The 72089-nt window shown below is 33.1% G+C and overlaps 1 protein-coding gene across 2 annotated transcripts; it reads right to left on the bottom strand.

Annotated features, from left to right (window-relative positions):
• Window positions 1-2977: 2977 nt before the first annotated feature.
• On the bottom strand, window positions 2978-30412 carry SLC6A15 (solute carrier family 6 member 15; the record flags this gene model as incomplete). Of its 2 annotated transcripts, none has more annotated exons than XM_081311207.1 (11): window positions 2978-3436; window positions 4553-4715; window positions 9118-9277; window positions 11625-11817; window positions 13513-13705; window positions 13807-14048; window positions 17377-17487; window positions 24353-24534; window positions 25593-25719; window positions 26062-26219; window positions 30124-30412. In XM_081311207.1, 11 exons carry the CDS (start codon window positions 30410-30412, stop codon window positions 3056-3058), a joined length of 2199 nt encoding a protein of 732 aa, XP_081167333.1. In that variant the 3' UTR covers window positions 2978-3055. The 2 variants fall into 2 exon arrangements, with proteins under 2 accessions (XP_081167333.1, XP_081167334.1); XM_081311208.1 differs by having other exon boundaries at window positions 11625-11813; window positions 13509-13705.
• Window positions 30413-72089: the final 41677 nt, after the last annotated feature.

Consider the following 72089-nt stretch of genomic DNA (forward strand, 5'->3'; position numbering starts at 1 on the left):
GCCAAGTGAGAACAGTAGAAGGGAAGGGGTTTAGATTCTCTTCCATTTCAAAAATATTATTCTTAAATTCTTCACACTATTTTTCTGTAAACGGAAAGTTGGAGATCTATTTGCTAGTGCAAGGCAGGTACCCAGACTCTTGACCATACCACAAAGAAATGAAGTCCACACCTTGTAGAAATCTCTCTGTTCCCACATTTCCTGCAGCAGTGTTCACTATAACCAACATATGGGAGCAACCAACTGTCCATAAAGGGATAAATGGATAAAGAAACTGGAATATATACACACAATGGAATATTGTTCAGCTAAGTGGAATAAAGCAGACACAGAAAGACAAATACCACAAGATCTCACTTATAGGTGAATCAGAGAGTAGGACAATGGGCTGCAATGGTGGGGAGGGGGGGTAGATGGGGAGAAGGAATGAAACCACTGATTATCAGTGATGAGCTCTGCTTTCTTTTAAATGTTCAAGTTTGAACATTAGAGAGGCAATGTTTATACACTACCAAACGTATAAAGCAGGTTTTATTTAAAAATAATAATAGTGGGCTGGGGATGTGGCTCAAGCGGTAGCGCTCTCGCCTAGCATGTGCAGGGTGCTGGGTTCGATCCTCAGCACTACATAAAAATAAAATAAAGATGTTGTGTCCACCGAAAACTAAAAAATAAATATTAAAAAATTCTCTCTCTCTTTAAAAAATAATAATAATAACAGACTTTTGAGGGAGAAGAGAATTATAGCTGTTGTACTGATGAAAATGCCTAATACTAGTGTATTAGGCAGATAGGCAAGGGATGAATCCATAAAATGGAAGAATTGAAATGGTAATTCCTTCAGAGCCCTTCCTGCACCCTTATCAAGATAACTTGCTCCTGTTCCAACCTGTTGCTAAGGTAACCTGTCCCAGGGATAGTCCCTCCAGACCAGGAGTGGTTAATTATAGCCCCTTCCTGCCCAGATCACTCCTCCCCAACCCCTTCAGCCCACTTGTTTCCCACCTTTTGGCCATCCTACCAAGCAGGAGAACAAAGGAAGCCTAGGACATATAAAAAGGCAAAACACCCTCGCTTCTTGGGATATCAAGATACCCTCTCCCTCCTGGGAAAAGTCTGTTACCTCTTTTTTAAATAAACCCTGTTTTATATGGGTACCTCGCTGTACTTCTCTAATGTTATACTTCAACATGTTTTTTTTAGGAAGCAGAATTTGTCACGGGTAACCAGTGGTATCACTGATATCCTAAGAAGTGAGAGTATCCTGTCCCTTTTATACATTTTAGACTTTCTTTGTTCCCCAGCCCTCTTCCCCCTTATCTCTCTCCTTCCTGCTTACCTGACTAGGCCCAGGAGATGCTGGTCAAATGGCCAAAAATGAGAAGCAGGTGGGCAAGGGGAAGGGCCTAATAGTGATCCAGCCAGGTAGTAGTCCAGGAGGCATAACAATTCCCTATCTGCAACCTTTTGGGAGGGGTCCTATAGGCTGGTAATCTTGGTAGTTAAAGGGCTCTGGAGACATTAACATTCCAGTCTCCCAGGGGTGGTCTCCAACTTCCCATTCTCAAACTGGCCTCTATTTTCTCAATCAGACCTGATTCCCTATCTACATGGACTGCCTGTCTTTAATTCTTGCTTCAGTAGGACAAAAGAAATAAGCTTGCAGCTATGTAGGATGAATCAGTGCAGGCATGTAAAGGACCATAATTAATAATTTTGTATTATTTTCTGAAAATTTGCTACATGTTAGGTTTATCTGCTTTAACTGTTATCAAAAAATGATAGCTTCATTTTTCAAAACTCACAACATTTTAACTTCAGAGACAGTTATTTAAGCAGGAAGCACTGACTCTGTGGTACACATGGCTTCCTGGGAGGCTATAAGTATTTTTCAAAACTCATGAGGTTATATTAAAACATCATCTTTCTATTTTTCCTGTGTCCCTAAGTGGCTGTAGCTCTATTAACTGATTTATTACTTCTGCTTCGAATGCAATGTCTAATTGTTATGAAATGCAAGATAATCCAGTTCAGGTGATTCAAGGAAAATCAATGTGAAAAACAAACACCATTTTTAAACGTTGTTTATTTGTAGATTAAAGTGTAATGCCATACAATTTTAACAATCACTTAAAAAAGGATTTTTATTTGCATAAAACAGAAGCAAAACAGAAATATACGAAATAAAATGCCATCTTGCTTCAAGTTTTCAAACCAGTACTTAGAGTACCAATATACATCTATATACATCACAAGTATATTATATAAATATACTATGAGTAATCTTGAAACCACAATAAATATCAAGTAGGTTTTTAGGCACACGGCATAAGAAAAATGCAGAGTCTGCATGATTCTTGAGAGTGCTGAGTGACTCATTCTTGGATCAATTTCACACATATATTTTACACAAAATATACAGCCATCACCCACCTGACCCTCAGTCCCTCTAAATCTGACCTTTCATCCCAGCATTAGTGCCTTCTCACTCTTTGATACTATTGCTCTATACAGCTATTACATAAGAAAATATTTTGCAGTTTTCTTCAACTAAATGCCTAAGAAGGTATCAATGCTACCAAAATAAGTACAGCCTATCTACACAATATATTCATAGAAATGTGCAGAGAGGCATCAACTGATGTAAATGCTCATTGTGATATTGGGAGTTACGCTGAAGGCAAACCTACAAATTTGAAGGTATACCATTTTCAATTTGCCAATACTATTAAATCCAGAAATTATTTGAAACTGAGGTAACACCTGTTTTTTTAGAGATAGAAATACTTGATATATACCAAAAGTATTTTAAAAAATCCTGACAAACATGGACCTCAGTCATTGTAAGCTTTGTCTGTAATCCTTTCTGCACAAATGTAAACCAAGGAATCCAAAGGAATGCTCTAGCTGAACTGACGCATACTGTTAGGATTAAAGATCACTGCCCTGGAACACCTGAGAGCGCTCTCTGATAAGTGAAGCCTAATGCTTCTCTTAGTAGAGCCAATTTGTTCATTGATAAATGAACCAAGTACAGCCTGCTGATTCCATCCAGCTACAAGTCAGATTCTGGCATATCTGGCATATCTGGCATATCTGCCATCAAATAACCTATTCCATAACGTCCATTGGGAGCTGTATCCAGAGTTGGTGATCCACTCTGTTTTCGATAAATATTTTTACCAAAATTGGGAGATGACATTTCACTTGATATCTTTCCATGAATGAGGCTTGCATCATCTCCCTCTAAGTTTACAGGCTCTTTCAGGACCCTTCCTCTCTTATAGGTCACAGATGCTAAGTTACCAGAACTATCATCTATGAGGTTGCAGCGTCGAACAATGAAGACTACTGGGACGGGAAGTATTGCCAGGACCATTAGAGAGATACAGACAATCATACCCCAAGTTGGATAATTCAGAAATTCTTCAGATGCCTGTGAAAGTCAAAAGAAAAAAATTTCTTAATATTCTAATATGTACATACATCAAAAAAATAAATTTGTCTCAAGTTTGTAAGCAAAGAAATCTAGGCTAGGTTTGTGACTTGCTTGTGTGCTAGAAAAGTGTGGGAGTGACATTTGAAAACTTCCAAGACTAGACCCTAAAAGGCTTGCAATTTTTGCTTCTATTTCTTAGAGTGCTATCCTGAGCTCATGATGCTTTGAGAAAGGCAAGAAAGAAAGACCACTAAGAGAGCTGGCTCTTCAACCTGAACACAACTGTGTGAGTTAGCCAAGGAAAGATAAAAAAAAAAAAAATTTCCAGCTCACCCACGGAAGTGTAAGCACCAATAAATTACCATAGTTTTCAGTCATTAAGTTTTAGATTAGTTAGTAATAGATAACCTGTTGCATGTACCAAGTTATCTTTCAAAAATCTGAAAATTTAAAATTTCAAGCACATCTGGTGCCAAAGGTTTTAGTAACAATAGCAGGCTTGATCGTATCTCAGTTCTGACGTGGTTATTATTATATAATTATTGACCATACATAGTATAAGGACAGAGTTATCTTGGAAAAATAAGCACTCTGATTTTATAACAGTTAATACATATCTCATAATTATATCAATATGTAGTTAATCACCTTGAAAACAAATACAGAGATAGTCAATACTGATAGAAATCAATTACAACAATACTTTAAAATTTAGTTATTTAGATTATGTTTACCAAGCTAATGTGTATTTTCATTGTTGTATAATATCTGAGATACAATTTAATAAAACTATATAGAAAAAAATATTTCCAGATTAACATGTTTTCTGGAGTTAAAGCCTATCATTATTAGTTCATCAATGTTAAGATGAAAGCATTTGCTTCAACAAGGACAAGTCAGTGATTCCCATGTGCTAAAAAATAAATTCACAATGTCTTAAAAACAACCGCAGATGTTCAGGGCACCTAACATAAATCTTGAGATCCCTGAACAAAAAAAAGTAACATCATTAAACATCAAAAAATACAATGAAGAAAACAAAAGATGAAAATCTCTAAGGTGGCTTTTTATATACCTTTTCTTAAAACAAAACTTCTTTATTTTGTGTTTTACCTTATCTTCAATCCATGCATTATAGCCAGGAGGACTTAACCCCATGTTCACAATGCTAGCTATTAGTAATGACAATAACATTAGAGGAGAAATATATTTCCACATATAGTAGTAATATCTGCTGGGAGCAAAGCCCAGCATATCTTTTAGATCTTCTATAAACCTGAATAAAAAGAAAGTATTTAATTATTCCTCAAGTTAACATAGTTATACCAGAAAATGTGCACTATATCAATGTTTGACAGAGATTTAACTGTGAATGCCTTGTGACATGTACAATAAGTCAAAAATTCATATTAGAAGATGACTTATAAATTAAGAATATTTATAAAGTAAAATGAAACCAGTTAAGTACTTCAATTCTCATTCAGTGAAAACCCTCTTAAGCAAGTTATTGAAAAGACTCCTCCTATAGATAACTTTCTATTTTATGAGCACAACATGTGCTCAATACATGAAAAAATCCTTATATTATTTTCACGTAGTAATAACTCCTTGCTATTATCAGATATCCCTCATTAGCGTTCACATTTTCCTTATTAAAAATAAATAAAATAAAATCCTTTTCACAGTCTGCTTGAATTGAAAGAAGTTCCACATTGTATCTAGCTGATGTGTCTCTCAATTCCATGTTTAATTCTAAGTTTCTTCTCTCTTTTTGTTTCTTGCCATTTTCTGTTAAGTCAACTGTGTTCTTTGCCCCAAAGTCTACCAGTCTCCCCACAGTGTGGTTCACAAGTACATCTGACTCCCCATTTCTTCTAAAATATAGTTAGACCTAGAGACATGATTAGACATGGTGTTTTGTTGTTGTTGTTGCTTGTTTGTTTGTTTGGAATTTTTTAAGTCAAGTTACTGAGGTACAGGTTACCTAAAATAAAATTTACCCACAGTGTTTGATGGCAAGGCTGTCATGGCACAGAGCACAGAGCCACTATATAATACTCTGTTTCTCTTTATACAGCTAATAGTGAATTTTCTATAGACATTATGAATGTCTAAAACTAGTTCTTGGTAAATTCTTTACAGGGATCATAATAACAATGAATGTTTATAATTATCTGTGGTCACTATACTAGAATATCAGTTTGGCTAATTAAAAATAGATTGTTCTTTCCTTTAATATCATAGATTATTCAAACAACATCATATTGTTCCAGAAAGTCAGATTTTTCCCTGAGATATGATTTTGCTGTTTTATTTTTTGTTTTGTTTTGTTTTGGCATGAATGATCCTTTTTCTTTCTTTCTCTAAAATAATCTAGATTGGGGCCTGGTGCTGGCCATTATGCCTATTTTTCTGTGTGCTGAAAAACACTCAAAAACATTCAAATTGTCACTTACTTCAGATAATTTTCTTGAATTATAATTTTATATTTGGTCTGGCAAATGATTTTTATGTGTATGTGTATATATTTTGAGTTAGCTTTCCTTTTAACTATAATTCTATTTGTTTTTTAAATTTTTCCTTCTTTTTTATGTTTCTCTCTCTTTCTCTCTCTCTCTCTCTCTCTCTCTCTCTCTCTCTCTCTCTCTCTCTCTCTCTCTCTTTTTAGTTTGTTTGTTTTTTGGTTTTTGGTTTTTGGTTTTTGGAAGTACTGGGGATTGAACCTAGAAAAGCTCTACCAGTGAACTACATTCTCATCCCTTTATTTTTTTTATTTTAAGAAAGGATGTCTCTAAATAGCTCAGGCTGGTCTTAAACTTGGACTCCTCCTTCCTTAGCCTCCCAAGTAGCTGGGATTACAGTCATGTGCCACCACCTGACACTTCATTATTTCTTCTTTATTTAAAAATATATTCCTCTTGGATTGGAATTATAACTTGCCTGGCATGTGTGAAGCACTGGGTTTGAACCTCAGCACCATATAAAAATAAAATAAATAAAATTAAAACATTGTATCTATCTACAACTAAAAATATTAAAACATATATTCCTCTTTGCTATCACTTAATCTCACAGATTAACATTGTGCTTACAGTTTTATATTCCTTTTAATTTGTTATACATTTCTAAAGTGTTTTTATTTTATTCACAATTATTTCCTAAGTTCCAGCTCTCTGTTTCAAATCTTTCTTTTTGCTATCATTTTTTAAATTTTAAATAATTCTGATATTATGCTATCCTTTTATAGTATCTAGCAACTTTGAAAAATTACTTCAGTTTACTTTGAAATAGCACTGGTTTTTAATTAATTTTCCTTTGTGCCTTTTGTTATCTGCAGGGATAATCATTATACTCCTTTCCTTTTTTTTTCCTTAAAATAATTGTTCTTAACACTCAACCACCTTTGAATGAAATAAATTTTCTTGAATTTTTTGCAAAGAGAGATGAGTATATTTCCTCCTTTTCTGCAAAGTCATCAAAGATTGTTTTACAATGCCTTAAATCTACTACCTCTGCTCTCCACCTCATGTTTATCTTCACTTTCTTTTTTACATCACTCTATTAAATGAGGATTTTGATTCCATCACATTCTCTGCAGTGCAGCATTTGGTCTTGAAAGGAAACTTTAGTTTGTTAGTTTCAAGAGGTTTTGCTCCAGCATTGATGACTTTATTGCATTATATCCCTTTGCAATTCTTAAAATTAGAGCAAGGAGCCTATGACATTTCTCCCAGCTTAGGCATGTCTTCAGTTTAGCAGGGAACACTCAGCAGAGAAGAGCTGCCAATGACTGGGGAAGTATCAGAAACCCAGATGCATGACTCTGTGTCTTTCCCACTGATGTAATACCTCCCAAGTCCTGTGGATGAATTTTTTAAATAAAAAAAAAACTCTTGCCATAATTTTTGGCTCCAGATCATTCTCCTATTCATTTTCATTTTCTTCATATTTTTTCCTGATCATTAAATTGCAATGCTACAACATTTTCTTTTTCTGCATTTGAATTATTGGCTGTCTCAGACATTGAGGTTTTGATTGCCTACTTTCTCTCAATCCTGTCTGTAGAAATATAGGTAATAGTGGCAGAGGAAATTGAGCAGAACTGAGTTCTTAGAATTGTTGAAGGTGAACAGGAAAAATATAAAATTGCTCCAGAGTCATAAGGGAAGGGAAAGTAAGAATTTTATACTGCTCTTAAGACAAAATATGACCTTTGAAGATGGAGAGATCCTGACCATATAATAAGAGTACCTTCAGGTTTGTTACAAACTGCCAAAATGCCTTCTACATAACTGCATTATTTTGCATTCCCACCAGCAATGAGCAAGAGTTTCTGCTATTCCATATCCTCATCAGCATTTTGTGTTGTCAGTGGTATCTCAATATTGCTTTGATTTGCATTTCTCTGATGATATATAATATGGAACATCTTTTGATATGCTTATTTGCCATCCATACAGTATTTTTATAAAGTGTAAAGGTCAATGAACGTCACACAGCTCTATCATTGCTATTGCAATGATATAAGTATGTAATCATTAGATGTAGGCTTCCTGCCCTTCCTGGCCTGGAGCTTTTGACAATTGAAAAACTCATTTGATATCAGTTTAAGCTTTGTCACAACTCATTTGATATCAGTTTTATGTTCCTAATGTCAGTTAAGAAGATTCTGGTGTTCACTTAATATACATTCCTTCCTACTTTACACAGGCTTTGATAACCTGAAGATTTTCCCCTTCAGTTCATATATGTTAATTAGAGGCAATGAGTTTAAAATAATTTGGACACAGGCATAAAATAATATGTGTCTGGGGCCAGGGTTGTGGCTCAGTGGTAGAGCACTTGCCTAGATGTGTGAGGCACTGGTTTTGATCCCCTGCACCACATAAAAATAAATAAAATAATGGTATTGCATCCATCTGCAACTAAAAAAAAATTTAAAAAGAGAATGTGTCTTCTGAGATTAATCTGGTGCTTCATTTCACATCAATTATATATATATATATATATATATATATATATATATATATATATATATATATATATATTATATATATGTTTTACATAGTCCAGAGGTTTAGATATAAAGTGAATTCAAGTAATGTCTCCGTATGAATATGATGTTTGGGTACAACAAATTTTACATATATAACACAGGATATATCATTTACCAAAATCATCCTCCTAAATACAGCATTAGGACACAAACAGTCCTCCAATAATATAGTTTTGCACAATAATTGGGAGATAGGCTCTAGATTAAACAGAAATGGCTTTGCAACCCAGATTGGCCACTGTCCAGGAGTATGATGACCAAGTCACTAGGTCTGTAAACCTGATTTTCTTCATCTATGAAATGTGGATAACAAAGTAACTCAAAAGAACTTTTTCTTGGAACAATGACAACATTCCCTAGCTCTTGGGATTTAATCTGATAATCAGAATTAAATCAAAGCTCCAGACTTCTACATTATATTATATCTACACAATTCTAAATACTCACCTAAGAGAGGAATAAATATTACTAAAATTGTTGAATGAACAAAAGCCTGTAAAAGATTTGATTTTGTAAAGAATTTTCCCTCTATTCATTTCTCTACCCTTCTAAATGAATTATGTATTGATAATTGGTGTTTTCAAACTAGAGATGAAAAATGAAACCATAAAAAAATACTTACTTATCAATGCCATAAACAAAGCTTACAGCAATATTCTCCAGTATGACTACAATTAGCAGAGGCAATGTGGCAGAATAATCATCAAACATTGTAACAAAGTAATTTCCAGAGCGTTGCACAAATATTAGGCCAATACTAAATGCCAGAAGACAACAGATAACTGGAGGAAATGAATAAGTGGGAAAAAGAAATGAGCCCCCAATCAAAGACAAATCTTTTAACCTTCATTATTATTAGGTTTAAAGAATAATTTTCAACCTCCACAATTTGTTATAGGTAATACCTTTCCTGATACTATGGGATATGACAGATTAGGAGTTAGGCTACTTGGGATTAACCTGAGCAGTAATATTAATTCACTATAAAAAATTACTCATCTCCCCATGTCTGAGGAAACTCATTACCAAACACAAACAATATATAAGGCAAAATTGAGAGAAAATTTAAAAAGAATAAATTTCCCTATTCTAATTCTATTACTAATATCAAAGTGACCTTTAAGGTAGCATGCCCTTATAGGTCTTCTTATATTTACTAAAGTTCTACAGTTTTAAACTCATAAGGAGTCTAATGTGGCTTATCATAAGATTTAAAAACCCAGGTATTTTATACTGGATTGAAATATAGTTCCCTTTAAAATATAACTGGAAAAATCTAACCAGAACTTGCCTCACCACCAACTTACATTTATATCTTTATCTTGTCTGAACAGGTTAATTTGGAAACTAATGATGACAGGGTTGAGCAATCTGATTACCCAAATAATAACTAAGAAAAAACATCTAAATGGAGCTTTCACAGTAATATATAACAAACAGATACATAAACTTCTAAACAGTTACACTTAATGTAAAAACTTTGAGAGGCTTTTGGGAACCATACAATATTCCCAAATTCTTGTTAGACTCTTTATTCTCTTTCTCCTTTTCTTTCTTTCTTTCTTTCTTTTGTTGTTGTTGTTGTTGGTGGTGGTGGTGGTGGTCTTGGTGTTGGTGGAGATGTAAAGGAAAAGTTAATCACTGATTCCCTTATCTGAGTTATCTGAGTCATACTATACTAAAGAAGAAAAAACTTACCTAACAAAGATAATAAGGTAACAGTTCAGAGTAAATATAGCTTGAAGTATAAATATGACCCCAACAGATAGGAAATGGGAAAAAGAGTGCATTTCCCTTTGCTCTTTCCAAATGAGTCTTCCAGTGGGAATCCCCTGAATTCCCACTGTCCCTTGTGTTTCCCCCCTACATGTTACTTTTTCCTACATTTTACATGCTCCCAACTATAAGAAGGAATGGTTTGAGAGAAGATGGCAAAGACAAAGCTGTAAAGAAACTTTTTTAACCGATATCAGGCATGAAATTGATATTCAGAAGTACAAATGGCTTTCTGAGAGAAAATAAAGAAGTTTAAAGAAAAAAAGAAGTTTATCATTTTTGTTCAGTTAAGTGCAGGACTTATAAATGTTTAACAAACTGCTGAAATTAAATTGCTTTGCTCACACATACACATACACATGTGCACATATTCTTAAAGAAGCAAGTGATAAAGGTATATATCAGAGTTATTTACACATACATTATTACTAAATTGTTCAAAGCAAAAAAAGGTGGCCTTGGGAAATTTGTGCACCACTATCCAGCATTCAAAAATCACCTGTGTATCTTTTTACAATTTTATTCTACATCACTTGCCAGTACTGTTCCTTAATGGTCCCTTTATCTTAATTTATATGTTAACTAAAGCTAACCTCCAATGGCTAAGAAGGTGCATTCCCTTTCCAATTCAACTGCCATCTTTTTCTCTAAAGTTCTAGCTTCTTCTGAACTATTATAACATCTTCATTAATCTATCAGTATATTAAAATGATAAAAGATTTATTTAATCTCAATGATAGCACTATTGTGTTTGGAGAAAAGGATATTTTGTATATTTGTATCTGTCCTGTGATTTCTTTTATATTCTTTATGTTCCTCAAATACAAGGATAACACAGTACAGAACTGGTACTTTAATAATCATATTAATATTAAACATAATCATATTTATAACCATATTGATAAATTGTTTTATTTTCTACCTAGAGACATTAATTGCTAGTAAATTACAATTGTTACATGTGAGTACTGGATTTGGGCTTATCATTTTCGAATGATAAGCATTTTTGATTGAGGATTATTCAACCTGAATTATTCTAGTTATAATTATTTGACTTATATACAAAATAATCCATGGACCTTCCATGACTTTGTTCTAGTCTCAGTAATTCGTGTTAATGGCATTACTATTAATAAATAAAAATATAAATATTTATCAATGAAGAATTAAATATAACCTATACTAACCATATTCTTTATATAGTATGTAAGTATATATTAAAATTTTAAAATGTCAGTGGATATTAATAAAATCCAAAGCCTAACACTTTTCCTGTTCACATCTCTAAATCTCTCACCAAGAATAAAATGACCTCTATCAGTTTAATGAAAAGTCAAATGCATAAAAACTCACCAGTAAGAATTTCCTTCCTCACTTTGAAAGTATCCACAATGGGTGTGATGATCCCTTCAATGGTCCCAAACATGCTGCCAAGCCCTAAATTTATCAGCATGAGGAAAAACATCACTGACCAGAAGGGAGATGCAGGGAAATGTGTCATGGCTTCTGTGAAGGCGATAAAAGCTAAACCAGTACCCTGGACTGCCTGAAAAATACAGAAAAAAAATGCAATGTTAATACAGAGCAATATCACCTTGGAAAGGGAAGGGAAATATCTAAATAATAGCCAGGGGCTACTAGGAATAAGCTGACATAATTTAACTTGTTAGATCATGCTCTCCTTCTCAGATTTAATTAGATCAAGTAACCCAATAATGAAACTCTAATTTAGCAGAATTGCTAAACAGTGTATGCAATTACACTGTGATATAGTCTAGAGATTTCACAAGGATCCTGGAATGATATATTATATTAAATAATATATAGTAAATTGGGTTCTGTTAACCCATTATGTCCCATTGTCCCAGATATGGAATACCTATAAAAACTAAAAAATATATATCCTATGTAATTATAAAATACAGAATTAGTATAGTATATAATATGTAATATTATATAATAAGGATATAGTTATAATATTAACATATTGATATAATATATATAAGCTCTATATTATTACTTTCAAAAATTTCAACACACCTATATCAATTTCAATTTCATTAAAATACTTACAGAATTGAAAACTTGGTGTTTACTAGGTTAAAAATGTATGAATATGAGTAGTGATTTATTATCAGAGAAACATAAATACAAGTACATATGTACCTATATCTGGACAACAGCTTAGTATTGATCAATTAGTAGCTTTACCAACTGGTATGAAGAAAAAAAATAGACTATGAATACTAAACTGTTTTAAGTTAAAAAAGTGTGAATGTAAAATAAAAGAATATGAACAGAATAACTGGAAAATAAAAAGCCAATTTTCAATCTTAAAAGATAAATCCACTACATTTACCCTTTTCTACTTCTGATAGTCTCATCTCATTACCAAATATAAAAAAAAGTTGGTCCAGCAGAATGAAATGAAATTACTAGCAAATGTTAACATGAGTTTATTTCTGATAAACATCACAAATATTGAATTCTAAAATAACAACTTACTTTTAAGAAACTAAACCTATAGCCAAACTTTGAGTTGATTGTGTTATTTTATGAATACAACAGATAGATCAAGATTTTTTTAGAAACTTGCAAAAGCAAATTGGGATTTATGTTTCCTTATGAAATCCAATGTTATTATGTCAAAGGGGGCTTCATCTATAATCTCAAACATTATTCTTTATATCAGTCTCAAGTAGAGATAGTTATCTAAAGCCAGATGATAATGGCCAATTTTACCACCATGTCTTTATTTTTGACAATACAAGGAAACACTGAAAGCCAATACAAGGGTATTTATTACTGTTTACTAATCTCTTGCTTATTAAAATATGTAATAATGGCTGAGAGGAAAGACTATCCTGACTTGTTGAATATGGAGGTCATGGAAGGTATTCAGACAATGATTCAATGTATAGCAAATGAGTCATAATTCAAACTTGCTGTTAAAAACAAGAAAGCTATCAAACTACTCATCATCCTAGGATAAAAAAAGTCATTTTATTTATATTCACATTTTAAATTGCTCTGACTCAATCAATAAAATGGCTTTTTAAAATAAAGCAAATCTTCATGCTGTGAGAAAGTATGTTCTCTGCAATGAAGCATTTGAATTTTGAAACAGCATGATATTCTCTGGGCATTTTAAAGGCTATTTTTTCAGGAAAAAAAATCTGCTGGATAATGCACATTTTAACAGAATAATAATTATTTGATTGCTCAAACATGACCTACTAACTTTATTTAGCTCATCTTTGATTTGGCAGGAGTTGAGATGAAGAACCAAAAACTCCTCTTCTTTCACTTTCTGAATGATGTCATAAACTAAGTGATAATCTTCAGCAGTAATGCTAGAAAGGTTGATATGATGGGGAATAATATCCTGACTAATGTTTCCCATTTTCAAAAATTTTATGATCATCTCAGAATTTCTGAAAAATAGAACAACATGTGAATGAGCACGCAGGTTCTTTGCCACGTATTTTCTGTACAATTATGCCATCAAAAGCTAATGGAAATTAATTATCCATACTGTGCAATGCATTTCTCATTGACAACATTTGCTTTGAACCCCAGAACTGCAAACACCACCAATGTTGCCAGAACAGAAGTGAAAAAATTGATGAAAGACACCAGAACAGCATCAAAGTGGCAGTTGTTGTCTCTCTTGTTGTAGCTTGAAAAGGCAATGACGCCACCAAATCCCAGACCTAAGGCAAAGAACACCTGAGTAGCAGCTTCTCTCCACACCTTGGGCTCCAGCATTATTTCAAGCTGTTTGAAATTAAACAGAATAGAAATCAGCTACAAAATAATTAACTCATATGGCAGTAGTTCTATTTTTAAATAAATTACAATGACATTTATGCACCCAAAGGGTATTAAAATCTGGAGGATAATATGTTCTTAAGCAGAAATCTTTTCTTCTTTAGAGAAATAATCAAAGAATATGAATAGGAAAGACTATCAAGCCTTTACATGGAGGCTTTACTAACATCGAAATTCTTTACCTTATATAGGAATTTTAAGTATTTTACAGCAAATTATCACAGAAGCATATGAAAGAAAAATAAATTATCTTCAATTATTTCCCATTTGTCTTTTTTTTGCTTTCCAAAGCAAAATAAATCAATTACTAGTAAAGGTTAAATAATTATTTTACTAAATACTCTTCCATTCTGTGTCTTCTGGTGGAAATTTAGTGGTTGAAGCAGAAAGCAATCACCAACTTGGTAGAGTTGAACTATGTCAACGTTGTTTCAGAGTTTTCATTCAAAACTTTCCTGAAAGATTTTTCTTTGAGAATAGAAGAAATTCAACTATGCAATCTATAAGATACTCTTTCAGATACTCTTTCAGATCTGTGAACACATATTTTAAGTAACTATGGCTTTACTTCTTAGGTAACTATCAGATTATTTCAAAGACACAAACAAAACTTTTTAATAGACCAACTATTATTAGCTATAGTTGACATAGACCTCAATAGACATTTAAGTTCTATTTTAATAGTAACTAATGTTTAAATTGTACTTTTTACCTCTTTAGTGAAATTAACCCTATGAGAGCAGGGTCAAACGTGGTTAAGAAATGAACTCCACAGTTTCAGATCCTGATTCTGCCATTTAATGATTGAATAATAGTGAGATCTGAGTTTCAACCTCCTCAACAGAAAGATGGAAGTAACAAGACATGCATTACTACCACAGTACCTACCCTACTTTAAGTTCTCAATAACTGAAAACATATATAAACTATAGTGGCTGACACACTGATAGGCATCATATATAGCTTATCTTGTTTAAAATTCACAACAGCCCATGAAGTTGTGGTTACTATTATCTGATCTTTCAGAGGCCAGCAAAATGCCCTAAGATTTCACAGAAGTTTTGTGGTCGAAGTAAAATATGAAAATAGGTAAATTCCAAAAAGTCATGCTCTCTCAGGTGTTAGGATTTGTTGTTTCACTTAATTTTAGTCCTTATTATTTAAAAATTATTAAATATTCTTGTCAAGCATAATCATGATTATATTTATAATTTATGAGCGGTTAACTAAGATACATACAACATTCATTCACCATTTTGCATTACCAGTCTGAGAAATGCTGGTCAGACATGCAAGTGCCTGTCTCAATTTGGCCCACTAGATGGCAGGAAATACCTATTTACTAAAGGCAGTGTTCAGATTTCTTCGATTTAGTTCTTTCAAAGTATTTTGCATACTTAGGTACGTTTTTTACCCTACATAAACGTTATAAGTTAAAAGGTAATTTAAAACTACTATCATTTTTATATTAGCTATCATTTCCTACATGCTGACCTAATACAGCAACTCATTCAATAGTCAATGAAAAGTGAATTAAGAAAAAAAATAACATTTTAATAGTAATTCCTACTCCAGGCTAAAAATGTTAATTTATGCTGCATTTTTCAATTGTGGGGCCATGTAAAGGTCCTATATCAAATTCTAAAATATCTATTAAATCAAATGTTTAGAATTGTCACAAGAAATTGACAATTTAGAAAGCAGATAGATTCCAGAAATTCATAAAGAATTTGGTTGTTTCTAGCTCAGAAAATATTTTTTTTCCAATATTATAAATATAAATGTTTGGGGTCATTAAGTTTGGCTCATTTCAAGCAGATTTTAATTATAAATGTGGCTGAAATTTATAATTCTAGTTTCTCCCTGAGTACAGGTTCCAACAACTCTAAATTACACAGGACTTTTGAACTAGGCAAGAAAACCAGACACCAATGTCAGCATTTTTGCGACTACAGAGTAATATCAACTCAAAACCAGACACAGAGAGAACACAGCTGCGTTTAGCTCCTATCAAGGCAGCTGCCAGGAGACACAGAGAATTCCACAGAAGTGAATCCCTCCTGCCCAGTCGCAGCCCGTACAAGCTGTACATTAGCCGTTCAGATAAATTCCAACTTCTGAATGACTTTGGAAGCTGTCTTTGTACTGTCAGACCTTTATGTCTGCCTATGATAGCATCAGGAAATTCATAGTGAGGAGCCTTTCATTTTAGTGAATAACAAAAATCTGTGCTCCCCAAAATTTATTTTTGAAGGCCTGCCAAATCAAACTAACAAGTTATGATCAAATCCCCAAGTTCTGAATAACCAGTTTCCCTGTGCCTAGCACTGAGTTCAGCTCTACTAAGTTGAATGACAGCGTGAGTTCTAATAACTCTAGGAAGCCCAGTGAGAATTTTTTCTGAAATATATAAGCATTTATAAAAATTTCCAAGATAAGCACTACACATATTTTTTTTTCCAGGAGATACAAAAAACCACAAAACAAAACAAAAACTAAAAAAAAATTTAGATTTTCTATGAAACAATATTCTAGAATGTAGGGGGATGGGCATCTTTAAGGTAGGCCCATGGATTTCAGGTGATCTGCTAATCTCCTGAAACTCCAAGCAAATTAATATGCTCATTATGTTTGTATCTTCTGATAGCAATATACTATTGTTGGTTTTTCAAATGATTTCAGGACACAAAAAAGGCTAAGAACCACTGAAATAGAAAGGGAAGAATAAGTGAAGATTGAAAGGTTCTAGAATTTACTGTGAAAATTGGAAGTTAATTTTAAGAGAAGGATTTTTGAAGTTTAAATTCTGATCATCTTAGTCTAAAAGTAAAATGGGACCTTTATCATTGGAGATAGATAAATTTAATTATAGATATCTAAACATTTTAGTTTTGCTAGGATAGTTAACATAATTATAATTTAAAAGTCTAATGTAGTCTGTAGCAGTGGCACACACCTGTAATACCAGCTGCTTGGGAAGCTGAGGCAGGAGGATCACAGGTTCAAAGCCAGCCTCACCAACATAGAGATGCTCTAAGCAACTCAGCGAGACCCTGTCTCTAAATAAAATATGAAAAAAAAAAAGGAATGGGAATGCGGCTCATTGTTTAAGCACCTCTGAGTTCAATCCCTGGTACCAAAAATAATAAGGGGGAAAAAGCCTAATGTACATATGTTGGAAAAATTATCCCTGAAATGTAACTGTGGAAATATATTTAACAATATACATGAATCTTTCCTGATGATACACTTTAAATAGAAGTATGGCACATACCTTAGGGGTGAACATGTGGCGGATACCATCAGTTGAGCCATTTAAAAGGAGTGCTCTAGTTAGGAAGCATATAAGTACCACATATGGGAACAGAGAACTAAAATACATAATCTGCAAGAAAGAAAAATAAAATTATATGAGATTTACAAAAAAATTATTTTTACAGTTAAAACTGCTCTTCTTTTATATGTATTCAGAGTCACAGTTTCTATAACTAATCTTAATATTAATGACTTATAAAGACATCTTTTAGGAATAGATTATAGTCTTGATTCAGCCTTATCAAAGATCGTATTTGAGACATAATGAAAAATGCTAAAAGTTTATTTTTCATTTTTAAATGGTAGATAATATTTGCATGTGTTTATGGGATACAGTACAATAATTTAATACATGTATACACATGTATACATGTGTAAGCACCAAATAGGGACAACTAACTTGTTAGGAACCTTCAAATTCCTTTCTTCTAGTTAGTTTGAGATATATAATAAATTATTGTAAACTATAGTCACTCTATTGTGCTACAGAACACTAGGATTTATTCCTCCTAATTATATTTTGGAACCTGTTATTCAACCTCTCTCTACCCCTGTCCTCTCTCCCCATCTCAGCCTCTAGTGATCACCATCCTACTCTTGGTTTCTATGAGATGAACATCTTCAGTTTCCACATGAGTGAGAACGTGCAGTACTTATCTTTCTTGCCTGCTTATTTCAAATAAGATAGTATCCTCCAATTCCATCCACATTGTTGTAAATGATAGGATTTAATTCTGTTGGCTAAATGGCCAAATAGTTTGTGTGTGTGTGGTGTGTGTGTGTGTGTGTGTGTGTGTGTGTGTGTGTGTGTGTGTGAGAGAGAGAGAGAGAGAGAGAGAGAGAGAGAGAGAGAGAGAGCGCGCTTAAGGAAACTTTTACTTAATCTCTTTTGAATTAATAGTCCATAGATATAATACATCTGGAATAGTATTGATTCCTCATAATAGTTCACAAAACAAGCAACATTGACAACAAAAAACTAGGAAACTAATTCCTAAAAATGTCCTACTTCTATTTAAATTGTTCCTTTCTTTTAATCAAAGTTCCATTATAATTCTGATAAATTTTACAAAGTAGAGAATGGTCTCTACACTGTCTCCTATACAAACTGAACAACCAACCATGTAAAATTCCTACCTTCTGCTTCAGCAACTTTTCCCACTAAATTAAACAGTTCAGCAAATAGTTAATCACTTCAAAGGAAAGGTTCTCCCCAAACATTCTGCTACCTTGAAATCTCCGTAGGTCTAATAGGTCTCTAAAATGTTTCAGGTCTGGAAGCAAATTTCTCAATTTCCCAAAAGCTCTTCTCAACTATCTTCTTTCAGAAAATAGTCCGCCATCCATTCAGTTGCTGAAGCAAAACATCTAGAAGCAGTCCTGGACTATTTGTAATAGTCTTTCAACTGTTTTTTCCATGCTACCCTCGGGCTATATCATTCACTGCTTTTCACAGAGTTTCTAATACCACTGGAATTAAAGGCTCATTGCTCCCTCTGGATAGCAAAGCTGTGCACTAGAGAGCCTGCTGTCCATCTCTCTCCCCTGCTGAGCTTTGGTCCTTCAGACCTTTGTTGTCTTGTGGGTGTACTAAGTTTGTACCTTTCCCTCTTTTGCACCTAACTTGATCCTCTTTATTACTTAAATCTCATCTTTATCCTCTCCCATAACTCTTCCCTGACCACCCAAAATAAGGCCATGTATTTTTCTATTCTGTATCTCCCATGTGCCTTTCCCCTCTGCCCCAGGAAAGGTAATGATATAACCTTGTTTGGTTATTTTATGACAACACTTAGCACTGCTGAAATTGTTTACGTGTTCAATTATTTTCTGTACCCTCTCCTGGAATATAAGCTCTGTGAGGGCCAGGGTCTTTTCTATTCACTGCCATATCTCAAACAGCTGACATGCCATAGTTATATGCTATATATCTGTGGAAGGAAGGACTGTGGTTTGGGAGGCAGAAAGAATGGAGAAAAACTTCCATCACATAGCATGGCTCAGGTCAGGAAAGAGACTGAATTCGATATTTACTAAAAATGACATATAAGAAAAAGTATGACAGTAATTTGCATTTCCTGTATAGTTTTACCCATTTAATCATCACAATTAAACACGTGAAAGACCCAAAGAAAAATGTTATGTATAAGATCTCAGCATATTAAAAATCAAAATAATAAATAAAATATCTATATTTTACTTTAATTAGTTGTAAAAATACAGTTGTCCAATTATTATAGGTTGTTTTAATACTTTGATTATATTTCTTCACTTACATTTGTGGCTTTATTTTTCTTCCTGCTCACTTTTAATATCTTTTAAATTTATCATCTGTCTTGATTTCACTTGATTTAAAGCTATGCCCTTTATGATTCTTCTTCACAGTGTTTAAACATAGTCAAAAGCATGAATTCTCTTTTGTATAATATCTTAAACTTTTTTTTTTTTTTGGACAAAACTCCAATCTGCTACCTCATTAGTGACTTAAATGAATTCCATTAATCCCACTTATTTTGAAAGTAGAAATGAAGGTTACATAATAAAATAGTCTGAATAGGTAAATTATTTTTCCAAAAAATAAACTTTTTAAATTTTATATTTCTATTTTATTTTTTACTCTTAATTATTTTACATTTATATTTTACTTTTATATTTTTAGTAACATTTCAAAGTAGGCACTAAGGGAAGAAAAGTTTCCTCTTATATTTTTTCCAAGCTAATCAATTCCAACAAATCCTCAATATGTCCCTCTTCCCAATGGTTATAACCAATTGATCACCAAGTCCAATTGATTCTGCCACAGATATTGCACAGCTCTCTTTCCATCCTCAGTGACATGCCACTTTCATTCTGACAGTAGTTCCAGATTATCTTTCCTCCACATTCTGGCAGCTCCCCTCTGAATCTGAGAAATCCAATATTCATACTACTTCCAGCGTGAGCTTTCTAAAGATCTCATGGTGTCACTGACCTGCTAAAAATCCTCAAATATTCCACAGTTTTTGTTAAGTCAAAGCCCACTATTTTACCAATATCCATAAAATACCTCAATATCTGTAATCAACTTACATCTCATGGTTTGTTTCCCACAAACTGCACAAATTGTAGGTAAAAGTCACACAGGAGTACTCAGTAATCCTTGGGCTTTGAGCATGCTGTTTTCTCTGTCTACAGTGTTCTCTCTGAATTTTCTGAATGTCAAAATAGACAGCTGTACAATATCTTTAAAAATAGGATAAATTCAACCTTACTGGCTATATATAGCACAGACACATCTAAACATTTTATACATTGCTACCCAAAATTATTTTTTAAAATATTTGTTAGTTGTCAATGGACACAATGCCCTTATTTTATTTATTTGTTATGTGATGCTGAGAATGGAACCGTGCCCCACACATATGAGGCAAGTGCTTAACCACTGAGCCACAACCACAAGTCCCCAAAATTATTTTTATTATATGCATTATTGCCTAAAGTTCCTTTATCATACATACTACACACATTGTTACCTAAAATTGTATACATTGTTATTTTCACATTGTTAACTAAAATTATTTTGTGAATTTGTGATTTATTGCCCCTGTCACTGGAATAGAAATTCCATGAAAACAGAAACCTGCTTTATAAGTTTTTTATAAGTGTTTTTTATTAAGTGTTTAATAAATATTTGTTACACAAATCAGTGAAAGCCTGAATCATACCCCAGATGTCCAAAAGTGTGTACTTTTAGAACAGAGAGATGAAACAATGTAATATATTCCATTGGCTAATTTTTTAGATTCCCCTCAACCTTTTAGTTAAAACACTTCACAGCAAGTCTTTTAAGAAAATGGCAGGAAGATCTTGAGTTCAAAGCCAATCTCAGAAGATTAGCAAGTCACTTAGCAACTCAGCAAAACCCTATCTCTAAATAAAATATTTAAAAAGGGGGGGCTCTGAGAATATGGTTCAGTGGTTAAGCACCCTGGGGTTTCAATCCCTGGTACCAAAAATAAATAAATAAATAAAGAGTTTAGCAATCAAAATATTGTAAAAAATAATTTTGTTTTGCTGAACTCTCAAAAAAACTAGAAAACATAATAAACTAGTTTTTCTTTACATTTTATCTTCCTTTTCCTTTATTATAAAAACACCCTCAGAAAGAATCATTATTTATGAGGATTTTGTCACCATTTATTGGCTATTTAATTCTGGACAATTATTTATTCCTTCCAAGTTTGTCAACTTTGTGATAAAACGAGGATAAAAAAATTCAACTCATGACGGATAGATACAATGAGCTAATATATGCAAAATATTTAACACAGTTCTGGCAGTAACTGCAAAGCAGTACTGGTAGAAAACATTATTTTGGAAGTAACCTTAGAGGTTCTCATTTCTGTACTTTCTCTTTGAGTAGGAGACCCCTTAACAGACGCTGCCATGAGGAGACAGTGTAGCCTCTGATCAATGATGCTGAGCTCTACCACTGAGGAACTGATTTGTTAGGAGGCCTCACTCCTGAAAAGAACTCCCCCACCCTCCATGATCCCCATATTGGATCATAGTTCTGTTCTCCGTATCCACACAGAACAACCTTATTCTTCTTTCGGTTTGACTATAAAGAAGATTGTGATCCCAGAGCAACTATTTCCCCACTCTATAATGAAGGGAAAAATAAGATTTCAATTAAACCCAGTAGATGTGGCTCAGCTGTGGTGTGTCTATCTGACCCAAAGGATAATGACACTATCACACCCCTTTTAAATCATGCAGCTTCCAATTAGCATGTGAGCATATGTGTTGCACGTGAGTTCTGATGAAGCATATCACAAGCTAACTCATGTTTTTCTTTTAGTTGCTAAATTCTCTGTGAAAGTTTTGCACATACAACATTTACACCATATTTCTTTACTCTGTACTGGTGTAACTTTATTTGGAGGGTTTTTTCAGGGGGTGTAGGGCAAATACAGAACTTTATATATATACATACATATATAAATGTAAATGTATATATATATATATACACACACATATATATATACACATATATATATGTATATATATTCCTCATAATTTTAATTTTATTATATTATCACCTTGTTCCAGATTGAGAAATTATAATAATTTTTCATATTATTGATCATATTACTTATGGTTAGCTTTCTTCCCATCTGGACTATTAAATTCTTTCTTTAGATTTTACCCCAATGCCACTGTCTTCCCGAGCCTTCTCATCAAAACAACAAATTGTATGTACTATATACATTGTTATATTTCATTTGATATATTACATGACATTAGGAAAAAAAAACAACAATATTGCTGAAGAAATTTCAAATGATCTCCTCACAAAAAAACGTTAAAAATTTTAGGTGACAGATATGTTAATTAGTTTGATTAAATCTTTCCACATTATGCTCAAAAATCATAATACTAACTTTATACCCCATATATATACACAACTTTGTCAATATGTAATAAAAAATTAAATAAGAACTATTTTTTAAAAAATGAGCAGCTCGTTGGTGATAAGATAAACATTAAGAAAAAAAGGAACAAACTTTGGTAGTAAAAGAACTTGAAAACAATGATTTTTTAACATCTGGTTCATCCAATTGGTTCTCTTTTTATACATGCTTATCTTAGGAATCATTTAAATGTGGTCAGATCTGGATTCAATTCTATTCCTTTATTTATAATATAACTGTAATGTGACTCTGACATAGAACACATTATTTGTACTTACTTAAACATTAAATACAATAACAGTTTTGAAAGATCTAAAGATATTCAGATGTGTTATGCATTGTATTTACTGCTTCAATGGCAAAATAGCATAAAGTTTCCAGTGAGAAGATAAATGCAAAATGAACTATGATTTATAAGTTAAAAAGTCATAATTATTTCAATTGAAAATAACAAGAAGCAAAGATGAATTAGATAGACTTCTGACCCTGAAAAGTTCACTAACTAGTAATTTCAAACATCAGAACGATGGGCATTTTAGCATTATTATCACTGAACACAGGTTCTGGATTTAGACAGATTTGTGCCATGAAACTTTGGGCAAGTTACCTAATTTCTGTAAAATGGGCCTGAAAAATAGCAATTACTTCTGAGAATTACTTATATAATTATAAAATATAACAAGTAGTTATCCCAGTGCCCAGAGCAAAATAAACATGTACTAAATAGTGACTTCTATTATTGTTTTTGCACAAATTGTTTTCTTTACCAACATATTATTATTGTTGGTATTATTATTGTTATTATTAACAACTAATGTTACTATTACTATTTCCACTCCTACTAATAAATGATGGTGAGTTACCCTGAAAAAAGATACATGCATCCTGTAGAACAGCAACAACAAGCCAAGCCATCTAGAATTCACTTAAGGTATTTTCAACTACAGCTTCTTCAAATTTTCAATTTGTCCTGGTAGACAAGCTCTTAATTCTTTTATATGACTCTGAATTCCCTGTTATTATCAAAACTACATAATTGATGTTTAGAACTTTAAGAAACATTCCATACTACATAATTTTAAAATTCATTATGCAACGATTCATTAGAATCCCTACAGAAGAGAAATGCATGATATAAAACAGAATAAATGCATTATTCATTACACTACTTTCCCCAGTTTCCAAGATTGGAACTAAATGGTAATGAGAAAATTGAAACATAATGGCCAACTGAATAAATAACAACAATGACAAAAATAAAGGTCTTTTACGTATGGACAAAAATTTTGAAGATTTTGCTGAAATAAATTTCACTATAAAATACTTATATCTTTATTTATGTCCTTTCCTAAACACATTTTCAAAAGCGTTTTTCCACCAGTCTTTACCTAGAATAAAATGCTATCCAAATTTGTGACAACTCGGGGTGGGAAGTAAGGGAATGGTGCTTAGTAGAATCAGGAGTGGCTCTAACATACTAACTTTTCCAGAAGACTGGATGCCTTTGATCATTGCCAAACAAACCATGACCCAGGCAGCCAGCAAGCAGACAGTCATCTTCCAGTTCAAGCCCCCACTTTCAGAAATGGAACTGGAAATATTCAGGGCTTCTCTGTACCAGTAGTAGGTGGTAGCAGAACTTTTTTCACATTCTGGCTCTATCACTATAGAAAGAAAGGTAACACAAGAAATCATTTCAGATTATATAGAGAAATGAGTCCATTTTTTTTTTCAGTAAGCCTGCAAATCCATTCTCTAGAAAATTACTGCTATTGTACACCAGCATTTAAATTCATAGGAAGGATAAAAAACTGAACAATGCAAAAAATTGGAAAACAAAATGACATCTGTCCTCCTTGATATTTCCTATTATGAAGTTCTGAAGTGAGAATATGTGAGATTCCTATCAAAATAATTAAAACAAATTAGGTATGTTGCACCTATCACTCGCATAATGATCTGATTGATATCCTTGGGTAGTACTGTCACCACAACTCTAGCTATTAGCCACACACTTTTGAAATGAAGCTAGCCTAAAGCAATATGTGCTTTAAATTCAAACTGTATTTCAGACTTCATATGTGAAAATTTTAAATTATTATGTTAATAATACTTATATTAATTATATGTTAAAAGCATAATATTTAGAATAATTGGAATAAATAAAATATTACTTTTCATATTTCTTATATGTGGCTACTAGAAAATTTTAAGCTACATACATGAGTTCTATTATACAAGATATTGTTCTTTATATTCTTGGGTTTTTGTTTTTGTTTGTTTTTTTTTTTATGATGAGAAACCTACCAAAAAATAGAACCAAAGATGTAAAGGCATTACTATAGTTCACATTCATATTTATGCCACTTTTTTGTAGGTTTTAATAAAGATGTAAGGTATCAATCAGGGTACCCAATAAAAAAGGCTCAACATTTATAAGTGAATATTTAACCTTAAATGTTTAAATATTTAACCTTAAAATATTTAACCTTAATGACACAGGACAAGTAAAATAAGTTGGAAAGAGTCAGTAAAATCAGATGATAACAAAAGACTCTCTCTCTGAATATGCCAATCCAGAAAAAGAAGGAAGTCTGTCATGATGATAATTTTGAAAGATTTTTCCACATAATTTTCAAAAGGCAAAAAATAATTTTGAAAATGTGTGCTTTAAAAACTCTTAGAATCTTTAAATACAAACACTACATTGCACATGTCTTACAAGTATGTGAAGCATTTTTCACCAAAGGACACTGATCCCAAGGTAGAGGTTGCTGAAAAGATTGAGAAAAGTAAAACAGAGTCCAGCCAATGATGACGTTGTAGTAAAGAGCCACAAAATAGCATACCTGCAAAATGAAATAATATGATTGCATTAAATCTCTCCCATGCCTCATCCTTTAAAAAGAGATGTAATACATAAAACTCCATTTAACATTTTAAAAATTCTCCTCATTTTATTTTTTATTTGAAATACATTATATTTTCTTAAAAGTCAATGACACTTGAAGGCATTAAAGCATGCATTATTGAGATTGAGCTACATTAATATTTACAGTCCATCTTATCTATTAGTCTATACTCCAGTAATGTTCTTAAAACCTAATTAAATGCACTCTGAGGTTTCATTTAGATATGAATTATATCATTCAAAACCCTGAAAATATTACATACACCACCAGAACACTTACTACACAACTTGCAAATCCAATTCCACCCAGTTTGGGGCTTATGTAGTTCCACACACCAATGCTGCCTCGCCGAATTCTTTGACCCACAGAAAGTTCCAGGAAAAAAAGGGGAATACCTATTACCAGAAGTAGTATTAAATATGGTAAAAGATATGCACCTACAGAGACAAGAACAAATAAAACAGATTATATTTTTAATAGTCACAGTAGAGAACAAATTAATTCTATTACATGAAAGACAATATTTGAGCTTAAGTTATAATTATAGATGACATTAAAGAAAATTTAATTTTATTACTTTAAACTTTCAAAATTTTTAAACCTGGATTTGACTTCTACAAAAACTTTTTGATAAAATAATTATGATAAAAGGCTATTAATTGTTTATTTTTTTGGCTAGGGTAAAATGGCTTCTTCATTTTCCAATTAAATAATTCATTCTTTAAAATCAACTCAATTTAAAATCACCTAAAAATGTGGGAGAAATCTCATGTAAAGAGAAGAGAGACATATAGAACAGAGGAAGGGGACTAGAAGGAGAAAAGAGGGGAAAAAAGGGGAGGTACTGGGGAAAGAAACTGATGATATTGTATTGCTACACTTTGTTCATGTACAAATCTGTAACAAGGAATCCCACTATTGTGTATAATTACAATGCACTATGTTTTTAAATGGAGGTAAATCAAAAAGTAATTGTTTTCTGGAGTAGATTTTACAAATTCCTAGAAAGCTTCATATAATGTTTATAAAGTCATTTATTAATAGCTATATAAACTGATTTAAATCATATATTCCCAATCTGAAAAACTGGAGTGAATGAGATTTTATGTGTATTAAAAGTGACTTTTTGTTTTCCAAACACAGTAATATCACAGAATAAAAAAACGACTGCCTAATCTGAAATTTTAAAAAAAATGACAAAATGACTTCTACCAGGGTCAAATGTCATTTTTCTCATATACATTACATAAAAAAGCACATGTCAGGAAAAAAATTTTCCCTCAAATCTGTAAGAAGGGCACAAGTAATTGAAGAACTGAAATAGTTGATGTCTATTATAAAAATGCCTGTCCCAGGAAGAGAGAACTATTTTCCATTTAAGTTTCAAGTGAAGACATATGACTAGTGATTTTAAAATATAATGAATGATTTGTCAATATTAATATTAGATCCAATTAATTATATAAACAAGTTAATCATGAAACCTGTACTCATTTCCACATGAGAAAAACATGCAAATTATTAATAAATACCTTTAAATTGGACTTTTTACATTCATATTTCTTAAGTGTGGTCCAACTATAGTCTGTTAAGTGTAGCAGGAAGGCCTTTAATTGATGGTACTAATTCTCATTTTTATGAGGTCATTTATTATATATCCCATATTTTTAAAAATGTGTTTAATGTTATTTAATAGATTTTGGAAGAATTCAGATTGTTCTGGCAATCTGAATATCTTCCAAAGAAGAAGTAAATAGTAATAGATTATTTTCAAATTAATTATCTCAGTATCTATACATCTCTTCAGTGATAACTTTATATAGTAATTCCCCCTAATACAGTGGTTGATACATAATTTCTACCTCCCTATTAATCTCAATCTTTCAGATTTTAGTTGACTCTACAAAGGGTAATATAAGTTAAAGCATGATGCCTGAACTTACAAAATAAAATTACCTAAATTCTAATTCTAAAATAATGAGTAACATTCAGGGGCTCCTGACTGGAACATATTTCCCAAAGGACTGAAAATGAATTTCAACACCAGGATCAAACTTTAAGATAGTGAATGAATTTATGAACATGTGAACAGCTAAGGAAAATAAAAGAAAGAGAGAGAGACTTAAGACTGGACTCATTGGGAATCTTTCCTGTTATGTGTACAGGATATGCTACTATATACATAACCCTTTCCTATAACTCAAAAGATTCTAACTTTAGTCTCATATTTAAAAGTCATAACTAAAATATAATATTTACTATTAAAGAACTCACTATTTTCCAGGCACATTTCTAAGACCATTACATATAGTTATTTCTTCCTTACAAGAATCCAGTGAGCAAGTACAAGTATTAACCCCATTTAACTCATGTGGTAACTCGTGAAAGGTCACATAGTGCCAAACATGGAAAACAACCAAAGTGACTTCAAAATAAGATCGAGTTATTTTCTATATAGCACTTACTAAGCTTAATCACTGTGGTTGAAGTATGATATCTTCAGATAAATTAACTTATTTGGGGATCTATTATTTTTTCCTGTTGTTCGTAAAGTGCCTCAAATTATTAATGAATAAGATTTTTGTAGCCTCAGGCTCTTGGGCTAAATGACTGTGAAACCTCAGTACTATACTACATGCTGAGTGTAACCTTTAGTCCTCTAATGCCATCTTAAATTATAAAACCTCTTGTTTTATTATACATGCAATGCAGCTCTCAAGTCTTTGTGTTCAGAAGGTAGAAAGCAACACTACAAAATACAGAGGTATTTTCACATTTTTACATATGGAAATAAAATGGAAGATCCATGTTTGCTAATAACAAATTACTAAATATGAAATCTCTTAAAACGCCCAATCAAGATAGATTGGAATGCACAATCTGACTTTTCAGTCAAGACAGCTTTCTTCCTTAGTATAGCTAGTAGTTCTCCAAAGAAAAAGATCTCAAAATCAGAATTTGTCTTCTGCCAGTCCTGGAAAATTGAATAAATTTTGAGAAACAAAAATTTAAGTTTTGTATGGTTGCTTATAGTTGATTTGATAATTTAAGTCTTATGTGATGCTAGTGACCAGCTGAGGAGACGACAGCTCTCAGTGATTGATGGGTGATGCATCAGGACTTTAGTATTAATTCTTACCTATCAGAAGATTTGTCAGATAAGCTACTTTTCCCAAGCCTCTTGTTTTGTACCTGGATGAATTAACCAGCTTAAATATATTTTGTTACTATAAAACCTTAGCTTTTTATCTGTTACTAAGGGAAAAAAATTCACATACAAAAGTTTATTTTATTTAATTTGATGCAGCATTTGTAGATTAAGATTTCAACTACATTTTTTTTTGTCCAATCAAAAAAATTATCATAGGCTTGAATCAAATAGTGTCTATTCTTTGTGTGATGATATGTATAACTTATGGGATATTCGGGATTTAGTCATACTTATTTTAACAGCTTTCATGTATATAGATAATAAAATTTCAATCCACATGTTACTTAATTTAACATTCTGTTTGATATTGATGTGCTAAAAAATTAATTTCATACATCAACAATTTCTTCCTCTGTTTAGATTTTTTTTCCTAGATTTCGAAGACAATATCTACTAAGGAAGTCTGGATGATTATATGCACAAAAACAAATAGCAGGAATATCAATGATGGTTCAGTAATTTTTGCTTAAAATTAAAAATACTCATGTATTTAAATTGACTATTAAAAATAAAAAAACAAATTGACTATTGTTTTAAAAACTATAGAATTATAAACCAAAGATCTAAGATCTTTAAGGATGAAGAAGACTGGCATTATATTAATTATCTGGTGCCATTCCTTCTACTGGCTCTAAAAGTCCTGGTCAGCATTTAAAGACCATATTCATTCCACATTGCATGTCAGTTTTGCTTTATAAAGAGTGAGGCAAATTAAAATTCAGAGTTAATGAGTCCATAGGGAGAAAATTCTCTCTGCCTTCCTTCACCAATGTTGGCTTATGTCAGAAACTTTAGGTTGTTCTCAAAGGGAATAAATGACAGGCACAATGGATGTAACATTTGTTAGAAAAGTTCCAGTCAGAAATCCAGAGATGTTTATAACATTCACAGAAAGAATTTGAGAATGTGTTACCCTTAAGCATTCCCTAAGTATTTGTAGCAAGCCAATCTGTTCCTATGGAAACCTAATCTGAAAACAGAGCTGGGCTCACTTCCCACAAATGGGTCTCCCTAGCTTTGCAATGGAATTCATAGTTTCAAAAATACTGAGACTAACAATGGGAGCTATTTGAAATAATCAAATGCAATTTACTACTTCAGTACTTTATCACTTAAAACAAAGAACTTACCACCTCCATTCTTCTGACAGAGGTATGGGAATCTCCACACATTCCCCAAACCTACAGAAAATCCAACTTGAGCCAGGATGTATTGGAGTTTACTGTTCCAAGCTGGTCTTTCATCTTCAGCTTCAGATCCTTCTTCAACTTCTAAATCTTTCTCCTCTTGGACATCAACAATTAGTTCACTCTTCTTAAAAGCATCATCCACAGAGTCTTCATTGGAAAGAAGGTCTTTGACAGACTCAATAACCTCATCGTCTAATTCTCTTTTTACCACCTTGCTATTTTTAGGCATTGGAAAATACGAGAAGTATTATTTTTAAAAACTCCCTTATGGCAAATGTGTTAATTCTCTTTTTTAAAAAATGTTACTTGATATGAAGTAAAGACTTAGGAGAATATCAAATAAATCCTTGATTCAAGGTGATAAAGTCTTATGAATCCTGGATCTGTTATGTCCAATATTCTGTAGATACCTGTAAAATTGTAAGTTGAAAATTGATCATATTCAATGATGAAAAAATTACAAATACTGAATCACTACCCTTTCTTGTTCATATTTACAATGGAAACTCTTTCTTTAGAGTATAAAAATATGATTATCCCTGCCTTTCAGAGCTTAATATTTCTAAAAGTGTAAAACATATAAAAGCTTATGAGTTTCATACACATTTTCTTTTACCTAACTTCCTCCTTGCAAATATCTTGGATCTCGGATATACCCAATAAATAATGTATATTCTATTCACTATAAATTAAAAGGTTGAATTCTTCATTTTCCCTCCCTAACTAAAGTAGATTTTTTTCTTACACGTCTTATTTTGTTCCTGATACAATCACATACACAACTGCAAGCCAACCCCATAAATTTGTCTTCTACATTATTTCTTCTGTTCAAGTATTCTTTATTCCTCATACACTCGCTTATTTGATATTGTCATAGGAACTTATGCAATCAGCTTTAAAAGCATATATCTAACCGAGATTAAATGACTATTCTGTAGCTATACTATATGGCACAATTTAAATGACCTGAAATCATCACAACAGAAGAGATCAGGGCTGATGGTTAAAAGGTACATTACAGTTTGTCACAAATGGAGTGAGAACACACCAAACATAAAAAGTAGGATGAATAGAGCAGGAAGCAGGGAAATCTTGATACATGTGTGAGCATCTTCTAAACTCAAGGAAAACACTTATCACTTTGGGATTTTACCTTTTTTATTTCTATGTTACATTTCACATCCTTTAACAAACTCAGACATAGGCTAAGTGTAGAGAGCACATTTACAGACCAACAGAATTGTCTGCTTGAAAAAGTGACTAAATAGCCAGTCTCAGAGGCTCACACCTGTAATCTCAGCGGCTTGGTAGGCTGAAAAAGGAGAATCATGAGTTCAAAGCTAGCCTCAGCAAAGGTGAGGCACTAAGCAACTCAGGGAGAACCTGTCTCTAAATAAAATAAAAATAGGGCTAAGGATGTGGCTCAGTGGTTGAGTGCCCCTGAGTTCAATCCCCTGCACCAAAAAAAAAAAAAAAGTGACTAAATATTTGAGTGCTTTTCTTCAAAATCGGATGGGAAAGCTTTAGAAAGAACGACCCTAAAATTCTGGCATTCACTGCTGGGAAAACAACTTCTCACAGCACCTATTTTAAAGATGCCAATGAGGATTGATATGTAAACAACAGTTCATGAAAATCTTGAAAGGATTACTATTAGATAAATACTAATAGAGCCAGGTACAGTGATGCACTTCTGTAATCCAGTAACTCAGGAGGCAGGAGGATCACAAGTCCAAGGCCAGCCTCAGCAACTTAATGACACCTTATCTCAAAACAAACAATTAAAAAGGTCTTGGGATATAACTCAGTAATAAAGTACCCCCAAGTTCAATCCCTAGCACAGAAAGAGAGAGAGATTGATTTACATTGAAAGTCAAATAAACAACTATCACACCCCCTCTGTAATATTAATGAGCAAAACAGAGTGCTGGGTAATCCAATGGGGGGAAAAATAACTTGACCATGTTAACTAATTTGTTGTCTTTAAATTTGCATAATGTTTAGTCATGTCCATAATTGAAATATATACCATAAAAGCAAACACTCACACAGGATTAGAGGAAGCTATAGGAAATTCTGAAAGAGAAGCACCTGTAGAAATGAACAACTTCTCACAGCATCTATTTTAAAGATGCCAATGAGGTTTGATATGTAAACAGTTCATGTAGTTTGGGATTTATCTGCTTGATTTGCATTATTTACCCTAGGGCTCAGTAATATCAGTGGCATAAATGAATAAATACAACCACTGAAAAAATGAAGTAAGCTAATTTTCCAAATATTTTTTGCTGAAGAGCCTAACCTAATATATAAAAAAGTGTTATTAGTAAAATATGAAATATCCACATTAAACTTTAGCATTTACTGTATTGTCTAAAGATAAAAGTTGTTAGCATACTAACAAAGGACACTTGAATTGGAGTACTGATTTCAGTCTTAACCTTCTTGAACTTGAATCCTATTTTTATTGGTATTAAATTTGTAACTTCCAGTTGTTCTTTCTTAACCTCAGTTTCTTTAGTAAATATTGATCTATTTTTCTCCCATGCCAGTAGAACAGTAAAAAGAAATGTATAAAGATTTGAAGATATTAGTATAGTAAAAGCACACACCATTTTATGGGGAAAAACTTCACAAGACATTGTTCAACATGGGCTTCCCCATAATCAATTATCGCAGAAATTATTGTACATTTTCCCATGCATTCCTGCCCTTGCAGTTAAAAAAACATAAAAAATCAAGATGAAATGCAATATCTTTTGATTTTACTACATATTTTTTAGAAAGAAAATGCATAATCATCATCAATTTACTTGAGATATCATGTGGGAAATTTTACATTTAAAAATTCTGACCAGAATACATAAAGGTAATATTTTCAATTTAAAAAATGGTATCTATATAAATAAAATTTGAATACAACCTTATAAACATTTCAAATGCACATTAAATATATACATTCAAATTTTAAATGCAAGAACCTTAAGCAAACTCAAGTACTGTGCAAACTCTGCCAAGGTGACATCATCTATTCTGATAAAATCAACAGAAGGAGTCATCACCTACTGACTTCATCTGCACCTAGGAGCTGCATTAGCTTTCCTCATCATTACCTGGTAAAGGCCTCCTGTCTACAACTGCACAAAAGAACATGAGCCAACAAAATATCACCTATGAGCCAAATACAGCCCATTGTCTGTTTTGTAAATAAAATTTTATTGGAACATATCCATGCCCATACAAATTGCCTATGATTAATTTTATAATATGTCAGCAGAGTGATTCCTATGGACTACAAAAGTGAAAATGTGTACCAATTATCTTATCAAAAATGTTTGCCAGCCTCTATTTCAGAAAATAAATCTGAACTGAAGATGTGGAGTTTGCCAGCTCATTCCATCTAAGTTCAATTTGTAGGGTAAAATTTTATCAAAAACTCTGCCAATATAGAATGTTTCTGGTTCAAAGATGAATAGTTATGAAGAATGAAAAAGGTTTTCATATAAGCAGGAATAAAAGAGTGGCAATTGAGATAAAGAAACATAAGCATTAAACAAATGTAAAATATGAATGTATATCAGGAAATGAAGGTTCTAGGGTTACAAAGAGATCACTTATTTAAAACAATTAACTGAAAGAGAAAAGTTAGGTAAGTGTGAAATGGGAGAACTCATAATAGGAGTTAAAGTGACATTAGAAACAATATAAACTAAAATAAACACTATTAAAACTGTTTCTGGAGACATAGAAGCCTGGCTTAGAGTAACTACACACACACACACACACACACACACAAAAAAAAAAACATTTAAGAGAAACAAATAGTTAAGTAATGTACACAAAATGATAATGGAAAGTCACATAAAGGTGACCCAACACATTTATAATTGGACTCTCCAAACAAGAGGCTAGAACTAGTAAAATATAAAATACTACATGAAAGAATAATTCAAATTTTGATTAGATATGTGCATTAAAATCATAGTAACAATACAGAAGGATAAAAAGAGAAAATTTGAAAATAAAAAATTCCTAGGTATTTCAAGCAGAAGTGGAAAGTGAAAATAAAACAACTTCTCAGAACACCTATAAAAATCAAAGGGAAATAAGTAATTCCTAGTTTTTATTTTTACCCGATTAGTTTGTATTCTAATTATAAAAATCCCAGGCAAATATTCCATCTCTAAAAGAATGGATGAGTCCTACAAACGTGGAATTGGGGTGTGGGAGGGAGGGGTTTCATGATCATGAATTTCAGTCAAACAAAAGAGCAAACAAAGACCTCAGTTACAAAATACCCACGTTAAAGAATAAATGTGAACATTAAACAAGAAAATAAGGTTTATTGTCTGTAGAAATTATGAAAAGGAAAAAATTTAATTTGAAATTTTAAAGTAACAATAAAATCAGTAACTAAAATGGGAGGAATAGAAATAAATGACAATGTTCTTGTACTCCATGAAGAAAGTAATACTAAGAGTGAAATCCAGTCTAAAAGAGGATACAAACTCCACCTTTTCGCATTTTCAAAAAATCTTTTTATCTAAGTACAGTGTAGAAGGAATTAATGTGTCTTGATATTAAGAGACATATTAGTGGCAAACATTGAAATTTGGGTTGCAAAGACAGATTGTCTAAGTTCGTTCTTAGCTCTATCACTTATGGTTTTGTGTAACCTTGGCTAGGTAACTTAACTATCCCTTAATTTCTATATTTATAAAGTAAGGATAATAATATGTTTTCCTAATACAATGCTTGAATAATGCTAACACAATATATGTATTCTTCTATTACTATTATTATCATCACTTTTACTGGTTGTATTATACTAGAACTGGTTTGTTGTATATTAATCCATTAAATTAAGTCCCAAACCAGTGCTACATATTTCAGGGTTGTTTTGTTTGGGTTTGGTTTGGTATCACCTATCTATTGCTGTATACCTAGTCATCTCAAAATCTAGTGGCTTTATTTATTTCTTTTTTACTTGCTTAGGATTTGTTGTTTCAGCAATGAGTGTCGCTTAGATGATCTGTTGCTCTACTCATCTTGACTTGAGTCATCTGTCAAATCTGTTGAGGGTAGATGGTGTGAGACAGTCCAGCTCTCATTCTCCGCCCTAGTTAGGCCATTAGTCAGAGCACTTTGGTCTTGGTGGATAGAGCCTGTCCCAAATGGTAGCTCCGCCTTATTTATACTGTAAACTCAGATTCTCAGCTGCTGCCAAAAGAAGGTAAGCCCAATGGGAAAGTGCTATTAAAGTCTGTGTGTCCTTTATTTATTTTTTTCTAAATTTCTTTTTTTTATTGGTTGTTCACAACATTACAAAGCTCTTGACATATCATATTTCATACATTAGAATCAAGTGGGTTATGAACTCCCATTTTTACCCCAAATACAGATTGCAATCTCTGTGTCCTTTTGCTACTGTTTCACTACCAAAGCATATCTCACAGCTAAATCCAAATTGATTCAAGAGTATTAAAAGTAGAGAAATAAATCCTTATTTATTTATTTATTTATAACTGGGACTGAACCCAAGGAGGTTTAACCACTGAGCCACATCCCCAGCCCTTTTAAAAAATATTTTATTTAGAGATAGGACCTCGCTGAGTTGCTAAGTGCCTCACTAAATTACTGAAGCTGGCTTTGAACTCACGATCCTCCTGCCTCTGCCTCTGGAGCCACTGAGATTGTGGATATTCATTCGCCACGGCACCTGGCTAAATCTAACTTCTTGGTGGAAGGAGAAACTAAGTCATATTGCAAAGAGTAGGAGTATAGGGAGGAGAAAAATCTTGTTACCAACTTTGAAAATCATCTCCCACATTTATCCAATTAGATTCCTCTCCCTAAACTTCAAATATCAAGGTAACAAAGAGATCAAAAAGTTGGCATCTCAACCAGTTCCAACAAAGGCTTGATGCCCAGGCTGTAACTACCACTGTAGTCATGGAACCTGGTGCCACTCTTTAGAACTACAGAACTACTTTCATTCTTGCCATTTCCCGTCATATTGCCAAGCACCCTATTTTGTCTTTGAGCCCCTGAAACTGCCAAAATTCTTTTGCTTTACTCTTTTGGCCAGCATCAGTTTCTACAGTTTGAAAAGGATCCTTAAAAAAAAAAAAAAAAAAAAAAAAAAAAAAAAAAAAAAACGATAAAGATGAAACTCTTTGTTTATTTTTGTTTTTTTTTTTCTATCCATCTGTGTGTATGAGCATAAACACATAAAAAATCAGAACTTTAAATTTGGATTTATATTTACATTTTTCTTTTTCCCATTTTGTACTGCTTTATCTTCGTGTTTAATTTTTGAAGCACTTACAAGCACACCCAAAGCTTTTTAAATCATAAATTTCTAACTCAGAATTTCTCAAACTCAAGGATTTCACATTATGTCTTCTCCTTTTGCAGATTATTTAACATATTTTAGGTTCTTGCCTTTCCACGCAAATATCAAAATCAGTTTTATAATTTCTTCCAAAATAAACAAACAAACTCCACCTGATAGGAAATTTAAATGGGAGTCCATCAATTGTATGGATCCATTTGGGGAGCACTGACATATAAAGAGTTGAGTTTTCCAATCTATGAACTTGGTATATGTTTTTATATATGTCTTTTTAAATTTCTCTTGAGAATGTTTTAAGCATTTCATTGTTAGCAGTCCTGAACATTGTTAAGCTTATCCCTAATTAATTTATATTTTTAGATATAATTATAATTGCTTTCTTGATTCAGGTTGCTAAGATGTGTAATCAGATTTTTAAAAAACAGAATTTCTGTCTTAAAATGACGACCAAGTTTTGTCTTTTGTGTTGTCATTGTTCACAAAGAATATTCAATTACACAATCATACCTTCAGTGAGTGAAGACAATTTAACTTGACTTTTTTTTAATTTGCGCTTTCTATATAAACACGACAGTAGAGTGTTCTTTGACATATCAAACGTACTTTATCTTATACTTTTTAATTAGTTACATATGGCTTCTTTCTCTGTCTTATTTAGTGGCTAGAAGATCTACTAAAATGTTACACAGAATTGCTAACAGCTGACCTCCTCATTTCTGCCCCAATGTCCCTAGGAAAGTACTCAATATTTCACCCAAGTACAACTTCAGGTATTGATTTTGTTTAAATATATAAATGCACTTTATCATTTTAGTGAGATTTCTTTTCATTCCTAGTTTAGTGACTTTTTTTAATGTGTTGAATTTTGAACCATAATTTTGTCTTTAATAATTCTGAACCTTCTTGATCTGTTAATACAGACTCATTGATTGGTTTCATGTCTTAAAACAATCTCTCATTTCTATGATAACTTTCTTGGTCAGGATTTATTATCCTTTTAATACATCATTGGAATAAATCTGTGATGTTTTGTTTTGCATTGATTTCAATTACACTCATGGGTATGTGGGTCTGTGTTTTATTCTTGGATTTTGCTTCTCTGGTTTTGGTTTGGTGGCCCCATGAAAAGAGTTTCTTATATATATTCTGAGACAATATATGGAGGGTTACTTTTTTTATTTCATACTTAAATGTTTGGCAGAATGCACCAATAAAGCAATCTGGGCCTGAAGTTTTCATTATGGAATATGTTTAATTAAAAATTCAATTTCTTTCATTGATATAAAGCCATTTAGATTATTTTCTTGTTGTTAGTTTTAGTAAGTCATCTTTTCTGAGGAACTTGTTCATTTAATTAAAATTGTCAATTTATTGGCATAAAGACACCTGATATTCCATGACTCCTTTTTTTAAACACCTGTACTCTTATCCCACTCTTTATTCCAAACATTTGTAAGAGGTCTTTTCTCTGCTTTTGTCTCAACCAGTCATGCCAGTATTTTTACCAGAAAATTATATAAATATTTGGACAATTCTTGTCCCATCATTCTAGGCATTGTTTAACTCCCAAACTATTGTTATTACCTCTTTAAAGTTATGCTATATTAAATTTTAATTAACATTGTAAATGAAAATATGTAAAGACCTGAAATAGCAGGCAAGCAATTGCATCTTAAACATAAGAAAGACTCCTAGAGACTTGTATGCACTGATTATGGTTTGGCATTTGCCACAAGTTTAATATTCTATAAGAAAGAACTAGAGAACCAGCAAATTATCTTCTTGACTTTAATAAGTTCAAATTTTACTGGGGAAATTTTTCATAAATACAAATGTATCTGAGCACCTATCTAAAATTCACTATGGACACAATGAAATAAATTTTCTCAATTTTAATAAATAAGACTGTCTGAATGAAATAAAAATGTTGATCATATTACAGGAAAAACTGGAACAATATGCTAATTATTTTCTAACGAATAATTGAATAATGAAAATGAAAAGAGATACAATGAAATGGATGTGAGGTGTCCCCCAAAACTCATGAGTGAGACAATGCAAGAAGGTTCAGAGGAGAAGATTGGGTTGTGAGCATCTTAATTCAATCAGTGAATTCATCCCCTGATAGGGATTAACTGAGTGGTAATTGAAGTGGTAGGGTGTGACTAGAGGAGGTGAGCACTGGGGGTATGACTTTGGGGTATATATTTGTATCTGGCCAGTGCAGTCTCTCTCTCTGATTTCTGATCACTATGTGAGCAAGTTCCCTCTGCTATACTCTTCCACCATAATGGTCTACCTCACCTCAAGCCCTGAAGAATGGAGCCTGCTGCCTATGGTTTGAGACCTCTGAAACCATGAGCCCCTAAATAAACTTTTCCTCCTCTATAATTGTGCTGGTCAAGTCTTTTAATCACAGCAGTGAAAAGGCTGAGTAAAACAATGATCTCGACAAATGAGGCAAAATATTTTCTAAATATAGAATTCTGACTAAAAGTTTATTTTGTAAATTATATATCCCTGCACATAAGCAGACAGATAACACTAAGCAAAAGGAAACAAAAATTACATGTCAAATCAAAAGGGAGGATGTGTAACCGATGTGATTCTGCAACTTGTATTTGGGGTAAAAAATGGGAGTTCATAACCCACTTGAATCAAATGTATGGAAGATGATATGTCATGAGCTTTGTAATGTTTTGAACAACCAATAAAAAAAATCAAAAGGGAGGGAATACTTTTTACAAATGGCAATACAAAAAGGCACAATAAAAAGGCACAATTTATACTTCATTAAATATGTGTTTGCCAAAAAGATGGACTTCAAGACACCTATCAAAATGAATAAAATTTTTTAAACATTAATAACACCAGGTGTTGGTGAGGATGCAAAGAATCTAGATGAATCATACACCATCGATGGCAGTGTCAAATTGTACAGCCATTCTAAAAAACAGCTGGAACTTGCTTTCAACCGCAGTACTAGACTTCTTAAAGTGACCCTCAACTTTACTCTTAAGAATTTACTCCAGAGAATAGAAACTTAAGAAGTATGTACACAAATGTTCATAGCAGCTTTGTTTATAATAGCCCAAACTGGAAACTACCTATATGTGCTTCAGTGGGTGAAGACTTAAAACCACCTGTGCTACACCCACACCATAAAGCACCAGTCAGCATTAAAAAGGAGAGAACTCTCATTACCTGCAAGAATTTAGATGAACTTCAAGGAAAAAAAAACAAGCTTTTTAAAAATTTAGAAGCCAATTTCAAAATAATACATATTTGATAATTCTATATATACAACATTTGTGAAATAACAAGGATCAACAATGATTAGTGGTTGCAAAGAGAGCAGGTGGTGTGCTATAAATTGGAAGTGGGAGGGAATATTTCAAGATGGTACAACTTAATGGTAAGGGTGACATGAAGTTTTATGTTTGAAATATGATACAGAGTATACATATACAAACACAAATACACAAATAAAATCCCTATTTCATTAGGAAAAGCTCTATACAAATGTCAATATGCTGGTTATGATACTACACTTTGTTTGACACAGACATTAATGTGGGGGTAGTTTGGTAAAAGGTGCAAAAGATTTCCTTTTGCACCTTCTTGTGAACTTGATCAAAATTAAGTATAATCATAGAGTAATTTCCATAAAGTTTATATTTTTGTTGTCTCCTAAAAACCAAAGACAGATTTTAAATCTTAAATACATTTTAAGTAGACAAAACATCTTATAAACACTTAATAGTTTTATTAACTTTGAAAACACCTCAGACATAGGCACTGCATTCATTTCCTAAAGTCTTTTAAATGTAGATGCTTAAGACAACAGACATATCTACTTTTAGAGCTCTGGAGACCTCAGAGCCAAAATAGGTTTCAATGTACTAAATGTATCGGATTTGTATTTCCTCTGAAATTCTAGGAGACAGTCTGAACCTTGTCTCTTACTACTTTCTTCAAGCCTTGATCTATGACCACATCACCTTGGTAAGCTGGCCTATACTTGTCTATGCATATCTAATGCTAATCTCTCTCTGCTCTTTCTCATCAACATTTATGAGGGCATGTTGAACCCATTAAGTATCCCAGGATAATCTGTTAATCTCAAGATTATATCTGCAAAGCACATGTATTCAAATCAGGTAACAGAGTTGTCAAGGATTAGGAAGCAGACATGTCTTTAGGGGTCATTTATCAGCCCACCATAAGCTATTATTTGTATTCATTTACATATTCATATTAGCATGTACTATAAATGATGAGTTTGAAAGCACTTAACATATTTTGTCATCCTCATTAAATATGAAATATGAGCTTTCACAATTATTTTCTGTAGTATGTTATTTGCAAAAATGAACACTAACCGTTACTCCCAACTTTGTATATGTCTACTACTCCTCCTATCAAGGTATGGAGTCTATTTATTATTCTTTTAAATTGAGCCTAGCTCTGAATTTGACCAGCAGAATGCAGGAGAAATGACACTATAAAAGTTCCAAGGCTATGATGAATAAGCCTGATAATTTCTGCTTTCTGTCTTTTGGAAGCCAGGCACCATGGAGTTGGGGAAGTACATCACCCTTGCTAGAAGCCACACATAGAAAAGGAGAGAGAGAAAGAAAGAGAGAGAGAAAGAGAGATAAATGGTTTCAACCATGCACCAATTATTCTAGCATCTAAGTGAAGACCCAGGCATGATAACAAGACTTTGACATTCTAGCCTTGGCCAAACTGCCAGTTAATGCCAACTTAAACAAATGAACCATACAACTGAGCCCAGCCAAGCCATAGAATAAAGAGAAATAACATCATTCTTCTTGTTTAAGATACTATGTTTTAGAATGGTTTATTGTGCGTGAATAGATAACTGAGACATCTGCCTATAAAAAGAAAAAAATATATTTACTGGACACAACAAAAAGTATAAATGTTTTACTAAAATGTAAAATGCTATCCAAAAAATTATTTTCACAATGAAGCTAGACCTGTGTAGAAAGGTGTGATATAGATTTGTAAATTCACACAGTTACTTTCTTTTAAGGACAAACTTCATAATAACTTCCAAAGCCATATTTAGTCTTATGTATGTAAAGCTCCATATGGTGGATCTCATTCATGCTCAAAGTAGAAATGAGAAAGGGATTATGACTGAAAAAAACATCTGCAGATATCAAAATGATCAAAAGAAAATAGTTTCTGCAGAAAGGAGAGAGGGCTTGACATTGCAGCATGTGAAGCTCCAGCACTTCCAGGGCTCGCAGCCGTGGCACGTGGCCTCCTGTTTTCCAGCCTGGAGGCACACAAGGCCCTGTCCCTGGACCCAGCGACTGTGGCAAGTGTGGGTGAAGTAGCCAGTGCCAGTGTGTACACCCTGATGGACCAAGTGGTGCTGGCTCAGTGCACATTCACCTTGAATTTAGAAAGATGAGCAGCAAGATCAAGAATGTAGAGATGAGAATTTGTACAAACCCATGGATGTCCAGTGAATGTTGCTATTTACTCACAACTAATGGAACCAAGGTAGATCAGATACCCAGGAAATAACTAATCAAGAGTCTGCTATACCTGTCAAAATGATACCAGAATTCCAGAAAAGTTGTGTAAGTCAAGAACTCTATAAAAATAGACAAACTTATCTGTAGTCTTATCAAAGCAAGAACTGCCAGACTTCAGAGAATTACAGACATTTATATGAGTAAGTAGATTTTCCTATAAAGGGGAAACATAATCTAACATATCATATGTCACTAAAATAATGATGAATGTCCAAAAAAATGTAGTGAAACTAAATGAACAGTATTAAGCCATGGAAGTTGATCCTGTTTGGAAGAGAAGTACTCTTGTATGGCAGCATGATATACTAAATCACATTGTGTGAACAAGCTATACCAATCTAAACTTAAAGAAATTGTGGAAAAATCAGATGGATATGAGAATACCCTCAAGGAAGGATATGAGAATTTCTTAGATAAGTTCCAACGGCACAGTATTCTTAAATTCATATTTTTGGCTGGTATCAGTGACATATTAGAGGAACTTACCTGCAAAGCTGTGATTGATCATGCAAATATCAAAGTGGTATTCAGCTTCATGGGTTTTGATGAAAATGGCATAGTGAAAGGATTCAAAGAAGAAATAATTCATGTATTTTAAAAAAGACAAGATGGAACCATGAAGAACACAGAACATTTTAGCCAACAAATAGCAACACAATTCTACTAGGAGACTCCAAATGATATTTAAGAATGGAAGCTGGGTAGCCAATGTGGAACACATTCTGAAAATTGGACATCTAAATGGTAGAGTAGATGCACTTTTAGACAAAAACACAAACTCTAATGATATTGTTTTAGTAAAATACAAATTGAAGGTACCAACTCTATTTTACAGAAGATTCTATAAATAAGCATTTTTCGAGAACATCTCTCTCATGGGAACAGGTGACATAATAACTCCTCATTTGTCCATCTTGCTGAAAGACTATTATTTATAATATAGTCTTGCTCTTGAAAATTACATAATTAAAATACTTTCAGATATGTTGAATCTAAAATTGGAAGCTCCTTTTCCCTACCTTTTTCAATACACTCCTCATTATACTTTTAACATTTAAAAAAAATCTTAAAGCCAAATTGAGAAAAATAGCTTCTTTATTTTCCAAAGTGAAATTTGTAGCTTAATGTTATCATGCAGTTTTTGAAGGACTTTTTTTGCACCAGGAATGTTTGTGGAAATTTTTAAAAGAAGTTTTATAAAGTTGTGAAATAATGTGCATGATTTTAAGTATTGCCATTTTTAAACTTTGCTAATAGCATCATCCTGAAATTGTATAATATTCAGTTTTTTGTGTGTGGGGAAAACCAATATTTACCAAAAATGATTGACACTTAGTATTTGAAAAGACCTATGATGTTCTTGTCACTAATCATTACGAGATGTTCTATATGAAATGAAGTGTCTTTTAAAAGAAGAATGCTAGCAAAAAAATTTCTACATATATATAGATAATTGATAATTTAGATACAGTGAATCAGTTCCTTAAAAAATGCAAGCCACTACAACTTACCCAATATAAAACAGATCATTTAATATCTCTATAACTATTTTTAAAACTTAAGTATGCTGTTTTAATTCTTTCATCAACCAAATGTCCAGTCCCAGATGGTTTCACTGGAGAATACTATCACATGTGTAAATAAATATCATCATGAACTCTAGTCTCTTCAAACAATAGAAAACAATAGAACACTTCCTAATTAATTTCATTAAGCTAGTATTACTCAGATACCAAAACCTGGTACAGACAGTACCAGAAAAGAAAACTATATATCAATATTTCTATAGAGTATAAACACAAATTCATTCACATGGTAGTAGAAAATATATTTGATAAAAATAATTACATACCATGATCAAGTGGAGTTATTTCAAGTTCTTTAGACTGGTTCAGTACTCAAAATTCCATGTAATACCCCATAAAAACACAGTTTAAAGAAAAAACTCACATGAACATATCCACTGATCCAGAAAAAGGTTTTTATAAAATTCAACATCCATTCATGACTAAAATCTGTCAAAAATTAGAAATAAAAGGGAACATTCTAACTTTATAATGCTACAAAAAATATAGATAATGTAATATTACTACTGAAAGTCTAAATACTTATCCCATAGGGTCAGAAACAAGAATGTACATTCTCACACATATATTTAAACACACTATTGGAAGTAGCAGACAATATAATATTGCAAGAAAAACTAAACATAAGGAATATAGATCCAAAAGGAAGAGGGAAAACTTTCTGTATTTAAAGGCATTCTGGTGTAAAGTGATAGACATCATTATCCAAACTACATGTAAGAAGACAGGAATTGGTGTAAACATACTTTGTATACAAACAGAGGTATGGAAAATTGTTCTATATGTGTAAGAAAAATTTTGATACATTCTGTTGTCATGTATTTAAAAAATAAAACCAAATAAATAAATAAATAAATAAATAGCGGTTAATTATATGGCATTTGGAATGTAATGAAAAAATGGAGGATAAGAAAGTACTTTTTTGGTCTTTTCATTGATAAGCTAATGATTTTCTAATAAAACAGGAGGTAGCAACTTTCTGAAAATGACCTTTTGAAAGATATTATTGTGATATATATCTATATGTATCTACATAGAGAGCCATCTATCTATATACATCACATATATCTCTCAGCCCCATGCATGTATACACTCCTGAAATACAATATCACAAAACACAACATGTAACCTTAATACATGTGCTATACTCTGATATTCTGTTTTATTGTATTTCTGTAGAATCCATTATAATAAACTGATTTTATAATCCACTACTAGATCAGAACTTATAGTTTGAAAACTAATACAATAAAATGTGGTCATCAGAAAAAATTAATTAATTAATTAACTAATTAATTAATTAAAGGCATTCTGATTGTCCATGCTGAAAATCGTAAGGAAAGCTCCCTGGTGGTCTAGTGCTTAGGATTCGGTGCTCTGAAAATCATAAGGAATCTAAAAAAACAAACAAGAACTCCTAGAATAAGTGACTTCAATAAAGACACAGGATACAAGATAAACATACATATATATTTACATTTCTACATGTTAACAATGAACAAGTGGATACAGAAATTTAAAATACAATAGCAAGCCAGGCCTAGGGCACCTGTGTGTAATACTAGTAACTCTGGAGGCTGGGACAGTAGAATTGCATATTTCAGGTCAGCCTCAACAATTTAGTGAGGCCCTAAGTAACTGAGCAAAACCTTTTCTAAAAAAACATAAATAAAAGGGGGGGATGTAGCTCAGTAAGAAAACACCCCTGAGTTCAAGCCCAGCGCCCTTAACCCCCCCAAACACCCAGTATTTATAACCCTTTAAAAAGTAAAATAATTACATGACAATGTAACAAAACAGTCACAGTAAATTTTTTTCTGAAAAATACCAACTGTGTTAAAAGAAATGAAAGATCTAAATATATGAAGAGACATACTACGCTCATAGATTACAGGATTCAACATAGTAAATATACCAATTCTTTCTTAATGGATGTATAGATATTAATGGAATTCCTATCAAAATACCAGAAAAAAATCATTATAAGCAAATTATCCTAAAATTTATATGAAAAGGTTAAAGGCTACAACAATATGGAAACAAAAGAATAAAGCAAGATAAGTTATTTTGCCCATTCCAAGATTTACATAGCTATAATAATGAGGATTGGGTGGGGTCAATACAAATATAGTTACAAATCAATGAAATGGAAGAGATGACACAAAAAGGGATGCACTCAAATATAACTAGTATATTTTTGATAAAGGTACAAAAGCAATTTCAATGGGTTAAAAAGATAATCTTTTTAACAAATGGTTTAGAAACCAACTAGACATAAAGTATGATCTTGATATAAACATAACATCTTATACAAAAAATAACTCAAAATGGTCCTATATTTAAACATAAAATACAAAACTAAAATTTGTAGAAAAAAAATCATTGGAGAAAAATCTTTGAATTCTATGGTTAAGAAAAGAGATTCTACACATAATATCAAAAGCTGGATCAAAAGCAACAATTGATAAACTAGGTCTCAAAATTTATTACTTTTGTTCTGTGAAAGGACCTGTAAAGAGGATGAAAAATAAGTTAAAGCCTAGGAGAAAATACTTGAAGACCACATATTGGATAAAAAAGTAGTATTTGGATATATAAACAACTCTTAAAACTCAACCATTAAAAATATAATTAGAAGACAGGCAAAGAACATAAAGGAACATTTCACTGAATATTATGTATAGATTTTAAATAAGAATATGCAATGAGATTTAATATTATCATCGATTAAAAATGCAAATTACAGCCACAGAGAAATGTAACTCACTCTCTCATATATATATATATATATATATATATATATATATATATATATAGCATATAATATGTATAATTATATACAATCATATTTCATACATATTATATTATATAATTATTCATATAATACAGTTACATGTCTATATATATATACATATACACATATCAGAATATCTAAATATAGTGAGAGTCATATTCTGACAAAGTCACTGAGAAAATGGTTCATTAATTTATTGTTGCTGAGAACATAAAATGGTACCGCTACCATGGAAAACAATTTGGCAGTTTCTTTAAACACTAAATATGCAACTACTAAATAACACAGAAATCACACTCCTAAGTATTTACCCCAGATAAATTAAAATGTATGTTCCAAAAAGACTGTATCAACGTCTCCATGTCAACCTTATTCACAATAACTCTTAACTGTAAATGACCCATATGTTTTTCTTTAGGTGAATGGTTATACAAATCTGGTATATCCATTTCATGGAGCAATAAAAACTAACTACTAGTACATCTAATAAATTGAATGAATCTATAGAGAATTGTGCTGAAAGTGAAAAAAGCCAATATCAATGATTGTATACTATATGATTCCATTTATATGACATTCTTGAAATGACTTAACAATAAACATGGAGAAAAGATTAGAGGTTTCCAGGAGTTAAGGAGAGGCTGGGGACAGGAGTGAAGTACTATGGTGTGAAAGGACACCACAGGGGATCCTGTGATAGAACTGATTTGTAACTTGACTGTATCAATATCAATATTTTGATGATGGTGTTGTAATCAAGTTTTTGCAAGACGCTACATTTGCAAAAAAAATTGTAAAAAGCTGTTAAAACTCTTCTACTCCTAATCAGTTATGTGTGATTCTGAAATCATAACAAAACTAAATTTAAAAATAAAGTTATTTCTTTCACTAAAAAGATAAAATGTATTTTTATGCTAATATAATGACTAAATTTGTTGAATCCACTAAATGTGATGCTAGTATATAATTTAAGTATTCAAAATATTGGAAGAAAACATTCCTATAAATTCAGAAACAACAACAAAAATTATGAAGTTAATATGCCTATATTTCTACCTTATTAATTTGAGGACATCTGATGTCTGAATACTGCTCCATTAAAGAAATTTGTTTGCTATTTTCACTTCACATTTTTTAATTTATAGTTTGAATAATAATACAATAATGTGGTACTAAAAGTTTCCAAGGTGAAACATACATTCCAAACCTTTCTCCCCACCATATCTAGTACTACCTCTAACTCCCTTTAATCAAAGTAACACAAAATATCCTAGCTGTATGTGTGTGTGTGTATATGTGTGTATTCAAGAGTATATGGCTGCATGTATATACATTCTGGTTGTGATTATGTTGTATGGTTTTTACAAGATGTTACTTTTGCAGAAAATTTTATAAAATGCTCAAGAGAAGTCTGTTATTCCTTAAAATACTTGTGATTCTGTAACTATCTTAAAACTAAAATTAAAAAAAAAAAACTTCAGTCCATTCACTTAAAAAGAAAGATCCAATATGTATTTTCTCCCCAACCCCCCAACCTATTTCTTTTCACACAATTATTTCTTTTCCTCATCTTGGTTTTCCATTTTTTTAAATTTTCAAAATTTTTAATATGAATAGACTAACTTAATTTCTAAGATAAATATGATATTCCTTGATTTTAATATAAATATATTTGTCATTTCTTATAATTTCCTATTATATGTTCCAAAGAAACCCAATTTATATACTTTGCTTTTCATGTCTGTGAATTCCTAGAAGTGAAAAAGTATGAGCTTTTACAATTATGATAAATACTGCTAAGGGTTATTTATCAAAAAAAATCTCAAAATTTTCACTACCACAAGCAATAGATGAGAGTGACTACTTCTCTCTGATCACTTCAATATGAGCAATGTTTTTTTTATTGATTATTTAAAGCATTACATAGCTCATGATATATCATCTTTCATACATTTGACTCAAATTGTGTTTTGAACTCCCATTTTCACCCCAAATACAGATTGCAGAATCACATCTGTTACATATTCACATTTTTACATAATGCCATATTAGTGACTGTTGTATTCTGCTACCTTTCCTATCCCCTACTATCCCCCCTCCCCTCCCCTCCCCTCCCATCTTCCCTCTGTACCTCCCCTGCTGTTGTTCAATTCTCTCCCTTTTTTTCCCCTCCCCCTTGCCCCTCATAACCTCTTATAATTCTGTGTATCATTGAAGTTCTCGTACTATTTCCATGTGCTTTCCCTTCTCTCTCCGTTTCTCTCCCCCCATTCGTCTTTGTTTACTGTAGTCTTTTCCTCATGTTCTTCCTTCCTGTTCTGTTCTTAGTTGTTCTCTTTATATCAAAGCAGACATTTGACATTTGTTTTTTAGGGCTTCGCTAGCTTCGCTTAGCATAATCTGCTCTAATGCCATCCATTTCCCTGCAAATTCTATGATTTTGTCATTTCTTAGTGCTGCATAATACTCCATTGTGTATAGATGCCACATTTTTTTTATCCATTCATCTATTGAGGGGCATCTAGATTGGTTCCACAGTCTAGCTATTGTGAATTGTGCCGCTATAATCATTGATGCAGCCGTATCCCTATAGAGCGCTTTTTTAAGGTCCTCAGGGAATAGTACGAGAAGTGTGATAGCTGGGTCAAATGGTGGATCCATTCCCAGCTTTCCCAGGAATCTCCATACTGCTTTCCAAATTGGCCTCACCATTTTGCAGCCCCACCAGCAGTGTACAAGTGTACCCTTTTCCCCACATCCCCGCCAACACTTATTGTTGTTTGACTTCATAATGGCTGCCAATCTTACTGGAGTGAGATGGTATCTTAGGGTGGTTTTGATTTGCATTTCTCTGATTGCTAGAGATGGTGAGCATTTTTTCATGTACTTGTTGATTGATTGTATGTCCTCCTCTGAGAAGTGTCTGTTCAGGTCCTTGGCCCATTTGTTAATTGGGTTATTTGTTATCTTATTGTTTAATTTTTTGAGTTCTTTGTACATTCTGGATATTAGGGCTCTATCGGAGGTGTGGGGGGTAAAAATTTGTTCCCAGGATGTAGGCTCTCTATTTACCTCTTTTATTGTTTCTCTTGAAATAGAAGAAGCCATCAAAAAACTACCAACCAAGAAAAGCCCTGGACCAGATGGGTATACAGCAGAGTTCTACAAAACCTTCAAAGAAGAATTAATACCAATACTTTTCAAGCTATTTCAAGAAATAGAAAAAGAAGGAGCTCTTCCAAATTCATTCTATGAGGCCAACATCACTTTGATCCCAAAACCAGACAAAGATACTTCAAAGAAAGAAAACTACAGACCAATATCTCTAATGAACTTGGATGCAAAAATTCTCAATAAAATTCGAATACAAAAACATATCAGAAAACTTGTGCACCATGATCAAGTAGGATTCATTCCTGGGATGCAAGGATGGTTCAATATACGGAAATCAATAAATGCTATTCACCACATCAATAGACTTAAAGACAAGAACCACATGATCATCTCGATGGATGCAGAAAAAGCATTTGACAAAGTACAGCATCCCTTTATGTTCAAAACACTAGAAAAACTAGGGATAACAGGAACTTACCTCAACATTGTAAAAGCTATATATGCTAAACCTCAGGCTAGCATCATCATAAATGGAGAAAAACTGAAGGCATTTCCTCTAAAATCTGGAACAAGACAGGGATGCCCTCTATCACCACTTCTATTCAATTTAGTTCTCGAAGTACTAGCCAGAGCAATTAGACAGACAAAAAAATTAAAGGCATAAAAATAGGAAAAGAAGAAATTAAACTATCGCTATTTGCGGATGACATGATAATATACTTAACAGACCCAAAAGAGTCTACAAAGAAGCTGCTAGAGTTAATAAATGAATTCAGCAAAGTGGCAGGTTATAAAATCAACACACATAAATCAAAGGCATTCCTGTATATCAGCAACAAAACCTCTGAAATGGAAATAAGGAAAACTACTCCATTCACAATATCCTCAAAGAAAATAAGATACTTGGGAATCAACCTAACAAAAGAGGTGAAAGATTTATACAATGAAAACTACAGAACCCTAAAGAGAGAGATAGAAGAAGATCTCAGAAGATGGAAAAATGTACCCTGTTCATGGATAGGCAGAACTAACATCATCAAAATGGCGATATTACCCAAAGTTCTCTACAGGTTTAATGCGATGCCAATGAAAATCCCAACGGCATTTCTTGTAGAAATAGACAAAGCAATCATGAAATTCATATGGAAAAACAAAAGACCCAGAATAGCAAAAGCAATTCTAAGCAGGAAGTGTGAATCTGGAGGTATAGGGATACCAGAGGTCAAACTGTACTACAAAGCAATAGTAACAAAAACAGCATGGTACTGGTACCAAAACAGGCAGGTGGACCAATGGTACAGAATAGAAGACACAGAGACTAATCCACAAAGTTACAACTATCTTATATTTGATAAAGGGGCTAAAAGCATGCAATGGAGGAAGGATAGCATCTTCAACAAATGGTGCTGGGAAAATTGGAAATCCATATGCAACAAAATGAAATTGAATCCCTTTCTCTCGCCATCCACAAAAATTAACTCCAAATGGATCAGGGAGCTAGATATCAAATCAGAGACACTGCGTCTGATAGAAGAAAAAGTTGGCTACGATCTACATATTGTGGGGTCGGGCTCCAAATTCCTTAATGAGCAATGTTTTTAATCTTTGCCAGTCTGATAGTGAGAAAGCTCTCACAGTAAGCATTCTATTCAAAGACAATAATTAGTCATGTGAAAGGAAACTTTAATACATTAATTGCAAGGAAATAAAGTGACCTTCAAGACTAAAAACAACTTTATCCTATATCAAGTTATATTATGCATTTATTCCAGTCTACCCTTGGGACCTGTTATTCACAGAGAAAGAGAACATAATTATTTGTCAATATTAATATTTTGACTTATGATTCATTCCACAATTTAAAATCAATATGCAAATACATAAATTAATCAAAAATTATTTAGTGAATACTACCAGAAGAGGAATGTCCTAATTAAATTGCTACTGTATCTAAAGATTCCTGCCATCTAACCTTGAACGTTTTTTATGCATCAGAGTATGCCTGTTGATTTTTGTTAATAATGCCATCTGCTCAGAAATCATTTTAAAATCTACTCAGCATAGGAATACATTAACTATCCAATCATGCATGTGTATGCAGCAATAAAGAATTAACATAGTCTTTAAAAAAAAAAGAGTTGAGAGGCAAATTGAGAAGTAAAAGAAAGACCAGGGAGCTTTTGATAAGTACTCAGATCTCTTTCAGATCTGCCATACTAATTGCCAGGATGCAAACCCCAGAATATAAAATAATACAATTTATTATCTATTCACACAAAAGTTTTATTTTAATGATAAGAGAAGCCTATTTTCTAACATGTACATAGTCAAATGTGAACTATGATCACTGGGTAAATTAATGGTTACAAATATAGAGGTTAAGTTTTAGTAACTACTCGGCCTAAAGGTTTCAATAATTGACAAGGCAACTCATCAGTAATTGATATTTCAAATACCGGCTATCCAATATAAAATTTTATAGTAATTCTTGTTAATTGGATGACAAAGTGCATACCTTCTAGAAACACATATAAATGTCTTTCTTAATTCCACTGAAATACTACATTTTGAGTTATACTAGAACTGTAGTCATTCTTAAATTCAGTTTATAGCATGTAATCAGAAAAATTGGAGTGAAAATGGTCACTGAATTCAATTTTGAATTTGGCGGAATAATGTAAAATCGTCTGATTCTTATGGTCGAATATTACGAATTTAACTTGAGAGAAATACACATTCTCTTCAAAGAAATTCAGTCCAAAATCATGTATTTATTGGGTATTTACAATCTGTCAAGTCCAGTAGTAGGTTTGGAAGAGAGAGGTTGATCTGTAATCTCAACACCTTTCTTGCAGGAATGGGGATGGGTGGGGTCAGGAGTCTTAGGGGACTGTGTGGGCTGAGAATGATAAATCCCCAAAGCAAACACTTCGTTCCTGATAGTCCAAAAAGGCAACCAGGCATTGACAAGGATAAAAAAAAAAAAAAAAAAAAAAATCTTTTACAGAATGAGCAATGAAGAGCCCAACTGCAGCACATAAAGCAGCCCTTCATTCCTCCCATATTTCTTGGTAGTGAACCACAGGCACGAATGGTGCAAACCAGGATTGGGTCTACCTTTAAGATCTAGAGGGGAAAACCACCTGACCAAAAGAAATGGTTGCAGTCTCATTTGCATAAGCACCCAAACACTGCCGACGTCACCACGCCCCAGTCCAGACCCCGCCCGGTCTTACTCTAACCATTCCCTGTAAGGGTGGAGGATGGAAAGGGAAAGGAGAAGCTAGAGAGCGCACGCCCGGAGGCTTCACTCAGTTCCAACAGACCCAATGCTGCTTCCTTACTAAACAGAAAACAATCCCGTTCTGGCATCCTCTGCGACTAGGTGGGTCACGTCTGTCGCGGGGACGCCTAGGGTATTTAGATTCACTCCTATTTATAAAGCTGGAGCGCCTGTTAAGAATGAAAGGCTTTCTCCCTGCTGCACTGTATTCAAAACTGTCTTTTGACCCGAGTACGCAAAGACCAGTCAAGTGAATGAAAGGTAAAAACAACTGGGTTTCCCTTCTTTCCCGTCCGTTCCTTAAAATCCCAACGCCACCACCCTCGCCGCCAAGCTGTCAAATTCCAGGATGCTCAGAAACACTCAAAGTGTGCTTTCTTCATCAACCACGTGCCTTTTGCGCGGCGAAAGGCCCACTTTTGGATCATTTATTGCAGGATGCCTTAAGCAAAAGGGAATTGAGGTCACGTGAAAACACTCTGCCTTCCATAGTCGCCTTCTGCAGTTGCCAAAGAACCTCAAGCGAATGAGAAATGAAGCCCGCTGCTCTCCCCGCCCCACCGCCCACCCGCAGGAGGATCAGCTTCCAATTCACCTCGGAAGTGCCTCTCCACCCCGACCCTCCCAACTTTCCTCTCGGACTTTCTGATGTTTGACCCCCATCGTTCAACCCCGACTTGACTTGGAAACCAGTGGGTCTCCGGGAATGTTGTGGGCAATTTCCACAAGGGAAGGAAGGAAGGATGGCGACACGTTTCGACCCATGTGCTTCTCCCTACAAGTGCCTTCTCTTGTGCACCCCCCTCCACCACCATCTCAGACTTGCACAGGTGCAGGACGCAGAGCCTAGGGGGTTGCCAACCGAGCCTGGCAGAGCTCTCAGGAGACTTTTGATCCATTCTCCCTCCTTCACCCCAGGACCCAGCCTGAGTCTTTCTCGGGATCCATCCATCAATTTTCCTGTGGTTCCTGGTCCCCGGACTCTAGGAAGACTAATGGCCAGCCCCACCCTATCCGCAGCGGTGCCTTTAGCATAAGAGTGTGTCTTTACCGTTACTGTGTCTTGACCCAGCACCTCTTGTTGTTTCCACGTCCCAGAAGCAGTCCAGAAAGGGTCGGGTCCAGGTAGCTGTGACAGAGGCCACACAGGAGCTGTCCGGCGAGAAGCAGTTGCTTGCCAAGGGCGGGCTCTGGGACTGGGTTTAGAGGGTCGCTGCCCTGCGGACTGGCAAGGAAAGACTCGTGAGCGCCTGTGTGTCTGCCAGGGAAACAGCACGGGATACAGGCGCGCGGATCCGTATGCGCGCGCGCCCGTGGTGTGTGTGTGTGTGTGTGTGTGTGTGTGTGTGTGTGTGTGTGTGACAGAGGTACCCACGTGCCCGGCCCTCTAGTGCTGCGGCCGCGGAAAGGCTGCGGGCGAGAGGAGGAGGCAGCGGGCGGCGACCGGGCTCTGAAGAGCTAGCCAGGTCTCCTGGCTGGGTGCCGCACCTCCCCGCCCCACCACCCCTTGACGCAGAGGCCACTGCGGCTGCCTGCTGCGTCCTCTCTGCGCCCGGGGGTTGGGCGAACTGGATGCAGGATAGACCTGAGGAGCCCCCACGCAAAGCAAAACAAAACACACTCTGCCGGCTCCACCCAGTCTTTCCCCAGCCCACTCAACTGAAAGGATGGGCACCAGTTGCCCGCCCCCTGCCTTTGTCTCAGTGAGGATAACAATCCTGTTCGGATGGCCCTACCTCGAACCTTGAGGCTATTCTCCTGAAGTTCTGGCCAGCCATTTACATCTCCAGCAGAAGAAAAGCTCTCTGGGCATTTGCTTTTCCATCAGGGGTGGCCTGATAGTACTCAATGATTCTTATAAAGATTCTGAAAGGTTGTTTTAGGGAGACGGTTCCCGCCCTACGTTGGTGCCTCACTATGCGATTCTTTTCCAAAGGGTCTTATTACCAGATGAAGTCTGACTTTCCTCCTCTGTTAATCAAGGCATGCTCATGATTAAGCCACGTAATCTTAAAATAATACGTTTCTGAACACAAAGCTTAGCCTCCTTTTGAAAATGGCTGAACCGTCCCCTAAAGAGGGAATGTGGTCTAGGGATTAAATTTATGATCTTTGAAATTCAAATTTTGAAAGAACAGCAAAATGACCATAGAACTATTATAGAAGAAAGGTACTTGGCAAAGTATCTTTTTCACTTCTAGATGATTAATATTATCATTTTAAAAATACCTTCTACACTTTTAGGCCTTACAACAATCCCTTACAGTTTAATGGATTGTATCTAATTAAGATTGAATTAAATAATAAGACCATTGCAGACAGGTTTTTTGTGCAATGAAAAAAAAATCTGGAAAGAAATCACAAGACCAAAATTTCAGGTCAGAACATTGTTACTAATCCTTTTAAAGCAGCCAAGAGAGCTTTTCCTCAGACTCTCTTCAAATCCCACCTTTAAAAAAAAAATTAAATTAGAGTTGACTCCCTGAAGTTCCCTCCCTTGCCAGTGGTAAATATGCGCTCTTTGATAGAAGTACCATACGAAAAAAGAAAAAGTAAACTTCTTAGAGCACATGTTACATAATTTGATTTTTATTTCACATAATGATGACAGGCAAATATTTATGTTGATATACATCATTGTTTTTACATACTCAAACTGAAAGACAGGTACAAATATTACCAATAACAACTAAAAAGAATTTAAGAATATAGGTAATGCTTTGTCCACCATCATCAAGATTCCGTTCATTGTAAGAAGCAAAGTCATCGATATACTTGCAGAAGTGGTTTTCAGTAGTACCAAGGAGTACTAAAAGTATTTCTCCTTTATGCTTTTTCACTGGTGTTTGACACCTATCTTAGAAGCATACACAAAGTTACATGTCACAAAATACTTCTAACCATGTCTTCAGTGATAACTGATACCTGATGCTGGTGAAGAGAAATAGGAGAGCTTCCTACTGAGTATCTGGAGCTTATAATGTTTAATATTCTCAACTAATTAATAAGGTGACTTACTAATTTAGAGATTAGAGAAAGGTGATACACAGGAAAAAAAAAAATGTAGCTGTAGCCACACAGCTAGTTCAATGATGGAATGGAGAATTAAACCCAAACCTACTTTCTTCAAAGTTTATGTTTTTAAAAAATATCCTGCAAGTTTTTAATGAATTTAGAGATTTTTAATGGGTGGAATGGGTAGAATCAATACAAGGATTAGGCATCTTTGAAATGGAGTGTGGGTGGAAAGACTGTCCAACAAAAAGAGTCTGGGAACGCCAATCATGGGTTAAAACATATCCATTTTAAAATTTTAACAACAAGGACTCTTTAAAAAATTAAAGTTCAGTTTGCTAATATCTTTTTGGCTAACAATTATTTAGTGTTTTCTCTATCACACTGTGTAAAATTGACCACATGGTGTTGCAGCAGAAGGAGGCAAGACAGAAGGAGAATAGCAGTACTTGGAAGAATATTTCAACCCACAAATGACAGGAAACCAGTATTTCTGACCACTCTGTGTTTCAAAAGTATTAGCAGGTATTGATTCAATTATAATTGTGTGCCTTTGTGATGTGTGAAACAATGTCTATATCTTATTTCTTTTAATTATTACAATAGCTCTTTGATATAAGAATGGTAATTAGCTAAGCACTGTAGAAGAAAAGGCTAAGAATTTGGTTGTTCAAGATCACATGGTCAAAAAGCATCTGCTAGATACTATAAATAAATACCTGTCTTTACTCACATAACCTTCCAAATTTGACATCTACTTTTAAACTATTATTACCACACATCTCAGTTGAAAACAGTTCGGATAAAAGATCATATGAAGGAAATGGAGCATTGTCTTTGGAGGAGGGAGGAAATCTGATTTTCCAAGCCTTTACTACACTAGTATTTCTTAAATCTCTCATATAATTATGATATTATGCTAAAATTTCCAAAGATGTAGCACCATAGTTCACAGAAGCAATTCTTAGATTTAAAAAATCAAACCACAATACTAAAGGAGAATACTGAAATCAATTCATATCATGAGATTTTATTTATTCAGTTTCCCTTATGGCTAGTCATGTAGTATATTGTGGAATTTCTTTTTTACATTCTAATAAAATGTTTTCTTATAATGTTCTCAAGTTTAATTTGTCATATAGTTTCAAAATGTTTATGAAACCAAAGGCTGCACAATCCCAAAATATCTACTGAATGCACTTGACCCTCATATCTGTAGGTTCAACCAATGCTGATAGAAAATATTTAGAAAAAAAATTACATTTGTACTGAACATGTACAGACTTTTCCTCTTCATTGTTTCTTAAACAGTACAGTGTAAGAACTATTTATATAGCACTTGCATTATATTCAGTATCATAAGTAATTTAAAGATGGTATAAAGTATGTAGGAGAATGTGCCTAGGTTATATGACAATACTCCATTTATATAAGGGACTTAAGGTTCCTTGGATTTTGGTATCCTCAGGGGTCCTGGAACCAATCCCCAATGGATACCAAGTGTCATGGTTTGGAATGGTAATGTCTGCCAAATGCCCATGTATTGGAGGCTTGGTTTCTAGTCCATAATGCTTTGGGAGATGATGAAGTTTTTAAAAGGAAGAGCCTAGTTTGAGGAAGTTGTATCATTGAGGCTATGCAGTTGAAGGGGATTATATTAAGATCCTGTCCTCTGACACTCTCTCTCTCTCTCTCTCTCTCTCTCTCTCTCTCTCTTTCTCCTTCCTTCCCTCCCTTTCTCTCTCCCACTCCCCCTGCCCCCACCCTTTCCTAAAGGAATGAGGTGAACTGGTTTTCTCTGCCACAAACTTTGCATTGATATTCTGCCTTGCTCCAGGCCCAAGTAACAGGGCCAAGAAACCATGGACTGAAATCTATGAAACAGTGATCCAAAACAAAGTTTTTCTACTTATAAGTTTATTTTCTGAAGTATTTTTGTCACAGCAACAGAAAGCTGACTAACACACCAAAAGACAATTATATTCTGTTCTTCCTACATTTTCATGACAGATGAAGGACTGCAAGGTAGAAAAAGGCAAATAACTAGGTTATCTAATTTCTCTTTGAATAAAGAATGTTTTAAATGAATTGACAAATGTCAAAGCAATTAAATACACTTTTTAACTAATTGGCTGAAATAGTGATGCATTCACGACAATGTAAAAATGGTTGAATTTTGCTAATGTTTCTGCACTTTGTAGATAAAGCCTAAGTGGCTCTGGCAAGTTAAAATACCAATACAAGCTGTCATTTTGTTGATTCAAAAATGTATCCCCTGCTTCAGTGTATGGATCATGATCACTGAGTCCTTAAATTACTCTTTAATTATAAATTTGCATTATGTAAGAGTAGATTACATTTTTAAAACCCTTTGTATATATCAGATATTATGTTCAGGATTAATCTATACAGCAAATTTAGAGATCCAAAACCCCAATATTTTGTGGTATTTGTTTTGCCTGCAGTATGTGAGCTGCCTTTTCTTACTTTCACTGAAAAATCTATCACTCACTGATAAATTCAGAATCTATAGGCTGTGTGGGGTTTTTTTTGTTTCTAAAGTTATATTTTAATATTTTAAATATTTGCTTTTTGAATAAATTTCAAACCATGGGCTTGTACATGGTGAAAAGTTAAATCTCCTTTGCATATATTCCTTGTCTTGGGAAAGGAGCAGGGAATTCAATTTTAAACAGAGTGGTCTTAATAGACTCAATTTTATTTATTTATTTTTTATTTATTTTTATTGGTTGTTCACAACATTACAAAGCTCTTGACATATCATATTTCATACATTAGATTGAAGTGGGTTATGAACCCCCAATTTTACCCCAAATGCAGATTGCAGAATCACTAAAAGCTAGCCAACCCCTAAAAAACAAATACCAAATGTCTTCTTTGATATATTGAGAGCAACTATGAACAGAGCAGGGAGGAAGAGTAGGAAGAATAGACTCAATTTTAAATAGGATGATCAGGGAAAGTCTCATTGGGTTTCTATTGCAGCAATGAGTTGAAGAACTTGTACAAATTATCCTTGTAGAGGTTCAGGGCCAGGGGTGCATTTGCTATAGAAGTAATGAAAAGGGTCTTTTCTGACACTGAGAGTGAATAGAAATACCCTAAGGGAAGTTTATTTGGTGTATTTTGAGGAAGGGAGAGGAATCCCAGAAATAGCATACATTGGTCTTTCTCCATAGTAACAAACTTATGGTTTTTAATATTTAATTAATTTTTTAAAATTTATATTTATATATTTTCTATTATTGAACTGTTTTTCCCTTTCTGGAATTAATCCTACTTGATGATGAGAGTATTTTTATATAAATTGATAATCCAACTCATATATTTTATTTACAGTGTTTTTCATCTGTATACATAAATGAACTTGATTTGTAATTTGTTTATATTGTTTTTATAAAGTTTGCTTATCATGATTATTCACGTGTCTTTGAGAATCCAAGGCTTATACTTCTTTTCTAGTCTTTTAAAAACACTTTCATATAGATTCTTTATCACTCAACCGGAAATTGAGAGAGGAAGGAAGGGGGGTCAGATAAAAATATTTTATAATTGACTCAGTTTCTTCTATCGATCTACTTCAGTTAGCTATTTCTTCTTGAATAAATGAGTACTTATGGTAATTCATTTATTTTACTTATTCATTTAATCCAATTTTTGTGTTTCAATAAATTTATTTTTACTATTTGCTTTTGAATTTTAAATCCTAGATTGTACTTTTAGACATAAGCATTTCTGCATAATATTGCATATCTTTTTAATCAGGTGCTAAACATTTATCTATTAAACTTCTCAAAAAGCCAACTTGTGATATTACTGCTCATACATCTTTGCTTTTTTTGTAAATTTTTTTGCTTGTACTATTTTTTTATTTCTTCTACTTGAGTATACACATTGTCTTTTTCTAGCTTTTGTATTTGAATAACCATTATTGTATTTTATTTCTAAGTTGCTTCAAGGTTGTGATTTACTTCAAGGTTGTGTATTCGTGTTTACAGACTACAGGCTGCTTTGTAGCTACAGACTACAAAATTTGGTTATATATCACTTTATTAAGTGTTCCTTAAAAAAATCTCCATGCTTATTTTAGTAATTTATAAGCATGCTTTGAACTTTATTTTTATTACTAATTATTTGCATAAGCATTTTAGTCAGATACCTTATTTTTGTAATATAGATTCTGTTGGAATTGATGATATGTACTTTGTGAACTAGTACTTGTTCATTTTTTTTTTTAGATCATGTATGTTGCCTTCTATCAAATAAATACCTATGTGGACTCCTCTGCAAATTCTCCAAAGAGTATGTTTGTTTTATTTGTTGAATTCAGCTTATTAATTTTGAATTTTAAATCTTTACATATGAAGCATACACTTTTAAGTCCCACATGACTATACATAATCCTACTGTACCTAGATTTTAAAAACTGAAATATGGAGTATTTTTTAAAAATATTTATTTATTTATTAGTTATTGGCAGACACAACATCTTTGTTTGTATATGGTGCTGGAGAATCGAACCCGGGCCGCACGCATGCCAGGCGAGCGCGCCACCGCTTGAGCCACATCCCCAGCCCGAAATATGGAGTATTTTTTAATGTGTTTTGTTTTGTTTTGTTTGTGCCTGCTACGGAAAAGATTAGCTGTGCTTTATCAGACTTGTTCTTATACCTGAACTAATGTGGGTTCACAGATGAGGTTCATAATTCCTTAATGATTAAACAGAGTGAAAGAAACTTTTCCCAGTAAAAAAAAAAAAAATGCAATATTAACAGAAAAGGGGCAAGAGGGAATTAACATTTCAAGTGACCAAAACTATGAGCTAATAGGAGATCTGGTATACCTCATGGTATGAAAATACTTCTCCAGGAAATATAAGCACTGGATTCTAGGAACTGGAGAATTTGGGTTATTGAGAGAAAATATGAGAGTCTAGCAAGTAACACCACTGGCAAATGATTGAAGTTGAGGTCTGGCTTTCTTAGCTAATGGTGGGGTTGTGAATCATAAGGACCAAAGATTGAGGGAAGACCATCATCTTGAGTAATGGTGCAATCTCTGGCCTCCTAGTGTTACTGCTGTATCTCACCGTGGGCTTCTACCTCACAAACATTAAACAAGGGATGGATTGTAGGTAACTTATTTATTGATTCAGATATTGGTTTTGGGTCCAGGAACCTTGGGTCATTCTGATGCACATAGATTCAGCATGTATACACTTTGATTCAGATAGTAAAACTTCCTGTGTCAACTCCCACACCCAAAGTTGTATACTACAATCTTACTGGTAAATGCACTGTGTTTATCAAATCATATTCAGCAATTCATAGTCTGTTATTTTCTATAAATTGATGCAATTTCTAACTCTGAGCTCACATACAATTAAGATGGCAAAAAAAAAAGAAAAAAAGAAAAGGATCACAATAATTTTGGTGGTTCCTTACAATCTTTCAGCATGTTCTGTTCCCAATCTCATTTCTGTATTTTTATGTCAAGGATTTTAGGAACTCACAGGCAGAAAGGTTTGTATCCTTTCATTATTGGTTATCTGTGGACAGAGATCATCACTAAGATACTGACTATTTCTGTTCACATTATCCCTTCAGGTTACTGCTGTTCCCATTCCAAACACAGGGCACAGGAATCTGCTAAAACAGTGAATCTTGTGCCCAGGATTCTTCAAGCCCTACAGTTAATCTTTACTTTTTCTTTGTTGCCTCTCTAGCTTATTAGATGCTAATAGTAACTCAGAAGTTATAAGGGTATATTGCATAGATAGATTGCCTTCTATCAAATAAATACCTATGTGAACTCCTCTGTGAATCTCCATACATTACCAAGTGATCTACCTTCTCAACTCTAATATTCCTTCATTGGAGAGCACACATAAAAGAGGGACACCTGGGAAATTAAAACACCTTGGAAAAGTTCACTGATGCCCCTCATTTTCCCTAACAGGGAGTGTAAGTAAATCAGACTGCATTCTAACAGAATTGCCCAAGAATCACCATGAATACAATGTTTATGATAATGTCTGTGGTATGAGAAACCCCCAAATGAACGAAGTTATTCACTGTAGAAGAATGAGCATTAAGGAGGGAAGCTTGTGTAGGGAGAAAGGAATAGTACCAGTTACGAGCATCTATGTGTGGTCAGAAAACAATGGAGATCATGATCAGATATCTATAAGTAGGGTTTATGTATTACAAGCTTGTAGATCCTATGGCTTGAGTTCAGTTTTACCATTTATTCTTCATTGCCCCTCTCAGAGACTTTTGCCACTGTTCCTTAACCCCTATGCTAATATCAGAGAGGTTATCAGAATCTCATTTACCATAGCCAGCTAAGTCACTAAAGCCTTTAAACATAAGCAGATTTTAGAATCAATTTCAAATTCTCTTCCTGAAGGTCTGTTGCCCATTCCAATCTGGTATGAACATTTCTACTTACCCTTGGTTTGATCAGAAAATCAGAGCTACTCTAAAAGTTAATCAGATATTTAAGGTAGGAAATAGGACGTCAAATATGTAGAAGTAATTGGTCTTAGAAATAAAGGTCCAAAATGTTATATAGTTACAGAGTCAAATATTCACTAACAACTTCAGATTGAAGCAATCTGGAGTTCCCAAGTGCATAAGGTCCAAGAAGACTCTACACCTGACTATATGACCACTGAGAATGGTGGCGTTCATTTCACTTCTATTTTTCAAAGTTTATCCATGTTCACATAATCTCTGAGAACATTTAGGAAGATGGATTAATAGAAATGCAGTGTCCACTATACTCGAAGGAAGTAATAGCACTATCAAATAGACAACAGTAGTTTAGCACAAAGTATTTTTATTTATAATTTTATTTATTTTTATTTGTAATCTTCTTCAGGAGTTTCCTTTCTTTTTTCTTTGGTGATTTTTAAAATTTAGATATTATTATTACTATGCTGATTTTACAAAATGAATTATGAATACCTTCTTTTACTAAATGGTTGAATAGCATATATATATATATATACACACACACACATACATACACACACACACACACACACACATATAATTTTTTTGAATTGTCACAGAGAAATTGAAATAAATTAGCTTGTAAAACCATCTGGGCCTAGTAGTCTTTGGGAGGTAATTTTTTCACATGTTTTTCCAAGATCTTTTCTAAAAATCTGCCTATTTAGATTTTCTTCTTTCTCTTTAGTAATTTTGGAATTATTTTCAGGAATTTTTTTTTCAATTGAATATCAAACATAGAGTTGTACATGTAATTATTTTATACTTTAGAAATCAGTTTTTCCATTAAGCTTGTGTTTTCATGAGTTCATGCTGCTATAACAAATTACTATAAACAGGGTGGCTTAAACAATTGGCATTTAATTCCCATGATTCTGGTAGCTGAGATTTAAAAACAAGATGCCAGCAGATCTGGAGGTCTGATTCCTGGATTGCAGATGGCCAATTTCTTGCTGTGTCCTCATATGCAGAGAGAAGAGAGAAGACAAGCAAGATCTTGAGTATTTTCTTAAAAGGACAGTTGCCTATTATCTTAGCCTTTAAGTATAGCTGTATCAAAGTGTACACTCTTCCATGGTGTTAAAAATTTTAAAAAGACAAATGATATATCTGTCCACTTCCTAGAGAACTTCATGCTTGATCTACAAGTTACAGTGCATTTAAGATGTTCTGTAAAGATTATCTTTATTATTCTGAAGTAATACAATATTTCAATATTTTCAAGAAGAAAAAGAATCCTCTTTGTATCTCACTTCTACTTAAAATTCTTCACAGTTCTTTTTAAACATTATTCTTTAGTTTTCAGTTTGTATTCAAAAACTCCTTTAAAATTCCATTTGATCATTGCTGTCAGAATCCAAGGAGGAGTTAATTGCCTGTGCTCACATCATTGTCTTGAATTATACATATATAGCATATTATATGATTTGAATAATGTACAAATACATGCATGTTGGGAAGCATCATTTTTTATTGGTGAAGAAGTATAATAAAAACATGGAATGAAGGATGTCAAAGAAGGAAAATATGCAAATAAGAATCCCCTAATGTTGGAATGTGGTTTCAGATATCAAAACTAACTCATTATTTAAATATAAATATTCAGCATTATTCAGTATGGAATTTATATACATTTAAACTGTAGAAGCAAACACACCCTTCGCAATGAGCATTTCTAGCTGTCAGGTCTTGGTTACTAAATACCATTTTGCACTCAAAAGAATCAAGGTTTCTGAAAGGAATGTGGTAGAAAATGCAAGATGAGCTTGGAAAAATCTTGTGCCAGAAATGATTTAAAAAGAGATATTACTGGAACAGACAACAACTTAAAAGACTTCCCACTTGCTAACTATGGTGAATTTTCAGCTTGGAAAGTAATAATCATGGCAATGCAGCATTACTCAATAAATAGAATATAAATACATGAAGCTGTTCTTGCAATAAATAAGTCAATAATTCAGGAAGAAGATAACACACTTTGTTATAGTAAAATGCCAACTAATAAAGGTGGATGAAATTAGAAATTAAACTAAGTACTATTTTGCAACCAGGATAACAGTACTCTATTTGAGTAATAATAAACTATGATTTCTAAAACTAGAGATTGAAATGTTTTCCAAAATTTATTATGAAAAGTTATAAACATACAGATAACTTTGAAGTATTTTTCTAATGGTGCTGATCTTTATCCACTACCATTAACATTTTTCTACATGTGGTTTATCACACATTAAGATACAGTAAAATATATGTACATTCATCTCTGACTCCAGGGCCTGACACAGAGCTTTAAAATCTCTTGGAATTTCTTAGGTGATACAAGCATCTTGTGTTCTAAAGATCCAACTCTTGATGTGCTCCCATCCAGATTCTGACCAACAAAAAGACCATGTGATGATTAAAAGTTTGGAACTTTCAAACCCTATTTTCCATCCTCTGGTAAGGAGATCAAGGCTGAACTTTGATTTAATAATTGTTAATGCCAATTTGTTTATGCCATGCCTACAATATTCCTAAACTGTGGTGAGTGAGGAGCTTCCAGGTTGGAAATACATCCACTTACTCTATGGTGGCACACCCCAACCCTTGAAAGGCAGAAGCTCCTGTGCTTGGAACCTTGCAATACTTTGCCCTGTGTACCTTCTCCTCTGGCTATCCTTTGAATCTTTGGTAATATCCATTATGATAAACAAGAGAACATAAAGTGTCTCCTTAAACTCTCAGATTTATTATATCAAATCATCAAATATGGGAAGGGGATTACAGGAACCCCTAGTTGGTAGCCAAGAGTAATAGAAGTGTGGCTAACCACTACTTGTGACCAGAGTCTGAAGTTGGGGGGCAAGTCTATTAGTACTGAGCCCTTATCCTGAGATTACTTAGTGTCCACATTAAATTAAATAGTAGGAAACTATTTGGTGTCCATAGAGAAGTAGAGAAGTGTTTGGTGTAGAAAATATACCTATTTGGCATCAGAAGCTTCATGTATGAAGAAACAAAGTTCCTTTATCTATTAATGACATCTATCATTCTACATGTCCATCACTCCATCATATTTTACTGAATCATTTTTTAAAAGTTTACACATCAGTACATTTCCTCTCTAAGCACTTTAGCATAGATATCATTCTCCTGAATTCCATATACATTTTGGTTTTTCTTTCCCCTTGAGGTAAAATTTACCTAAAACAAAATCAATAAGTCTTATGTATCCTTTGATGAGTTTTTCCATAACTGTACAACCAACAACTTATCAAGACATAAAATTTTGACATCACTCCATAAAATTTGTTTCCTCTTTCCATGTAATACCTACACCATTCCTCAACCAATTTTCTGATTTTTTTCCACCATACATTAGTTTTTACAACTCTAAAATTTTATATAAGTAAAATCATAAAGTATTGCTCTTTTATTAAGGTTACTTTCATTGAACATAATACATGTTTGATTTATGTGTTTATATGAACACAAATATACAAAGATTACCCATACTTCTGTTGATAGACAACTGGGATATTTGCGATTTGGATTGTTTTTTTGTTTGTTTGTTTTTACAAATTTTATTTTTTGCTACATTTTTTTCCTACAAATATTCTCACATGCTTCTTTTCATGAACACATTCTTGGGAAAATTCATAGGAACAGTATTCCTATGCCATACAGTATGTATATGTTTGGTTTTATAGAATCTGACAGAACTTATTCTAAATGGGTCGAGATTTGAAGTCTGTGCTCTTAATGAGAATGCTGTAGAGTTGAGGAATTTTGGGAAAAAATAAGTTTTTTTGCATAGAAAATGTAGAGAAAGATATTTCAGATCAACTGAATATCACTAACAAAAGCATTGACTTGTAAGAGTGCATTTTGCCCATGAAAGAAAAAAAAAGTATCTAGATATAGAGATGAAGTTGCAAAGGTAACTAAATCATCTTCTGGAGAGTTATTTTATCACAAGATTAAAGATTTGGAATTTAATGCCATAAAGAATGGGCAAGGCTCAGAGTGTTTGGGTTGGGGGATGGAAGAAGAGACCTGTTCTTCATTCTCTATGTGAATCATTGGCTGAATGCTAAACATAAGTGAGCACCATAGCAAGTCTTTCCAATGATTTAAGAAGAGGTGCTAACAGTTTGGGGCAGCACAATATTTCTTAAAGAAAGATCTCTTAAGAAACATTGAAAAGGACAATTATAAAAGAATTTAGTATTAACTGGATTTAGTTTCCTGAAAAATAGTAAGAGTGTGCTATTAGCCAAAGTCTGAAAATTGGCAAGTTGATATTGCCCATCACTAGAAAATGTATCTAAAAGATAAATTAGAGCTAGGGGGCTAAAAGCAGCAAGTATTTTGAAGACACCTGCTGGGAAACATGGTAATTCTATAATACCAAGCATTTTATTAAAGAGGTTCTAATCATAACAGAGTTTCAGTGTTCAAAGTTTTACACAGGAAAAACAAAAGCTTTATTTACATTGTAATAAACATAAGGCTATTTTAGTCTGAATATCATAGTCCAATTATAGCTATAAGAATTTGACAAATAATTTCTTAGAATCATTGTTTTTTTTGTAGGAAATGTTGCTAAGAATATTATATTTCCTTTGAAAAGAATATTTTAGGGCTTTTGATAAATTTAGTAATACATAAATATTGGTGCTTTGTTGGACTTTAGCCAACAAAGGGAGATAAAAATAATATATCTTTCAGGAAAAAGCAATGCACAATTATATTCAATAAGAGGTTACTTAAGTCTTCTATGTATAAAAGATTTGGGGATATGTGCAAAATAAGGTAATAAGGAGCAAGTCAAAGAGTATCTGTGACCAAACAAAAGCTTCAACAAGAATTTTTCTTTTCTATTATATTCCACATACCCTTCCCCTGTCACACTGTAATCTCTTGTTTATTTTATATAATTCTCTTATGAATAATATTTGATCACTATCTTTTCCACCCCATATTAAGTTCTGGTCTTTTCATAATTTAAATTTTCCCTCTATTTCAAAATGCTCGGATCACCATTGTGTGGTCCTTTGCTCCTATCTGCGCAGCTCTATCAATTTCTGACTATGAAAATTATTATAGAAGTCACAAATTGAAATAATATGATACATCATGAGTACATAGGAGAAATGGAATATTCATTTGGATGATAAACTAATTCAAAAATAAAACTAAGTCAGTTAAAAATAAGTCAGTTATTGCCATGCTAATGCTGCAAAGCAAATAATTCCTAAACTAAATGGCTTAAAACTACACTTTCATATTCATTACCATTTATGTGAAATTGGGAAGTACCTTTTAAAACTGGCCTGGTTCTGTTGCTTCTAAGCTTCCCTTAGGACTTGGGTCCCTATAGCAAGACTTAATAGAATAAAATGACTAATAATTTCCTTTACTTCATTACTGATGACTCAAGGACTGGGTGAGATTATTCCTACAAATGGCAGAAAACTCTACCTGTCCCTCACCCACTTTTGACCAGTGATCTCCAACATATGTCCTTCTCATGGCAAAAAGACTGGAATACAAAAAGGGTCAACAGAAACTTGATGACTCTGAAGGCCAGAATTGGAAATGGCAAATTATGACAACTGCCTACAATCTATTGACCAGAGCAATTCATTTGACCAAATGTCATATAATGAAATAATGAAGCATATTTCTCCCATAAAGCAGAGGAAAAATACAGAGTCTATGTGAGTAATAATCTAGTACCACACAAACACTTAAGCAGTCTAAAATATTTTCTAGAGACTAGACCTCTCTCTTCAGTTTCACACCTATACATTTTCCCACATAGCTCTTCCTCAGTTCAATTTATCTGTCTTTGATGAATCCAATTTTATCCAATGGCAGGGTTTAATGATCTGCCATTTGTAGGCATAATCTCACCAGTCCTTGAGTCATCAATAACAAAGGAAAGCAATTTATTAGTCATTTTATTTCTAGTAAGTTTTTCTATAGAAGATAAATATTATTGTGCCTGGCATAGGACTTACATGTTTTCTGGGCATCTGCCTCTTTGTTTTCAGAAAACTCCTGCAGGGTGGTAAGAGGTTTTAAAACTAGAATTCTTCCTCATTTGTTTCTCAATGCATACACCCAAATTACCATCCAGCTAAAAGAATCTAATCTATCTTCTAAAACTTGGTCTGTACCTTATGCCCACAGTGCCTAGACTTATTTCTTCTCTGACCTCAAAATTGTATCCACTTGAATCAAAGATTGACTCTGTAATAGTTTTTTTCTATATACCACATGACAGAGAATTCCTTTATGTTGACTTTATTTTGATTCAAGAAAAGTCCTTAGAGGTCTCCATGAGATGTCAAAGGAAAAACATCTAAGTCTATAGAGTTGCTATTTTTCATCTTTTTCTATGTATAACATATGAGGAGATTCTACCCATTACTTCATAAAATGTTTCTCAGGTTGATCCTTTTTAATGTTTACTTCTGATTCTACCAATCTCTCAGCAAACATTACCACACACAGCTCTTGTCTCTGAGCCCCTATCTCTGACCTTAAATCTCTCAAATACAGCCAGATATTTTGATTTGAACTGCTGGCTTCTCTTCTCAAGCATGTTAGTCATTCTAATCTTGGTCCTATGCCATCTTGAGAGGTAGACAACACAGTGATTAAAGAGCACGAACTCAGCATTCACCCTGATGGGGTTTGAATCCCAACTCTGCCATGTGCTATCTGTACTTTGGAAGCATATACAACATTTTTGTGCTTCTGTTTCCACTTCCATAAAATAGAGAAAAAGTACCTACCTTACAGAATCATTCCATGGATCAAGAAATTATTTAAAGTTTTAGAAAGATGTCTGGTATATAAATGCTATACACTTGCTTCACTTTGCTTGTTCAATGGTAAAATTCTATATTTTATTGGAAAGACAGAAAGAATTCATAAAGGAAAAATAATAAAATTTTCACTACAGAAAGACAAACAAAAATAATTACATGAAGCATAAAGTCAAAGGGCCATATATAATATGATAATAGTGAAAAATATTTACTGTGTGCCTTGCTTTGTCTTGCTTTTGCATGAACTATTTCACTTTCTTTCCTTCTCTAGCCAATGGAACATGATGGTTCTTTGAAACCCATATGAATGTTCACTGGTATAATGAAAAACAATAGTGAAGGAAGAATTGTGGAAATTCCAAATATTCAGCCTAAAGTGTAACAATTGGGAACAAATGAGAGACCCAAAGTTATTCAATAGAAAATAATTTTGAATAAAAGCATTTAGGCATATCTCTTAGAAACTAAACTAAAAGAATAAGCTTAACAATTATGTAGAAAATATACATCTACATTTTATTAGAAGGGTATTCTGAAGGCTAAGGATATTAGATAATTGCTAATAGTCACATGGTAGGCAATAGTCAAATTCAGGGGAAAAATCTCCAAATATGTTTCCATCTAAGTATGCTGCCTTCTTCTAAGTAATATTTTCAGATCAAACCTAGGCCATCAGTTTGATGGGCCATCAGAGTACTAGATAAAATGTCAGTCTTGGACATTTATATAAACAGTATGTTTTGAGGGTGAGAGATCATGAATACACAATAAGCATGCATACTATGATAGCTTAAGAAATAAATTATGCAAGGAAGGAATAAATACATTTTAAAAATTAAGAAAGAAAAAAGTTGAGAGGGAAGAAGCCCAGAAAGGGAAAAGAACTTGTCTAAATGCAAATTTTCAGAGGACCTGCAAAGAAATATTTGAATAGAAAATATACCTCAAATCTTGGAAGAAAAAATGATAGTAACTATAATAATACAATTATTTGTTTTGCTTTTTAATCCTAATATACTCTGCTCCATAATAAGTTATGTACTATAACCATCTTCATGTACATAAAGTCAAAGTATAGTTTTTTAAAAAAATTACATACCAAAACATCTACCAAATCTTTCTTCTTTTAAAAACCTCAACTTTTAACAATAGGAATTCACACAATTTTTTAAAATTGATGAGAATAATATGACCCTACCTACTTAGAATATTGGTGTTTTGTAGTATTCTAAATGTGTATTTGAATTGCCCATAATATTGAATTATAGGTAGGTCTTACTCAATCTTTGAAATTTTAAACATGAAGTTGTCCCTAATTATTGTTGAAATAACTTAACTCAGGTAGCTAGATACTTTTAACCATTGCTCAATTTATAGCTTGAAAAAGGTTGTACCAGGATACTAAAATGAATAATTTACTTCTGAATCAAAAGCAGAATATTTATTTTGCAGCAGTTTGCCTTTTTAAAGAAATGATTGATGTGAACATACTGCCTTAAAGGAGTAGTGCACAAATATGCCAACCTCACCAATTTTGAATTAGTAAAAATATATTGTTTGATAAGAATATTAACAAAAAGGAAAGGTAAAAAGAATCTTTAAACAAGAATAATTTAGATCACACTTTTAAAAAACTAATTTATGAGAAATTTTTCTTCAGCATCATCTAAATATTTCTTAAAATCAGAGGCAGTATCATGTGCACGCTAAGGACATAGATTTGATAAAATATTTTTTATCTCTAAAAATAATTTACTTAAAAATCTTTAAAATTTTAATTTTGTAGTTAAAAATTGATTAGGAAGATCACTAATCTACATAAAACTGGCTTATTATCATACCAGCTGCTGAAAATTTTGTGAAACAAGTTTCAGGTTGGCAAGCAGAACTGCAGGCTGTCTTAGAAGTAAAAATATCTACAGGCAATGAAAGATGTCTATGCAATTAGAGAAATACAATCCTATGTTTTGAGAGTCTGAGGGTTTTTTCTTGTGGATGGTTTTCATTCCCAGTGGGGATGGGAAGTTATAAGAGAATGTTACCTGGCAAAGGTGAATGTCTAACCCTCCTCCCATTCAAAGCTGTCATTATAGATGAGGATGCAGGATTATGTAACCTTAATGAATCAGTCAGCTACCCAACGTAGATGTGCACTGCACTTTTTCTTAATAAACTGGATCTGATGGATTTTTAAAATTTTATTTCAAAGTCTTTATAGATTTTATTACTGAGAGACTTAAAGGTTTTAAAACATCTCCATGTGGTTCCACTTGAATTATCTTCATCATGACAGTAAAATAGCCAAAGTTTAAAATAGCTTCCTTAATAAAATTTTTTTCTTAGATTTGTTTTTCTTTTTGCTTCTGAATTGTTGATAGACTAAATAAAAAATAAATGTCCCCCAGAATGATGGTTCTGAAATAGTTTTGTTTCATAATGTTATTATTTGTTTTGTAGTATATACTAAGGTGAATTATAAAAGTATAAAATGAACTCAGATTTTGAAAGAGCAGATGCTTCGAGGGTATCTTAAATTGCATTCTTTGGTTACATAAAAATATAGAATTAATCATTTTTTCCAATGCCCTAAATATTACCAATTTATACTTATTAGATATATTTATTATATTTAACTAGAAAACTAGTTGAAAGCACATTGAAATTTAAATATCAATTTAAAAATTACATGTACACTAATTATATAGGCAATATGTGGTTATCCCAATAAACAATTCTTTGTTTCTCTGTTGACTGGACCTGTTCTCAGATTTCTTGGATGAATTACTTCCACTTATACTATGGACTTTTAATCAAAGTAATGAAAAAATT

This window comes from Spermophilus citellus, assembly GCF_964194105.1.
Source record: "Spermophilus citellus genome assembly, chromosome: 10".
NCBI lineage: Eukaryota > Metazoa > Chordata > Mammalia > Rodentia > Sciuridae > Spermophilus > Spermophilus citellus.